This window comes from Lytechinus pictus, chromosome 9, assembly GCF_037042905.1.
Source record: "Lytechinus pictus isolate F3 Inbred chromosome 9, Lp3.0, whole genome shotgun sequence".
Lineage (NCBI taxonomy): Eukaryota > Metazoa > Echinodermata > Echinoidea > Temnopleuroida > Toxopneustidae > Lytechinus > Lytechinus pictus.
The window spans coordinates 17,786,324-17,858,412 of NC_087253.1; the positions used below are offsets into that span (position 1 = coordinate 17,786,324).

Consider the following 72,089-nt stretch of genomic DNA (forward strand, 5'->3'; position numbering starts at 1 on the left):
GGGGGGGGGGGGCGGGCCCCCTCTTGATCCGCCAATGAAAACACATTCGAATCCACCACGGCCTAGCGACCTTTGGCAAGACGTTAATCCACACTTTTCCACTCTCCACCCAGGTGTTAAATGCGAAAGCCTATCTTTTTTTTAAAACAAACAAGTGCACCAATTCTGCATATAGCATTTCCATTTATTTGAAGCAGGATAAAAGAGCATTGTAGATTAAATGCCTTGCTCACGGGCATAGGTGCCGCGGCGATACTTAATTGGAACTCTTGTTGGAATACTCCCCAGGGAGTAGAGAAATGCATACATTGTGTGCGGGCATGCCAGGATCCTATGACCGGGTTAATAATAAGTATTTGTAAGAGCTTAGAGACGTCGTTCCAATGTATTAAGCGCTATAAAGCAATTGTAAGAAAAGTGGTCTAAGCATGTTTTTTTAGTTTTATTTGGGGAATCAGGTCATTTTAGTAACTGTTTCAATTAGCTTTTGGTAAATCCTTGTATACGGGGAACCAAACGTTGCAATTATAGGCGCATATACATACGATCCACCATTTCTTTCCTGTTTGTGCCAATTAACTATCGCGGAATTAAAGGTAGAGTTAAAAATCACTGACTCTGATTATGTGCATCGCAGAAGAATACCTTAACCACTTGAAAATTTGGCCAAACAGATGAAGTGGAAGGCTAGGCACGGTGGCATCCTGTTAGGAAAACCGAGGCAATTTGGATCCGTGGCCGTCTTAATAGGTTCAACCGTTACAGGTGCAGACTAGATGTCACACTTGGAGCACCTTAAGGTGCAACATTGTATCTTTTGGAAAGGTACATCTTTCGACTTCTCTTGAATGTGCAAATAAGAACCTTTGGGGTGCAATTCTGCACTGCACCTTATATATGCAACTTTGCACCTTTCAGAGAGGTGCAAAGATGCACCTTTCCAAAAAAGTACAAAGTTGCACTTCAAAGGTGCTCCTAGTGTGACATCTGATCTGCCTTTAAAGGTGCATAGTTGAACCTATTTCTCTTAGTGTGCTCTTCTCGAGCCATATACCTTTTCTGCTTCATTCATACATGTCATTTGCCTCATCATTTTTGCAATTTCTTTAATTTCATTTATTCATTATATGTATAATCATGTCAATATATGCAATCAAGACCTTCATCCAGCAGGACCGTCGTACCGGGTTTCATCCTGCGATCCCGATGTAATGTAATTAATCATCTATAGTGAACTTAATCATCTACAGTGCAATCAATCATCTACAATGCAATCAATCATCTACAGTGCAATCAGTCATCAACAATGCAATCAATCATCTACAATGCAATCAATAATCTACAGTGCAATCAATCATTTACAATGCAATCAATCATCTACAATGCAATCAATCATCTACAATGCAATCAATCATCTACAGTGCAATCACTCATCTACAATGCAATCAATCATCTACAGTGCAATCAATCATCTACAGGGCAATCAATCATCTACAGGGTAATCAAATCATCTACAGGGTAATCAAATCATCCCCAGTGCTATCAATCATCTACAGGGCAATCAATTATCTACAATGCAATCAATCATCTACAGTGCAATTAATCATCAACAATGCAATCAATCATCAACAGTGCAATCAATCATCTACAGGGTAATCAAATCATCTACAATGCAATCAATCATCTACAGGGTATTCGAATCATCTACAGTGCAATCAATCATCTACAATGCAATCAATCATCTACAGTGCAATTAATCATCTACAGTGCAATCAATTATCTACAGGGTAATCAAATCATCTACAATGCAATCAATCATCTACAGGGCAATCAACCATCTACAGTGCAATCAATCATCTACAGGGTAAACAAATCATATACAGTACAATCAGTCATCTACAATGCAATCAATCATCTACAGGGCAATCAACCATCTACAGTGCAATCAATCATCTACAGGGTAAACAAATCATCTACAGTGCAATCAGTCATCTACAATGCAATCAATCATATACAGTACAATCAGTCATCTACAATGCAATCAATCATCTACAGTGCAATTAATCATCTACAGTGCAATCAATCATCTACATGGTAATCAAATCATCTACAGTGCAATCAATCATATACAGGGTAATCAAATCATCTACAATGCAATCAATCATCTACAGGGTATTCGAATCATCTACAGTGCAATCAATCATCTACAGTGCAATGAATCATCTACAGGGCAATCAAATCATCTACAGTGCAACCAATCATCTACAATGCAATCAATCATAACAGTGCATAAGTCATCTACAGGGAAATCAAATCATCTACAGTGCAATCAATCATCTAAAGTGCAATCAACCATCTACATTGAATTTAATCATCTACAATGCAATCAATCATCTACAGGCAATCAACCATCTACAGTGCAATCAACCATCTACAATACAATCAATCATCTACAGGGTAATGGATCATCTACAGTGCAATCATTAATGTACAGTGCAATCAATCTTCTACAATGCAATCAATCATCTACAATGCAATCAAACATCTACAGGGTAATACATCATCTACAATGCAATCTATCATCTACAGGGCAATCAATCATCAACAGGGTTATAAAATCATCTAAAGTGCAATTAATCATCTAGAGTGCAATCAATTATCTATAGGGTAATCAATCATCTACAGTGCCATCAATTATCTGCAGTGCAATCAATCATCTACAGGGTAATCAAATCATATACAGTGCAGTCAATGATCTACAGTGCAATCAATTATCTACAGGATAATTAAATCATCTACAGTGCAATCAATCATCTACAGTGCAATCAATTATCTACAGGATAATTAAATCATCTACAGTGCAATCAATCATCTACAGTGCAATCAATTATCTACAGGGTATACGAATCATCTACAGTGCAATCAATCATCTACAGTGCAATCAATCATCTACAGTGCAATCAATCATCTACAATGTAATCAATCATCTACAGTGCAATCAATCATCTACAGTGCAATCAATCATATACAGGGTGATCAATCATCTACAGTGCAATCAATCATCTACAGTGCAATCAATCATCTACCTACATGGTAATCAAATCATCTACAGTGCAATCAATCATATACAGGGTAATCAAATCATCTACAATGCAATCAATCATCTACAGGGTATTCGAATCATCTACAGTGCAATCAATCATCTACAGTGCAATGAATCATCTACAGGGCAATCAAATCATCTACAGTGCAACCAATCATCTACAATGCAATCAATCATAACAGTGCATAAGTCATCTACAGGGAAATCAAATCATCTACAGTGCAATCAATCATCTAAAGTGCAATCAACCATCTACATTGAATTTAATCATCTACAATGCAATCAATCATCTACAGGCAATCAACAATCTACAGTGCAATCAACCATCTACAATACAATCAATCATCTACAGGGTAATGGATCATCTACAGTGCAATCATTAATGTACAGTGCAATCAATCTTCTACAATGCAATCAATCATCTACAATGCAATCAAACATCTACAGGGTAATAAATCATCTACAATGCAATCTATCATCTACAGGGCAATCAATCATCAACAGGGTTATAAAATCATCTAAAGTGCAATTAATCATCTAGAGTGCAATCAATTATCTATAGGGTAATCAATCATCTACAGTGCCATCAATTATCTGCAGTGCAATCAATCATCTACAGGGTAATCAAATCATCTACAGTGCAATCAATGATCTACAGTGCAATCAATTATCTACAGGATAATTAAATCATCTACAGTGCAATCAATGATCTACAGTGCAATCAATTATCTACAGGGTAATCAAATCATCTACAATGTAATCAATCATCTACAGTGCAATCAATCATCTACAGTGCAATCAATCATATACAGGGTGATCAATCATCTACAGTGCAATCAATCATCTACAGTGCAATCAATCATCTACAGGGTAAAGGATCATCTACAGTGCAATCAATGATCTACAGTGCAATCAATTATCTACAGGGTAATCAAATCATCTACAATGTAATCAATCATCTACAGTGCAATCAATCATCTACAGTGCAATCAATCATATACAGGGTGATCAATCATCTACAGTGCAATCAATTATCTACAGGATAATTAAATCATCTACAATGCAATCAATCATCTACAATGCAATCAATCATCTACAGTGCAATCAATCATCTACAGGGTAAAGGATCATCTACAGGGTAATGGATCATATACGTGACATTCAATTTGGTTGGTCTGGCAATATAACTATTTCTCCTTTCGGGCAAAATAGTAATTGCGAGACATACATCGGATGAATTATTTTCATTATACTTCCCAATCCCTGATAAATTTGTATACTATCATTAGTGGTGGCACCAGGATTTTTATATTTGGCATTGGGCAAAAGACCATATTTTGGCTGGAGGGTGCCTGAAGAGGCAGGCGCATTTACTAGAGATCTTTCTTCTTCAGTTTTCAAAATTTCTTTGGAGAAACGGGGGGGGGGGGGGGCAACAATTCTGGCTGGAGGGGGTAAATTTCCCCAACCCCCATGCCCTCTTGGTGCTACCACTGATTATAGCCAACCTATTTGAGGATTACATATAATTACCAAGGATTGCAAAGTTTTGTAATGATAAATTTTATGCAACCAGGTATTTTGCTTCAAAATAAGAGCCTGAGCTTTATAAAATATAAGGCAGGACAATAATGATTACTTCAAACCATCTTTATTGTATTTGTTATATTCGGCTCCATAAGACGAGATGTGTAGGCCAACGAAACTAGTCGGTATTAAACCTTTATCAGTAGGCCTACGTTTCATCTAATATCCTGTTTATATGGAAGATGCATTTAGAAACCTGGCAAACGTATTAGATTTTGTTAACGTGTTATAGATATAGTTTCATAAATTTTAGTTGTGACTAAGTATATCTGATGAGCTAAATAGCTTTAACCCAATTTTGCACAAATGGAGCCTCACTAAGGTGATTACAGGTTATCAATCTGGCAGAAATCCTCGTTGTATTTAAAGACGTTGACATGGCCACATAGAGCGAAATGATTTCCTGCAGAAGATAGCAGGGGTTTTCCACCTTTGGAGCCGGAACATTCGCCCTGTTGGCGATTGCTTTCCCATTCATTTTCTGCCAGCAACCCCTTCAGCTCAAACCATCCGCCTTCCTCCGTCTTGCTACAATCCACATCGAGTTCAACCATCCAGTAGTGCTCCCCCCACTTGTTGAGAGGAGTGTAGCCGTAACCGTCATTCTCGACTGTTTTATAGTAGTTTGCATCGTTAGTGGTCCAAACCATTGGGGTACCTATTGTGTCCCAATCCTGACCCGACTCTTTCCCGTGCCAATCGAGGAAATGATCCCCTGCTTTTTTCTTATTAAAGGTATCGTCGCCATTCATTAGGTGGGTGATGGGAATGGCGCAGTTGTCGCTTTCTGCCGGCGCCCCGCACCCACTTCGCCTACTTGTGTCGATGCCGCCACGAACAGTCACGAACTGCCCGTTACTCGTGGGTTTGTACATGAAAATGACGGTGCGCTCTGATCCAGTTGGGGAAGTGGGGTTTGGACCTTGTGTTGGTCCCCCCGATGAAGGCTGGTTGGTTGGCTGATTTGTAGGTCCTACGATGGGTCCATTCTTCAAGGCACCGACATGGATGTACAGTAGAGTGTCATCATTTTGCCCACTGATATAGATGTTGGCGTTCCCCGAGGAATCCACAGAGACTGTGGAGCTACCCGTACAGGTTCCTGCGGATGAATCGTAATCCACCAAGGCCAAGTTGCAGTACTCTCCGGCGGGGAGACCCGTTTGAACCTGCTTGCTCAGGGAAGTGCCGTAACGAGCGATGGCGATGAAGGCTTTGCTACCTCGGGAAAAGTGAACCCAGTCCTGGCCACCCTGGAAGTTTTCCACGGAACTACTTCCGGCCTGGCTGCGCCATCGGACCATGTTCGTGATAGACCTCCAGCGATGCTCACAGATCCAGTCACCGCTGCAAGACCCATCGGCGTTGAATGTCGGCTCTATTACGTTATAGTCGAAATCACTTGGAGGTCCTTGCCAATCCTCATTAAATTTGTAACTGCTCATGATCCGAGGGAAACCGTAAGGCCAAGCCATCATAAAGGCAACAGCTTGCTTATACTGATCGGGGCTTGAATGTGTCAAGATGTTGCCACCCCCACCATGACCCCGTTGGTTGTCATGGTTATCAATAAACACCAGAGCCTTATCACTGTCCAGATCCCAATGAGCGCCTTTGCCCTTGCCAAAATCCCACAAATCTCCCAGATTGTTCGAATTCTTGAAATAGTTACCCAAGGATTCCCCGTAGATGAAGTCCGTGACTCTACCTAAATTGATGTAATCTAGTGCTTTGACGGGTTCCCCGCCCTTATCAATCACTTCGTGAAAAAAGAACGGTCGTGTATTCGCAGGGAAGTAGGCGGTGTTAAGGTCATTGGTCATGCCCAAGATTGCCTCAATGTCGCCAGGCCACATATGCTTGGCGGCATCCACACGGAATCCAGCAACACCTAGATCAATCACTTTATTGAAGTATGATGCAATTTGACCCCTGACATAATCGCTGCCTGTGTACAGATCTAGGAGTCCCACAAGGTTACAGTCACGTACCTGCAAGTGTGTTTATTAGAAGAAAAGAATATCAATGCATACAGTCTCACGGTCTCACCAAATTATATTGAACAGCCACTGGCATGTACCATGGAGGTAAAGAGGATAGAGTACCATCACACTCATTTTTTTTCAAATGCCAAAGTTAAAGCCACAGGGATAAATACGTCAGGGAAATGTTTCATAGGATTTGTTCTTGCAGATTGTAGACAAACGATCCCTTCCTGACTACAGACTTAATTGCCAGATGAAATAGGAAAAATGCCTCTGTAATGATAATTACTTTTCGCTGCCTCTGGTCGGATATTATGAGCAGGCACATTGCTAACTTTTACAAGGGAAAGCAAAAATAAATGTTGCAATATTTATTGAAATATGATTTGAAATTACTCGACTTGCCGCATTTGGCCGCAACTGTGACACATAATATCACATATAGATATATTCTTCTAAATTATTTTTTTGTAATGTGGAAGTGCGTGGAAATTTATAAAATGTTGATTTAAAAGTTGTCAAATTCTGATAGGTTTTCACATATTGAAAATGTTATACAATATTTCGCCCAATTTTAGGACATAATAAAGCTTTGAAGTAAATTTCCATGATTTCGTCATGTGTTAATTTATCCCCATTTTGTGATAAAATGAAATTGGAAATATTCCCAATTATCTATTTTCAACACAAATCACTTTCAGTTCTCCCATGAAAGTGGCCGCGGCGTCACAGGTTGCCACCAAAGACTAGTACACCTGTATATATTCTTTTTTACTTCTTTAGATCGAACTTGGAAGCTACATGAATTAATTTGCATGTCGTTGTCACTTCATTCTTTTTGCATCCATGCATGTATAGGCTACAGTGTAGTGTGACTAGAAGTTTCAAAGGGGGAATGCTTACTATATAAAAAAATGTACATTAATGCGTAGTATGTTAGGTAGAGTTCTTTCTGAGCCAAAAGATGGAGATATTTATTGTTATTATGTATATTTGAAAATAAAATGTCTTCCGTTAACTTGATCAGTGTGTTTCGTCGTGAGAGCCGGGCTAGAATCTAAAGATCTTCAATCTCTTCTTACTTTTACACTATACATTCAATTGGTAGTATGCTCTGATTGTCATTAACATATGCGCCAGTCACATTTGCTCTACCATGTCTACGGCGGCCGTACGGCGAGTCGAAAACAGCCGTGTTAATAATAGCTACATAGGTGGTTTGAATAAGAATTGATGAAACACCTGTTTTCGACTCGCCGTAGAGAAAATATGAATGAGGTATGAAGTTCTTTTTCTTTGGTCTATAATTATACTATCAATAAAAATGTGTTATTAAAGAAAAGACTGCACTCTACAAGCTCAGCTGTTTTAGCAGGCAGACGAGCCCGTTACCAACCTAATGCATAATTACCTTATCAATATTGTACGTTTCCAATTTATTTATTTACTTTGTTAGTTAATTAGTTATATATTGCAACGATGGCAGTTGGATTACTGATAATATAAAAATGAAAAATGACACAAATCTTAAATCTTTGTGAAATACCCCTTGGTAAAATAGTACAATAGTCAATTATTATTAGTACTAAAAAGGGGTACAGATGAAAGTTACACTATCAAAATAGGATAAAAGGGGGCATTTCATAATTCATAATAAGGGAAACTATAAGGGGAAAAATATATTTCATAAGGGAAACTATTATATTATTTCGTATATAAGATAAAACGGGTCATATAAGAAAAGGCGAAAGAACACTTTGATTGAAAGAGACATCTTAAAACAAAAAAGGGGCACCTTCAAAGCGGTGCTTGAAAAGGGGGATATTATACCCACTGCCCTCTCAATAAAAGCTATTCCATAAACTAATTATCTGCACTGAAAGCTACAACCGGTAATGTGGCAGCGATATATGTGTGTGGACTAGACAATCCGAAAGATGTGACTTGTATAATTACTATTAGCGCTCTGTTAGTTTCTGTGCGGCCGCTATATGGTCATGTAATTCATCACTGGCGTGCAGATGGGACATGGTGCTCATTGGTCATGGTCTCAAAAAGAAGAGCCGTGGTGTAGTGGTTCTGACTCTCGCCTTGAAACCAGAGGGTCGTGTGTTCGAATCCCACCGCGGTCTAGCGTCCTTTGGCAAGGCGTTAATCCACACTTCGCCACTCTCGACCCAGGTGCTAAATGGGTATCCGGTAGGATGCGAAAGCCTATAGTATATGCCTAGCAATTGAGTCTTGGAACTCTTGTTGGAAAGCTCCCCAGGGAGTGGAGAAGGTGCATACATTGTATGCTTGCATGCAAGGATCCGATGACCGTGGTAATAAATATGCTGTAAAGCGCTTTGGGCCGGCATTATGGAAAAAGCGCAATTATAAAAAAAAAAGCTATTATTATTGTTAGTATTTAATACTAACAATAATAATAGTAGTATTATCACAACCAAGAAGGGAAAATGAAAAAGAAAGAAAAAAGTGAAATATCATAACATTTCCTGATTATAATGCCAAAATCGATTTTGTATCAAAAGTTATTGCTTCGCTCGCATTTTTTTTTGGGGGGGATGCATTGATTACTCTACAGTATAGTTCCTTACCTCATTAATGTCTCCATAGTTAGTGATTTGGCCATTACTGGATTTGCATCTACTGAGCGGCTGGTTGAAGTCATTACTAGAGTACCCGGCACCGGGGAAAGAAAACTCGCCAGTGTTATAGGCAGATCCACCGGATCCCGTCCCGACGCCTGCAAGAGTTGTGAAACAGAAAGAGGTTGTCTCATAAGAGAGTGGTCACGAGCGAAGAGGGTAATACATAACATGGAGTTTTGCCTCCACGATGTCCGTAGGAATCAAGAACAGATAAAATCTATTGTCAAATGCCCTTCATGACAAAGAACAACCAAGAAGTCTTTGTCGAATACTGGTAAATCAAAGTAGCAGCTCCGTCCGGTCCTATTATATGTACAAACGACATTTTCAATTTTTTCGTCAGCTTCGAAACTTAGGACGAAACTGCTGTTCTGGTTCACCAATTTTCGACAAAGGCCTCCCAGCTGTTCACTGTCATTTGATGGGCATTTGGCAATGCATTTATTCAGTTCTTGAATCCGTTGCGCGTCGTAGAGCGAAAACGCCCCATTATCTCAGTGGCATATTAAAGGTTCCGGGGGCTCTGAAAAGAAAACCCTACCTGCATCTTCTCCACACATGTGATTGACGACAGCGTCTACATATATCCTCACTCCGACGTCGTTGCAGCGTCGTACCATATCCGCAAACTGTTGCTCGGTTCCACGGCGACTATTAAGTCCGTAGCTGATTGGCTGGTAGCTTTCGTACCATGGTCGTTTTACATTCGGATCCCAATATGGCGCGTAAATCACTCGATGTTCATTAGGAGGGGATATCTGAACTCCACCGAAGCCATGCGGGGCCAAAAATCTGTCACGAACAGAATAATTAAAAGGGTTAATTTCCAATTTGTCTGATACCAATTCGTCCAATTTCTACCTCGTCTACTGTCATTTGGTCTACAATCAGTTTGCCCAATTTCCATTTGGTCTAATTGCATATTCGTCCACTCACCACTTCGTCTAATAACCAGTTGGTCGAATAGCCATTTAGTCCATACCATTTGGTGTAAATGGACTTAGTGTTAATTGGGCGAAATGAATGAAATGGATATTAGACCAACTGGGTTATGAGACGAAATGGTCATAGACGAAATGGTGATTAGACGAAGTGATGATTAGATCAAATGGTTATTGGACCAAATGGTTGTTAGACGAAATGTTGAAGGACGGAATGGCATAAGACTAAATAAAAGCAGACCATGCGGTGAGTGGGCGAGTTGGTAGTAGACCTGATCGAGTTTTGATTCCTGTTGTGTCTAATATTTTTCATTGATATCTGTCACTGAAAAATCATAATCCACTAAATCTATTGAGGAGATTCGTGTAGGCACTGTCAAAATTGTCTTTGTTTCGTTTTTAGTATTCGTCCTGTCTTGTCCAAGTGATTGTCTGTTCACACACTCCTGAACTCAGGGATTTTTTTTATACAGCAGGGGTATGATATAATATTTTTTTGCTAAGTGTTACATAGTGAGTAGGCATAAAAAGCTTGACCCCACTAGTATTCGTTTTCATTGTACAAACCTTTTTAATTTACGAATTGAATTTCATTGATCAAAGATATACTTTAATTAACTATTTATTGCAGGGAACCCATACTAACAAGCTTTGCTTTCCAGTGGGTTCCCTTTTTTCATTTCTGTATATTATATTTTTTGTGTTTTGCTATACATTGTAACTTTTGTTAAATTTTGGAATGAAAAAGAATAAATGCAATCAATCAATCAAAAAATATCTATATTTAACGTGCGAGAGAAAAATAATTGAATCTGCGAATTGAGAGATTAGACAAAAAATTGTTTTAAAAACATTTTACCAAAAGATTAGATAAAAAGGGAAAAATTACAATAATTAAGATTATTTTAAGTGTAGGAAATTTCGAAATGCTCACTCTGAGACAAAGTAAAAATCTAAGGACATCATTAATATCAATATCGGCTGATAGCCGTTCACCTAAGCATCAGGCACATAACAAAGGACACGTATATGTCCCGCCCCATCCCAACCCACTTTATACAACATTTACATTGTAACGTTAATTATTTGAAGAATAGTTCCTCTTTTTTAAGTGATTAATTTATTTGTTATTATTTTTTATTCACTATCATTTCTTTAAAGTATTTATTGAGGGGGTGCCACTACATCATTGAACGACCAGAAAACGCGTTAAAATTATTACCCTTTCTAGTTACAGGCCGTGTAGGGTCGCAAAAACGCCCGCCAAGATGACCAAAACAAGTGGTTTTTTTTTTCTTAAGAGATGACAAAAGGGTATGTTTTTTAAATTAAAAGATCTATATATATTTACAAGAGGTAAACTTACGTTTCACATTCATTAGCGATACTGTTCCACGGCCACTCAAAGAGATGTACCATGGCTGTTCGATCGAAGGCCGTGTTTGGGGTATTATAACCCAGGGCCCCAGCCAACAGGCAGAACCAAACAACAAAGTTGTACATAATTTTCAGTTGAACCTGAAAATTTCAATTCAATTTATTTATTTCATTTTCAACAGAACAAAGTAATGTGGTCAAAATAGTTACAGTGAACTTATACAGACAAAATAAATTCAGGCATGTACAGTATATGATATTTATCTATAAGTAAAAGCAAAACAAAACAGAGTATTATACATAAGCAAAATATCATAACCATTTTAAAATAAAATTCTGAGAAAATGGAGGGATCCACTAAAAAGCAGTGCTTGTATTGTGTGGACCCCTTAACCTGAAAAGAATGAGGGAATAAGATAAGTGGGGTTTTTATGTCGCAGATTGCTTTTATCTTTTTTTTTAACGAAAAAGGGTATATTAGGGGACTTGTTTCGTTGACGGTCTAGGAGACGGTTTCATGAAAGTTGTCAACACTTGACAATCTGTCCTTCTCCGACAGTTACCATATTAACAGTCATAGGCTTTGAGCCAACCAAAGTCAAGGATTTCACTAAAATTGTCAGCACTGACAATGTAGCCGTGGTTTAATGAGCCAAAAATTTGGAGGGGGCAATACATGGCGTATCGGGCAATTTTTTTTTAAGTTCTGAGCGAGCAAATATTTTGACATATTTATTTTTCCAAAATCCAATTTCGCGATAGATTTGACATAATACTTCAAAAATAATATCATAATGTTACCCTTTTATCTTTCTTTTTCTTTCCTTTTCTCTTTTTTTTTCTTTGTCGTACTTTTTTTTTTTTTTTTTTTTTTTTTTTTGGGGGGGGAAGCACCCAAAGCCCACCATCTATACGCCACCGCAATATAGTCAGTGTTAACAACTTCATGCACCACTCACAATGTCCATAATTGATTTAGGTTGTTGGGAAGGGGTAAGCAAAAGTTTAAGGATTACTTGTCATGAGGGGGCGACTAGAACAAGCTAGAACCCATTTTGTATTTTTATATATAAATTCGAGAATCTGATGAAAAGTAAGTTTGGGTTTCGGACAAAAGGGGGTTTAAAAGAAATGAAGGGCGAGACTCTCTCTGCAACCCCCCCCCCCCCCCACCAGCGCATATCCAATGAACCTTTAGGTCCTACAATGCAGTTTTGAATCTTTTTGTTTTATTTCGAATTATAATTTGTTTACTCGGTGTGTATTTTTCCCGGTTCATTCAAAACAGTAAAAACGTTATTTAAAATTTCATGCAACGCTGTTTACTTTATGAATCTTACAGCAGTTGCTTAAAAGTTTAAACAACCATGCTTAATTTATTGGGTACAAAATATTTGTTGTTCAAGATTTTTTAACACCTATTTAAACGATTACACTTCGTAATTCCGAAGGTTCTTTATTCCGAAGGTTCGTAATTCCGAAACACGTAAATTGCCTATATACCTCGATGATTGTTAATCCGAAAACCTAAAAGGGTTCGTTAATCCGAACATTTGAGGCGTTATTCCGAAGGTTCGTTATTCCGAGGGTTCGATAATCCGAAAACGAAATAAGGTTCGATGTTCCGAGGGTTCGTTAATCCGAAACGAAATAAGGTTCGTTGTTCCGAAGGTTCGTTAGTCCGAAAACGAAATAAGGTTAGTTAATCATTTAGTTTTCGGACTAACGAACCTTCGGAATTACGAACCTCATTCCGTTTTCGGATTAACAAACCCTCTGAATTACGTACCTTATTTCGTTTTCGGACAAACGAACCTTCGGAATTACGAACCTTCGGAATAACGAACCTTTATGCGGTTGCAATTTAAATTGCTGATACTGCAGTAAGATTCATGATTATAGTAAGCAACGTCGTATATTAAACAATTTTTTTTATACTGTGCAAAGGATGAGGAACAGAAATAAATCAAAATTAATTGTATTTTAAAGGTGCGGTTCACCCTGACGAAAAGTTTGTTGTAAAAAAAATACAAAAAAAGTAATTAAGAAATACCTGTCACGGTTTGAGGAAAATTAATCAAAGATTAAGAAAGTCAATAGGCCGATTTATTGTGTAACAGAAAATACCACTTAATGATTTTCATTTATTTAAGATATGTTTGAGGATTTATATACAAAACAATTGTTCATTATCTTGATGTCAAGTTTCAGATATGTATTTTCTTGTCCAGAATTTTGTTATGAAAAATGTTGCAAAAACCAATAAATGAAATGAAATGAAATGAAATATAGAATTTGACTTCTTTTTACTCGTGACGTCAAATGCGATCAGCTATTCCACATGCTATGTAATATAAAACGCATAAATTTCATTTTTGAATGGTTTGATTTGCTTTGATTTTATTTATTTATATTTCTTCTACATAACAATAATATAACATGAACATAACAAATACATTTTGGCAATATACGTACCATTGAATACAAAATCAGTTGTAGAAGATGGATTGCCATTGTAAGCAAAAATGCTTGAAAATAGGACAAACCGAAACCGTAATATTAATTATATAATCATATTATGAGCAGAATGAATGACTGCGAATTATTAAAGTATCAATTGAATAAAAAGATAGAAAATCAAACAAGCACTTGCTATAATATATAATCATGAAGAAAAACGATAATAGTGGTAAAAATGAAGATAATGATGATGATGATGATAATGATGATAATGATGATGATGATAATGATGATGATGGTGGTGGAAGTCATGATGATGGTGGTGGAAATGATGATAAAGTTATAGTTTGTGATGACTATTGTTTCCTTGCAGGAGCGGATGTGAAATGATTTATCTGTTGATATGGAAGGTATATATACAATAAGAATCAATTTTTTTTTTTTTTTCAGGGGGGGGGGTTACAGTTCATTGATTCTTTTTACTTAGCCATACATGGGACACTGCTCGAATATGACGTCAGAAATCAAAATAAATTGAAATCATAAATTTTTCATCTTTCATGTATGGACCCTTCTCAAACATTCACCAATATATTTTTTCTTTTATTTAGAAAAAAGTTCGCTGGGGTGAACTTACCCTTTAAGGCAATCATCGGAAAACGTAGGCTTATATGATTGGCATGCGAAAAGATTTTCGAATAAAACGTCGTAACATTTAATGCCAATATTTAGACATTTAATATCGTGCTAAACAACGTTCTAAAAAATAGTGCGAATATATGTTGAAATCCGTGGATATAATATTTTGTGAAAAAAGGGGCAAAATTCAATATCTAATCATAGTAATATCATGGTTATTGCATTTTTATCAGCTCCGATTTGCATTTATATTCTTCTGTATTTGAAACAAAATTTGGACAAACTTGAACTACCATTCCTTGGTTTAAATGCAATGATGACATTGAACGGGAAAAACTACAGTCGGCTATAGTTCTCTAACAATTATTTTGATCCTCATATAAAAATTTGATTCATTCATATTATGAGAAAATAAGCAATATGGGACTTGTGTGAAAATCGGATTATGTGCAGGTTCTTAATTTCGGAAGTTCTGTTGTTTTTCACAGTATTTATCAGCAGAAAATATACATAAGAAATATTGATGATCCCATATTATTGATATAGGCCGACTTTATTTGCAAATTAATTTATATTGATTATTTTTTGCCCACCACCCCTAAGCCCACAATAAGTCGCCCAAAATGTTTTTAAAGACTTTTCTAAAATAGAAAAGCAGATCTTAAGCTATGAAATTATATTAACCGGGTTTCAAAAGAAACTGATCATGCAAACTCTTTCAAGGCACTGCACAAATTCCACTCAGTCAAAATTAACGATACTTTTACACAGGCTAGCTTCTATAATCTTTACTAAGCACATGCCAATAATTAAGAAATAATAATAATTAAGAAATTACTTCAATCACAATCCTAATGTTATGTTTATTGTATGATTTAATCTTATTTATATGTCCATTGTAAAATATGTATATGTTATTTTTATCGTTGCAGGGCCTCTTTGTAAATCAGTTCTATAACTGAAAGGGCTACCCTGCGTAAATAAAACTGAAATAAATAAGTAATAAATAAATAGCCCCTCACATCAATTATTGGTTTCAGAATCCAAAGTCAGAAAATTGCAAAGGAAGATCAATGAAAAAAAATGGGATTAAGCAAACTTAACAGTTATTACAAATGTTATTCACAGGCATGTGCAAGTGACTGGCTCAATAAAAAAGAAGCTAATTAAAGGAAGTTAACATCAACATGTTACATTACTAGAACAATCACACAGCCACACATAGTTCCCCGGGGTATGTCGCGGTAAGAGCGGGGCATAAAATCTGAATACGGTGTGCGTGAGGGTGTGTGAGGGTGTGCGAGTGGGTGTGCGTAAGGGTGTGTGTGTGTGCGTGACTGTGTGAGATACACACACAGGTAGACCTACACACTGTGTTCTGATCATCCCCGCTTACCGTTTTTACTGTGTAAGAGAGAATGACTTGAGCGAAAGGCCTCTAAAACGAGAGAGAAAGAAACTCACCTTCGCATAAAAGAATTCTTCGGGCTTATTCAGAAACAGAGGAGCATCAGGATATGAAATATTGCAGCGAATCTCATCTAGATATATAGAATTAGGCTCCGCGTCGTATCATCGATAAGAGATGCAAGTCATCTATGACGTAATTGACACTTGACCAATCAAATCGAGGGATTTCAGTAGCTTGCGACAAGTACCTTGCGATTTTGATGTTGATAAGGAGAACAGTACCCTGGACCGTGGGATATGAAGCCAGGTGATGAGGTTCCCAATTTGACGGGATGGAAAATACCAGTCAGCCGCTGCCACCCCGCTTGGTCGTAACAATGAACCCATCTTTGTGTCGGCATGTTTTACTAAAATATAAAAAAAAACATTTATTCAAAATTTTAGCAGGATATGGAAAAATACAAATTATGCTTCATTGTGACAAATTATATCGAGGTTTAGCTCCAAGGTATGTTGATAGGGGCAAAACAACCTGATGGTGGCTGCAGTAGAGTAATGAGCCAAAGCGAAGCGAACGAGCGGATTTCGATTTTATTTTTTTAATACAAAACGTTAATGTTGTGATAGATTTTTACATAAAATTTAGATAATAATATCACATTTCGCCCATTACCTTTCTTTTTCTTCATGGTCGTGAAACTTTTGGGGGTCCATGGCTCGCAGCCCCTTTCCTCATCTGTATACTGTATGTCAGTAAGTAAAATTTTGTCTTTCCCTCTTAATGAAAAAAAAAAGATGACGCCGTCCCCTCTTAAAAGACAAACCGCCATGCCTCAGCTGGATCAAAGCTATTTCTCAGATATAGTACATGTATGGGATAAATTATTCAAATGTGAGAAATTATAAATGTACAACAGCATTGACAACTCTTGTATTTAAATATGTTGTGACTTGTGAAAGAAATGAATGAGGCATTGCGGCTTGTCATTGTTCAAAACCCACCTACACCCTGTGGTCTAGTGGTTAAGGCACCGGCGTTCCGAGCTGGGGGCCCGGGTTCGATTCCTGGTAGAGACATTTTTTCGGCATCACCAATTTTTTTTCCAAAAGGCAGATAGCTCTGGGGAACCTCAATTTAAGCTACGCCTACAATTGTTCTCTTCATACATTTCTTTAACAAGGCACAACATCTATATCTATATCTGTCTCTATCTCTAACTATGAATTTATTTATTGTTGTTAATATTATTATTTTATTTTATTTTATCATTGTTACATGAATAGTTCATTTTTTTGGTTACATATTAATTTATTTGTTTGTGGTCTCTAGGACAACTAGTGCCAGTATTAACACTCCAATTAAGTTACGTTTTATTATTAACGATATCATTTTTGCTTAGCCCCTGAATTGGCAATAATGATAGATCTACATGCCGTGGCGTACAGACGGGGAGGGGGCTTGGGGACGCTTGCCTCCACCAAATTATTCATGCCCCCCCCCCCAAAAAAAAAAAAAAAAAAAAGAAGAGAGAAAGGTGAAATATTAAAATGGTTATTTGAATATCATGTCAAAATCTATAATAAAATTTGATTTTTTAAATTCAATATTTTTGCCCTCTCCCTTCGCTGTATATGGTCTCCACAATTTACAAGCGGCATGATAAGTTTTTCCATGCATTAATTCATTGATGAACTTCAATGCAATTACCTTTTTTTATGTAAAAAAAAGGTATTGTAAAACGGGGAACATGGTGAATGCCAGGTAAATTACATGGATCCAAAATAGGTCCAGATACGCTGGGGGAACAATGGTTAGCGATCGATCAGGCCATCTTTAAATTGTATGTATACATTTTCATCAAATGTTATTTTTCACAAACAAGAAAGCTTGCTAGAGGCATGCCAATCATAGCAACAGTTTATATGCGAATCGGATCAAGGTTCACTAGATCCATGCAGGGTCGTATGCAGGATGATTATTAAAATATATATTATAAAAGGTTAATTGCGATCCTTGTCCTTTATCTTTCCATTTTCTTCATATCTTGTAAAAAAAATTATGAATCGACTAGAAGGGGCCAGGGTCCTCAGATAGGTTTGCCACAGGTGATGATGTTCCCAAGACGAGTGGATCGAAAGACACTCAAACACGACCAATTTGCGTGATTTCAAACAACCATTGCATGCTTGGGGCATGGACCCCCAAAAGTTACGCGGCCAAGAACATTGCAGATGAAAAAAGGAAAGGAAACAAATTATGAAATATGATATAATTCTGTTAACATTATGTCAAAATTTTTGCTCGATCGCGACTTGTTCCATATTCGCCATGTTTTTCTCACTCACCATTTTTGGTTCATTTCTCCACTATACTGTAGATGATGAATGATGTAACCAGGTGGGTGTTTTAATGGCTCGGTGTAAAAATGGCAGAGGTAAAAATGGCAGAGGTAAAAATGGCAAAGGTAAAAATGGCAAAGGTAAAAATGGCAGAGGTAAAAATGACAGCGGTAATAATGGCAGAGGTAATAATGGCAGAGGTAAAAATGACAGAGGTATAAATGGTCAGTCTTAAACCCCCATGCCAAAAAATCCAGAAGCCCCTCCATGCATACAGTAGATTAAATAGGTAAGGTTCTGAGAAGAGAATTGGAATTATGTTTGACTAATGGAAAGGGAAACATTTTTAAATGATACTGTAGATCTTCTGCACCAAATTGATAACCTTGAGTTGGTATTTCTTATATTTTCCTGGACTTACATGCACGGCCTTCTCAGTCATGTTAAATTGCTCTTCTAATATTCATATTTGAAGCACAAGTTGGATCCCAAGTATTATTCTTAATTCATTACAGGGGAAATTCACACTTACAAAGTTTATTGTAGAAATAGCAGCAACTAATTAAACTGATATTGGTGGGGGTATTAGGGAATCCATCAAATATTTGAAAAGCTATTAGAATTTTACATTTTAACGGTGACGTCATTTGCGAGCAGTTTTTCCCACATTATGGTGTAATAAAAAATAAAAATGAAATGTCATTTTCTAAAAAAAAAATGAAAATGTTTTTTATTGTACCCTAAGTATATCAACATGCAAATCATTTCACATCCGCTCCTGAAATTTATTTTTGGGCAATCATGAACCACTGATTAAAAAATTGAAAAGTATATATTTTGGTGCATAAAATACGGGGCAGCTGCTAGTATATGACCTCTGTCAATTTAACCTCTGCCATTTTTACCTCTGCCCATTTTACCTCTGCCATTTTTACCTCTGCCATATTTACCTCTGCCATTATTACCTCTGCCATTTTACCTCTGCCATTATTACTTCTGCCCATGGGCGGAAATCCCAGGGGGGACAGGGGGGACGTGTCCCCCCTACTAAAAATAGTAGGGGGGACACAATATCAAATGTCCCCCCTACTATTTTTGGTCTTTTATGATGGTAAGAAATACATCATTCTAAATCGAAATAAAACATGTATTTTGGGACGAGTTGGGACGAGATGACCGTACTTTTGGGATGATAACCTTTTTTTTTTGCTTGTCAAATTTTCCCGCCCCTTGTCCCCATAGGCGAATCCAGGGGGGCCGAGGCCCCCCCCCCCCCCATTGGCGGAGCAAAAAAAAGAAAAAAAGGGAAGAAGGGAAGAAGGAAAAAGGAAAAAAGGAGGGAAAGAGAGGAAAAAACAAGAGAAGGACGACGAGTGCATAAAATAAGATGAGGGGAAGACTTGGAAAATAAAAATAATCTTTCGTGCCACTATATACAATTTTCGCTCGCGCTTCGCGCTCGCATTGCCTGTTAGGTGATTTACATATCTTGTTCAATATGGAGCTCAAATATCAAGTTTGGAAGTCAATATACAAAACATATTTCATCTCGGAAATCGAACTTTCATTATTTTGTGTGATTTACACATTGGTTTTTCAAAAGTGCTCTGTAAAAATGTCAGTTTTATGGTCTGAATAATTTTATCAACATTTGCTGCTTGCGCTGCGTGCTCGCAAATTTTGATTTATCAGGTACTTATTATTTTCGTGTATTCCATAAAGTTTTCAAAATATCCCTTTTCAGGTCTGATTGTCAAGACGTATCAGCTAGCGCTGCACGCTGGCATTTTGATTGGCGAGTTATGTATGTTTCAATATTGATTATACAACAAACTACTTAAAGTCCCCTTTTCATGACAGTTTATCAAAAATTTTAGCTCGCGATTTGCGCTCGCATTAATGGTTAAAAATATATTAACTGATGCATCCCATTCATAATTACAAAAGTGAAATTTCCAGTTTTTATGCCATAATATCATCAGATTTCGCGCCCTCATTAGGCATTAATGAATATGATATTAATTTGATAATTAAATTGTCCCTTTTGTTTCATCTCGCGCTTAGCAAGAGGAATAGGAAGATAGTCATCATTTTCATGACATGTCGTAAGGATGTCCCGGTCCTATGTCAAAACTCAAAGTAATAATAATGAAAATTTTAGCACTTTTTTTAAGTGCTATCCATATCCACCTAACAATTTTCCTACAAAGTGCTTGAAATATAAAGCTGTAATTGACTCTTTTTTCAGATCGGAATATCAAAGTTTCATGATTTTCATGATTAAAGATGTATTTAGAATGCCTAGATTCTAGGTCAAAATATGAAACACGCGCGCGCATGTTTATTCAAATACTCAACTTGTTCTCTATTTAAATCATTATCCAGTTTCAGATCACAATATCAAAATTTTTCTGCTCGCGCTTTGTGCTCGCATTAGAAATGTAGGAAGACCCCTATTACTCATCCTTTTCATGATTTACAAAACATTGATTTTGATTGATTTATTTTATTTAAACACGGTAAATAAACAGAGTGGCCCATTCTTAGGTCTAAATCTCGATTTGTTTTCTGCTCGCGCTTCGCGCTTGCATCAATTGTTTAATTATATAGCTATCCTGTTCACGATTACAAAAATTGATTAAAATTTTTTCTTTAGAAATTTTCAAAAATTTTCAGCTCGCGCTTCGCGCTCGCATTCTTTTAATTGTTGAAATATGTAACAGCTTCATGGCTAAGTGCAAGCAGTCCTTAACAGGTACCTTTTCAACAGGTACCAGTTCAAAACGTATATACAAATTTTCTGCTCGCGCTTTGCGCTCGCATTCTTAATACTCATCCTTTTCATGATTTCCAAAACATGAATAGAGTGTCTCGTTCAGTAAATATAATAGGACTAAATCTCTAAATTTTCCGCTCGCATCAATTTTCTTCTTATATACCTATTCTGCTTGAGTTACAAAAAGTGCTTAGAATTTCCATTCTTTAGGTGAAAATGTCAACAAAAATCAGCTCGCGCTTCGCGCTCGCATTATTTGATTGTTAAATGCTAACTGCACGCAGTTTTTAACAGGTATCTTTTCCATCAGTTAATTTCTGCTCGCGCTTTGCGTTCGTAGTAATTATTAAGTTGCATACACATTTTTTTCAGGATAACAAACATTGCCCAGAATGTTCAAATTTTAGTCAAAAATACATAAAATTTCGCGCTCGCATCATATAAATAAGGATTATGATATTATATATGAATTTATAAGAATAAAGCTAAGAAGTGAATAATGAGAACTACCCCTTCAAAGAAACAAACACAAATCATCTTCGAGCTGCCGATTGGTAAAAATATGGCTGAAACAAATTTCCGCCCCCCCCCCCTATTGGCGAAGGCTGGATCCGCCCCTGTGTCCCCCCTACCTTTTGGGAGAGATTTCCGCCCCTGCTTCTGCCATTATTACCTCTGCCATTTTTACCTCTGCCATTTTTACCCGGCACCTGTTTTAATAAAGCTGTTCTTAAGTTAAGAGCGACTTTAAGAACGAATGGTGATTTGTATATTCATTGGCACTGGCGTAAATCCGTGTTGATGGGTGGAGGGGGATGATTGAAATATTTTGGCTTTTTTTTTGCAATCATGTTTTTAGATATGCAAGGAATTGTCATTGATATGTCCATATGGCAAATACCCCTCCAATATTATTGTCTTTTTTACCCCATGATGGTTTAATGGTTTTATTAGAGATTACATTCAAAATAAATTCATGAATAAATCATCCACTTCAAGCTAACGGATATCCACACACCCATCACGCATATTTCTCTCTCTCTCACACACACTCTCTCACTCTCTCTCTCACACACACACACACACACACTCTTTCTCTCACGCACATATACACATGTCATCAACATTTACAAATCACTAAGTTTATTCAAATGATGCATCATTCTACACTATTAATCAAAGGAGAGTCATGAACACGATATATAAAACAAGATATAACTTTCTACTTTCAGACAGCGGTGCTTTAATAATAGGTCTATCTGTACATTCTTTGGCAAAAAACAAAACACGTCATGATAATCACCATGATAATACTGCTGGATAATATCATCGATAAAGTGTAATAATAGTAAAATAACAACAGTGAAAGAACAAAAGGACAATAAACAAAACAAGGGGATAATACTATTCCCTATTCATAATAATGATAATAACTATAATAATAATGATAATAATAATATAATAATATTAATAATAATGATAATAATAATAATAAGTAGGGCCTATGATAATAATAAAAATAATAATTATGATAGTTAAAAGAATAATAGTGATAAAGAGTAATAAGAATGCTATAAATAATAACAATGATTTTTATAATATGATAACAGTATTGATAAAACTAATAATGATAATATCAATAATTACAATAACAATATGATACGGTGTAAATCCACTCAACTTGTACGAACTCCTCTTACTTTGTAGGATTAGAAATTGCCATAAATGTTCTTCCTGATGTCAGATCTGGCTGCAAATTCTTTGGCCACTTTTTCGATGTTGACTTGGTCAAGGATGCCACAGTGAGCATTGCAGACCACCACGGCGTTGAGTCTTCGTTGTGTCATTGTATTCCGAAGCCATGACTTTAACCGGCGCAAGGTAGAGAAACTTCTCTCACATTCGCTGGAAGACACTGGACAAACAAGAAGAAGCTTCATGAGGGTCTTCACCTCGGGAAACAGTGCTCGGACCTCCGGGAACATCATCCTGTATGCTTCCACGGCCTCATGAAGTGATGACGCACCTGGTGTTTGCAGAAACATCGGCAGTTGTATCGCAAGGATGTCGGTAGATGCTGGATGATTTGGCTTGTCATGATGAAGATGCAAGACATTCACAATCACAGGTTTGTTGACACTTTGTTGGTCATGTTGGTCGCTGCTAGGTTCGGAGGTTGAGGCTTCTTCTTTACTAGCAGTTGTAGACTCATTTGAGACATTTTCTGCCACATCTTCCTGTGGATCCTCTTCATCTCTTCTCCTGAAGAAAGACGTTAAATTTGTGCTCAATTTACGTCGTTTTGAACCGGACTGGGACATGAAGCCAAAACTATATTCCCTATTACGAGTTGTCAAGTTTAATGAAGTCAAACTAACATACATGCATTACATCAAACCCATTACAACAGTCTCGCGCGGTAAAACTGAACATACACCACGCATGATCGGAATGCGAATACGCGCGTAAACTACATTTTTTGACATTCCATCTTAATCCCTTCCCAAAGACCCCAACATTGATGAATTGGAAGAAACTGGGGTTTTCTCTTCAATGTTATAATAAGGACATAAGTATTTCGTTTGGAAATGGTGAACAGGCTCTTTATTTGCATTTTATGATTCAATAATATTGTTTTATTTGTTAAGCGGTATTTTAGGAAGAATTTTCTCCAATAAAACAATTAGCTTTTGTGATTTTTTTTCTTCATTTCTTTCGTAAAAAGTGGGGGGGGGGATGTTTTTACAGGCCATCCCCCTCCTCGAAAAGTGGGAGGGGGATATATCCCCCATCCGCCACCCGGGATTTACACCAGTGTTCATTGGCGATGGTTAAGCGCGTAAGAAAGGATCACCAGTCGTTCTTAAAGTCGCTCTTAACTTACGAACAGCTTTATGAAACGGCCCCAAGGGTTAAAGACAGGCCTATATGAAATCCATACGGCGAACTCTATCTTGGGCCATAAAATATGGAAGTTGGGAACGATTCTTGAGTTGGCTGATGCATTAAAGCGTTCCTAATAAGTTTTGTTGATTTCTTTTAAACTTTAGCACGAAGAACTAAAAATATACATGGCAAAATATTGTGAGTCCTTTAACACCAAAGTAACACCAATCGGTTGGGCCTAATCCCAACATTAACACCAGACCACTGCTTTACCCACAACAGAGATTTTGACTCAGAGCCAAATTGTGTTGTTAAGGCAACACCGGTTGGCGGTTGCAGTGCCAAAATCACCGTTGAGTGCTAGGCCATTACTTTAGTAGGTTGCGGTTCACTAGCGTACGTACGGGGGGGGGGGGCAGTCTGCCCCCCTGACGAGCCACAACCCATGCAAAATACGTATCCCTGCCCCCTGACGAGCTTGAAATACTTTTTTTACCCCCCCCCCCTGACGAGCTTGAAGACCTTTATTGCCCCCCCCCCCCCCCCTGACGAGCTTGAAGACCTTTTTTTTTTTTTTTTTTTTTTTTTTTGCTTGTCAAATTTTTTGGCGGACGGTTTTGCCCCCCCCTGTTGTGGTTGTACAATAATTGCACACTACATGTCAGTCAGTCCGCAAGCCCCTGTGTTAAAGGGGAATCCAGCCTTGGCCATAAAATGTTGTGTTGGGAAGGAGAAAAATAAATTAAACAGAATGGTGAAAATTTGAAAGAAATCCGACAAGAAATAAGAAAGTTATAGCTGCTTTAAAATTGGGATTACTAATACTATGTAGATTTCAAATTGGCAACTGGGTAAGTAAATTATGACAAGGGGCAAGGACAACTTTCCCATAGGCCATGTACTTTATTATCAGGGATTTGTGGTTTTCTCCTAATAAGTACCCATTCCCCTGGGGCAGTAATCTAAATATAACCCAGGTAGTATATTGTTTAATGTCCCCATGAAAGAAAAAATATAATTTGAAATAAAACTTTGAGGAAAAATGACATTTTAGCCATAATATGTAGTGGAGTACATGGAAGAGTAGTCCTTGCCTTACATCACTATGACATCCCATATGCGGCCAATTTGAAGTCTCCATTAGTATAGTAATTACCAATATTTACAAAATTCATAACTTTCCTGTTGTTTGTCCAATATTGTTCAAACTTACACCTATCAACTTGTCTGATTTTTCTTTTTCTTATAAAAACAAGTTTTTATTTGGGTTGGATTCCCCTTTAATGAGCAAATTAGCAAGATTTATCCAAGTCCTCTTGTGGCTGAATTCATGTCCCTGCAAAATCTCGTGAATTGTGAGACTTTCTTTCTCAAAGAATTTAACAACTTTCTCCTTGAGTAATATTGATTATTTTTGTACCATGGGCAAGAGTAAATGTTACTCTTTTATATTGATCATTTCTTTTGAATGAAATATTTTGATAGATAAGTGAATTTTTTACCTGAAAAGATGCATCAAACAGAATTTTCTTCCTCTGTTTTCACTTGCAAATTGTGCAACATTGTGTGTTTTAGACACCAACATTATTTACATCATCAGAAAGCTCAAACTCTATACTTTCTTACAATGTCACTCTTGATATGTGGTATCTTTTAGATGGGTCAGCAGCCAGCTTTTTCCATCAAGATGCAAGACGAGATTTCTGAAATTTCTGAGTTACATAAAATCCAGAGTTCTGATTGGCTGAATACTGTTTTCAAAACAAACAGGCGCGGGTAATTTGAAGAGATTACCACATGGTGAGTGTGACCTTGCAGAGGCCCAGTGTGGGGAACATTGGAATTTGCGTGGGTGTGTGGTCTCTATGACCAATCAGAGCGCAGTATTCTTGTTTTTGAGCTGCAAAATGTACTTGGCCTATGAAAAGCTGGCTGCTGACCCATCTAAAATACATCTTCTTATAAAAATTATATCATATTAAAGCTTAGATCTTCAGCTTTATCATGATTTAAAAATCATTTGTGCCCAAACAGAAATTAAGTGTAAAAACAACAACTTTTGTTGCATGAAAAAAAATATTTTGTTTTATGTTTTAGATCAAAAGTTTTTCCTATATTACAACATTCTTTTAAAAATCAAAACATATGACCTGAAAGAATAATTCTTCTTCTTTACAATGATACCAAAAACATGAAATTTGGTCAATATTTAGAGCAGCAATGGCCGAATAAAAAGAGGTGTTTTGGTTCGCACCAAGCTCATTAACTATGCAAGAACCCTCTAGTCATGAATATCACTTGGATAAAAGAAGCTACTTTTTCAGGGCTTGCGGACTGACTGATGTCACACAGTGTGTCCACATAGGACGGTAGTGGACTATGTAAAAAAAAAGGCTTGAAACTGTACTGTTAAGGCTTCAATTTAACAGTGTAGAAGATAATTTCACAGTGTGGATCGAGACACCACCAGAGTGTGAGTAATTAAAGGGTGTTCACAAAGTGAAGCATGTGAAGAAGTGATGGACCCTGTTAGAATGCTTAAAGGTCAAGTCCACCCCAACAAAATGTTGATTTGAATCAATAGAGAAAAATCAGACAAGCACAATGCTGAAAATTTCATCAAAATCGGAAGTAAAATAAGAAAGTTATGACATTTCAAAGTTTCGCTTATTTTTAACGAAATAGTTATATGAACGAGCCAGTTACATCCAAATTAGAGAGTCGATGATGTCACTCACTCACTATTTCTTTTGTTTTTTATTGTTTGAATTATACAATATTTCAATTTTTACGAATTTGACGATTAGGACCTCCTTGCCTGAAACACAAAATGTTAAAATAATGGAATTCCACGTATTCAGGGAGGAATGAAACTTCATTTCACATGACAATGACGAGAAAATCAAAATATTTCATAATTCATATGATAAAATACAAAAGAAATAGTGAGTGAGTGATGTCATCAGTTCCCTCATTTGCATACCGACCGGGATGTGCATATAACTCTTTTGTGAAATGAAGCGAAACTTTAAAATGTCATAACTTTCTTATTTTACATCCGATTTTGATGAAATTTTCAGTGTTATGATTGTTGAATTTTTCTCTTTTTATTCGAATCAAGTTTTTGTTGGGGTGGACTTGTCCTTTAAAAGTAACAGTTAATTGTAAGATAGTGTCCTGTACAGTGTGGGTGATCACATGTGTTCACATAGTTGAGTATATGGACATCAAAAATGTGAATCACATAGTTAACATGCTAAAGATTACCAATGTAAAGCTAAGTTCACACTGGACCCCATGGAAGAACAGTATAGTCATGTCGACTAAACTGATAATGGGCTATCCATCCGTTTTGCTTTTTTGTGTTTTTATACGGAAAATAAATACTATACTATACACTGTAGAGGTGTCCACTGTGGCAGTGTTCAGTGTACATAGCAGACTGCATGAAAATGTGATTAACACTGTTATAACAACCCTTCAGATCAATGTAAGTGTTGAAATAATTGCACAGTGTGGACATGACTATGGTGTGAATGTTCACACGGCAATCACATAGTAGGGTATGTGGAAGTGTGAATCACACAGTACATGATCAATTTAACAGTGTGAAGCTAAGTCCACACGGTTGAGGTTTCTACAGTAGGCATTGTTCAATGTGTTGTGCACATAATATAGCGGACTGCGTGAAAATGTGATTGACACCTTTTAAAAACGCCCCAATGTGGACACCTCCACAGCGAGTGTTCGCAGTGTGTTAAAATGTGATTCGCACTGTTAAAATGCTCAAAAATCAGGAAGACAATTTCACACTGTAGTCGTTTCCACAGGATTGAGTGTGTTCACATAATTGACTACGTGAAAATCTGATTGACACTGTTTAAAATGCTCAAAGTTAATAAAGTCAAGATCATTTTCTTGGAAACCTCGACACTGAATGTTCAGAGTGTTCACACAGTACAGCAGCAGACTACGTGAAGATGATTGTGTGCACTGTTAAAATGTTCAAATTTACATGTGTGTATAGAGACAATTCCCACTATATAGGTCTATACCTCAACAATATGAATGCATGATGGCCACAATGTGCATACATAGCACGCCTAGTGTATCAAAATTACCCAATCTATAAACAGCGTGATGTTGATTTTATAATGTGTCTCTTGGAACACATTCTGGAGCTTTCCAGTTGGGAAGATAGCTTGTTACCAATTTTGTATCCATTAATATGAGATCTTTTAAAGCGAGGATTATCCGTAGGAATGTGAAAATTTGACTGAACATTTAAAGGAAAATGAAACCCTAATTGAAACAGGATAGCTTGTGCAAAAAAAAACTGAAAATCAAAGAAGCAGATAAACAAAAGTTTGAGAAAAATGGCATGAATAATAAGAACGTTATGAGCATTTGAAGTTTAGATCATTATTGTAATGGAGATCCTCCAATTGACAATGCGACAAAGATGTGTGATGTCACATGTGAACAACTTTCCCATAACATTTCTATATATTTCACTTTAAAATGCCTCTTTTATCACATCTATCAGTAGATCATGCATTCTTTCTATAAGAGGCATGTAATACAGATTTTAAAATAATGTATCACCCAAAGAAAGCAAATATAGACATTTTTTTTATAGTCCATCAAAGGGAGAGTTGTTCACGAGTGACATCACAAATATTTATCGCATTGCCACTGGGAGGATCTCTATAGCTTAGTGATTGCAATATCCAAATGCTTATAACTTTCTCTTTATTTGTCCGATTTTTCTTAATCTTCATTTTTTTATCTTATTCTTTTATTTTTCTGTTTCCACAAAAGCCAACTTGTTCCAAATGTGTCATTCCACTTTAATACGACTCTTGCTGGCATGGGAATTTATCATCAATGAAAAATATATCAAATGGTTTTCATCATTAATGCTTAATTCCTTCATATAATATCCTTCACTTTAAATTTTTTGTATAGACCTTTCGCTATCAAAGTTATAATAACCTATCTGCAAAGGACAATGAGTTAACTGCATTTGTGCAGTAAAGCGATGAGAGGAAAGAGGGTGGAGGGAAGGGGGTGACGGAAAAGTAATTAATTGAACAATCAGGACAACAGAAGTACGTACAGAGTTGCACTCTTATTTGCACTTCTTTCTCCCAATTCTCCTTCTTTTTGTCAGTTTAACTTCAACTTTTTCCCTCTTTCACTACTTTCAAAATCATATGGGGGTGGTTGCCCCCTGCCCCCCCCCCCCTTGGTGGCTGCCCTGCACGGATGATAATGAACTTGGGCATCTAATAACACCAGGTGACGCAGCTCCCAACACATCCATGAGTATATACACCAGCAATTCAAAAAGAAGAAAAATATCCTTTATCATATTTTCGCTGTCATATGCCCGGAGTCAAATTAAGGAAAGACATAAAGCAATCATATTACACTGCAGTCACAGCAACGAAACGACTCCAAACCGACCGATGATCAATATGTAATTGGAAATAAAAACGTCTTTTTGCCGTTCTGGCGGGAGTCTCTTTCGCTTCTGTGGCTGACCATGCTGACATAGCATTAGCTAGCGCGTGGCAATTTAAGTAAAGAAATGTTGACACGGTGCCAAAAATATACATGCCTATCAAATAATATCAAAGTGGAGATCTGTAAAGACTGTAATTAGGGTCAATACAAGAAGAATAGCAATTCAAAATGTAAGTAAAATATATAGCCTATCACCAGAGGAACATCAGCCCATTTAGTTGTGACTATACAAAAAATAGTAGGTATTGAACTGCGTATAAAAATGCAGAGTATATATAGGCCTAAGCAAAATTCATGCAAGTGAATAGGCCTATCCAGACTTAAAAAGGATCAAGTAACATTAAATCTTTTCTATATGCTGAAAAAGAATTATCGGCCCATTTGTCCAGGAAAATTAAAATCGTATCTTCCCAAATCGCCTTACGGAAAAAGCCATTAACTTTTTGCAAAATTTTGGTAGCCTATAGTATTTCTGTGAACCACAAAGTTACACTCTAGGGCCCGTATTCTGATAGCGTGGTTTAACTTAACCCTAGTCTAAGTGTGGTAATAAACTGCCATATTTAAACCTAGGTTTAAATTTCGTATTCCGATAGCAAGGTTTAAGTTAACCCTGGTCTAAGTGTGGTAATAAATCCTCAAAAAGTTAAACTCGCGCAGGGGGTAGTTTAAGCCTGGTTTAAATCCAACAAATCATGGCCAACAATTTTTTAGAATTTATGCCTATATTGCATTTCGAGCTACTTCCTCAGTTTTTAACAGATTCTCATGAAATTTGGAACACACTTTGGTCTCAAGGTAAGGAGGTGTAAGAATTTTTTTCTTCCCTTTTTCAGAAATTGTGTTGCCATGGTAACAGTATATTATGGTTCAAAATTTTGCCGTTTAAAATACTTAATCAGTTTTCTACCAATTCTCAAGAAAGTTGGCTAACACATTGATTTTGAGGTATAGATCTGCAAGACATATATTTGGGTGTATCAGAAATCGTGTTGCCATGGTAACAACATATTACATAATGAAATTAGGTGAAAATCTTGCGGTTTGAACTCCTTCATTAGTTTTCATTTTTCAACCAATTCTTATAAAAGTCGGCTCACACATTGGTTTTGAGGTATAGATCTGCAAGACATATATTTGTGTGTGCTGGAAACTTTGTTGCCATGGTAACATCATATTAAATCAATAAATGTGTAAACACATCTCGTGGATTGAACTTCTTCATTTTATGACATAGGCCTATGCTCATGAAATTTAGAACACATAGGTTTTGAGGTAAAATAATCTGCAAGACACATTTTCTCATTCATCAAAATATGTGTTTGTATGGTAACTACACACACCAAAATAAGATTAAGACAATAGTCAATACTAACTGTTGTTTGGCTACATAGAGAACTACATGTAGCTGTAGGCTTAGTTCTAGTTTTAAGGGGGGTGCTAGACCTCTAGATCTCGAACTACAGTCCCTAGCTTTAGATCTAGGCCTAGATCTAGATTCTTTAGATCTAGTAATAATCCGTTAGATCTCTAGCCTACTTCTTTTGTCATGCCTAAGGTTAGATGAGTAGATCTACTGTAGACTAGCCTACATTTACTATTTTTCGATTTAGAATCTAAATTGAGAGTCTACAAATCTCTAGATCTAGACCTATTACATGTAGACCTAGATTGATACAGATCTAGTTATAGATCTAGATAGGGTCTAAGTTATTTAGTCTAGAACTAGGCCAGCGTTAGAGATTCTAGATCATACAGTAAGTCAGTAGACTAGATAGCACAGACTAACGTAAGGCCTAGATCTAAATTCTTACATAAATCTAGGCCTGGCCTAGTCTAGTCAAGACTAAGCTGTTGTTGGTCTAGGTTTAGGCCTGTTTTTTAATCCTGGACCTGGAAACCTAAACAAGTCCCCAAAAATATTTAAATAAAATAAAAACTCTTCAAAGAAACAGATATGGACCTAAAACAGGAGTAGAGAGATGTCATTTAGCCAGGCCTAGTTACTTGGCAAGCAATGGCAATACATAGCGATAGTCAGATCTAACACTGTAGACAGGAATAACCGTCGTTTCTGGGGATTGATTGAAAAAATTCTGACATTTTATTGTCATATCACATTGCCTTGGTGAGAGAGGCCAACGGCAACGTAGACTGTCATACTCATCATAGACTCAGCGGAACAATACAGAGACTGAAGCTTTTTGTCTAAGACAAATCAGATCTATTCTACTAGATTCTAACTAAGAATAAGGTTAGAATATAGATCTATATCTATCCCTGTCCCAAGGCTAAGCCAGCCTAATTCCTGAATGATGTTCTAGGCCTAGACCAATACTATAAATATGTATAATGTAGCTTCAGTCTCGGTTGCTCCACTAGACTACGGTTTGCTTCAGGAAAGTAAAAAAAGTCAAAACAATGTTCAATTCTCCTCCAAACAATTGGGCCTAAGCTAGATCTAACTATACTAGCTTAGGCCTAATGTTAGACCCAAGACTACTCTCAAAAGTTACAAAAATTTCCCCTTACATAAAGTTAGAATAAAGATGTCGACCTCTTAACTTATTGTTTTAGATCTATAGGACTAGAGTCTAGACTCTAGTCTAGAGTGGGTGAGGTGAATCTATTCAATTTAGATTTTGACAAACATGAGAAGCAATCAATGGGACTGATACACACAAAACTATGCAGGTCACTCGGTTTGGGATTGAAATGTTTTAGTAATTAAAAAATATAAAGATAATCTGAATGAAAATTTCTTACCATATATGGGTGATGAATGCTTTTCTTTCACTACAATAGTTGTAATTAGTTTCCATAAAATCCAAATTTTTAAGAAAAAACAACTTTAGTGACATTTTTTCAACTTTGTTGCAGTCATCCCTGCAGCACTAATTTACCAAAAAGGTGCTAGTCTTGGTTAAAAGAGGATTATTATTTCCAAAAAGAATTTAAACCCGGGTTTAACCCAGGTTTAGTTAAACCTGGCTATCAGAATACCAAAATAATTAAACTACACTTAGACCAGAGGTGAGGTTTAGAGGAGGTTTAGTTAAACCAGGGTTAACTTTAGACTAGGGTTAAGTTAAACCTGCTATCAGAATACGGGCCACTATCTCTACACACTGCCCGCGTACAATCTAATGAATTCCGGAGGCTCCCTTTTTTGATGTGATGATCGGTTTACTTTCAGGGCAATAGCATTTTTAGCAATCGTCGACTCTGTCAAAGAGCGTTTCGGAGACTAAGACCGTTTTAAGACTAAGATTTAATTCCATGAGTCCCGACCCCCGACTTTGGAGCGGCCCGTAGGTATCATGTTATAAATTGAGTACCATCCCCCGGTGCATGGGGGTGGGAGCACTCTGCTAAAATGCTGAAATTGAACACAATTTATCCCATATTCATAGAGACCTGTGAAAACAATGTGAACATGTACGCCGCGTAAAGATGTAAGCTTACATCTTTACGCAGCGTACATGTTTTAATCCTCTTAATTGAGGCACGTACTATAACGGGCAAATTCAATTCAATTCAATTTATTTTTCATTCTTCAATATAATACAAAAATAAGTACAAGATAAATTAATTCAATTTCAATGAAAGCATGAACAAAATTCAACATTCAATAAATATTCAATAAGTGATTCAAATGTAAATTAACATGCATGTCAAATTTAGATCAATATAATTAAATATAATTAAATCAATATAATTATATATCATGAGAAGAATGGAGGGGTCCACTGAAAAGCAAAGCTTGTAAAATGTGGACCCTCAAAAGTTAGGATAGAAAGAATATTGAAATATACGTAAAGGAATACATGAAAATAACGAAAAGGGCAAAAAAATCTTATATACAGGATTGTGAAATTCAAAGACAAAATTCAGAGACAAAAGACAATAACACGACACGACACAACACAGGTACATGAGGGTGGACAATAGTACGATGACATCGGCCACGGTGGATCACTTATAGAACACTTGCTTAATTTTACAAAACGAAATAAATATAAATATGCTTAAAACGTAATAAAACACAAGTAAAGTGAAGTAAGGTAAAAGTCCGGGGTAAAAGTAAAGTCGAGAGAAATCGTGGTAAATTGTTTCGGCGTGCACCGGAGCCCTCTTCGGTTATTGAATGCTCATTTATGAGTCATCGGGAGAGCAGAGTCCGAGAAGTTTTTCCCCTGATGATAGCTGAGGCTAGAAATTTTGTTAATTTTGTATTTGCTATCTGAAAAACTCACTATTCCCTTAGAATTTACGTAAGTACTCGATATCTATTATGTAATTTGTTTTTATCAATTTTAAGAAACGTTCTCTGAACTTCTCTCCATTTTTGTGAACGAGGAAAGATGTTGTAATGTTGTCCCATCTATTCACTAATGTGTAGGGTAATATAATAATTAAGAAGAACACTTGGGGCAAATTCACGCATGACTATTTGTGCACATGCCCAACAGCACCACCCATGGTAGACAGCTGGCAGCCGTCTGTTTCGAGGAGTTTTTTAACATTTTTTTTTTTTTTTAATTTCTCCTCATACACAGACGGCTCGCTAGCGTGCAGTAGACAGCTGGCAGCCGTCTGTTTCGAGGAGTTTTTTAACATTTTTTTTTTTTTTATTTCTCCTCGTACACAGACGGCTCGCTAGCGTGCAGCCACCATTAGGGGACTTGCAATGCAAAATCCCCCCGTCGGGGCTCTTCAATTTTTGTCTTTAATGAATAAAAATTTTGAAAATTAACGCGACCAAAATGCAAATTAATATTCCCTCTTGGCATTAATTGCCAAAAAACGGAGAAAAATCAAGGTAAAAGGAACAAAAACAGTGACTTACCTCGGCTGTCGCGCAAATTCACTTCCCCGTTTTATCCGATCTTAAGTACATAAACATATGGCCATTGAGTCCCCTGTACAGATCGCGCTAGAACTTCGGTCTCTGTATTTGGTGAGTGAAGCCAACGGAGTTCAGCTGAACAACCAACATAACAGAGACCGAAGCTTTTGGTCTAGCGTGCAGCCACCATTAGGGGACTTGCAATGCAAAATCCCCCCGTCGGGGCTCTTCAATTTTTTTCTTTAATGAGTAAAAATTTTGAAAATTCACGCGACCAAAATGCAAATTAATATTCCCTCTTGGCATCAATTGCCAAAAAACCGAGAAAAATCAAGTTAAAAGGAACAAAAACAGTGACTTACCTCGGCTGTCGCGCAAATTCACTTCCCCGTTTTATCCGATCTTAAGTACATAAACATATGGCCATTGAGTCCCCTGTACAGATCGCGCTAGAACTTCGGTCTCTGTATTTGGTGAGTGAAGCCAACGGAGTTCAGCTGAACAACCAACATAACAGAGACCGAAGCTTTTGGTCTACACCCATGGGTGCATCTCTGCCGCCGTGTACAGGAAAATTTAAGGCACGAACACTCATTCAATGAACAAGGTTATGATCCTTGTTCTCAGTTCCATCTCCATGTGTTGCAAAATAAAAAAATTAAGGGTAGCAATGTTTGGCTTATTTTCTCTTTTTCTTTTAGGCCCTATTAAAGTATTAAGTTTTAATTTAGACAAATGCTTCCTTGATTTTTTTACACTGTCTGTTTCCATTACAGCTATTATACATCATATAACTTGGCTCTTAAGTAAATTTGATTCTTTAAATTATTTTTTCTTAGTTAAAAATAGAGATAAAAAAATTTCTTACCATATTTAAATCATATTACTTTCCACCAATAGAGGGCGTACACAAAAATATTCCCAAAATCTAAGTTTTTGAGCGCTCTGGTGAATACAAAAATTATTCCTTGGTTACTACTGAAAAATAAATCGCAACTGTATGGAAATGAGTAATTTTGGTCACAAAAGTGACATTTTAATGATTTTTTAAAAGTGTGTGCTGTGTACAGCATTGGCATACCATACTCATAGTCCTACCCACTCACACGTATTGCGAGGTTAGTATTAGTATACTGTAGATTCCCCACAGGCAGGATGGTTGCAGTGAACAAGTGGGCACGGCGCATTCAACAATACTAAACATTTCCCGCAAATTTAATAAGATTTACAGAATGAAGTCCTACGAAACTTACCAAACGATGTGAAGTCAATTCCTCCTAATATATGATGCATATTCCTCAATAACGTCATTTAAGCGTTGATTTTTCTTCTCCTTGACAAAATACGGCCCAACCTTGCGAGTTCTCAAGTTTTTTCTTTTAATGAGCGAAAGAGGGCGCGCGACTTTATATCTTCATATCAAAGACACTACAAGGGAAAGACTAGACAGACACAAAAACTATCTTACACGTAAATCGATGCAAAGGTTACGCGAAGTCGGCAAAGTGTCCAATCTTTTTACTGTAAAGACTTTGGTGGAACGTTAATTGACAAACGAACGGTAGCACTTGCGGGGCTTTGTTCAAGGTACGTATAATTTTCTATATTTTTTGTTTAATTTGTCAGCTTTGAATATTTTCCAAAAAGTATTATCGTCAGCAAAAATAATAAAAAAGTATGTTTTTTAAGTTATTGCATTTATTGGTGTCTCTATTTTATCAAACAATCATTGGAATTGCGCATACATTGAATCAAGAATCTAGTTTAAAAAATACCGACGAGCTGAATTAAGGTTGTGAACTGTATTAGCGCCAACAAGGACCTTCCTTTATTTCCGTGGAAGAAACATGCGAAGCCACTTTCCAGGCCGAGGTAAGCGATTTTGCTCTTTTTTTTGGTCCTTTTTAAATAAAAAAATATGTTAAAAATCGAAAATGGAACGCTTTTCACCAGAAAAAGCCCTGGTGAGTAGCGGAATTGGTTTCTGCTAACATCATTCACGTTATGAAGCAATGTTAACGACAACTCTAAAATCCATCGCGTAAACACGTTGGTTGTGCGAGGTAAGTATATACTAACCTCGCAATACGTGTGAGTGCTACAGCACAATCTAGCGCCCATGGGAGTACCTACATTAGTAATGTGTAGCTTATTCTATACTTCTTACGCAACCTCCACACAACTCGCCAAAACTTACTCGGTAATTCTTCATGATTGCAACTTAGAGCCTTCAATGAACATGATGAATTGCGGCACTTCCAACGCCGTTGATCTCCGACCTTGGCTTAGGCCTAAGCTGAGGCTTAGCGGAGGAAGAACACAGGAGAGAGATACCGGTACTTAAAGTTAGCGCATCACGAATGCAGCCATGCCCTTGAAAGCAAACCATATTTTTTTCTAAATGATATTATTTGCAGTGAACTATGATTTCATGAAAAAGTATGTATATCTGACTCGGTTAATTGACAATTCTTTCTGCTCTCTGCATCATCACAGATCTATTCTAACTAAGTTTTAGCAGGGTTGGCGATTTTATTATTTTTTTTTTAATAAATAAAATCAGATTTATTTTTTGATTAAGAATAAGATCTAGATATAAATAATTTTTATAAATAAAAATTCTTAAAACAAAGTGGAAACACCAAAAATATAATCTTTTACACTTACATAAACAGCTTTGATATAATACATAATATCAATCTGAGCTTTCTATTTCATATTGAATCAAGTCAGTTTATAATATTATTATTAAAAATATGAATAATGTCATGAAGATATTGACAATTTTCTGTTGTGTCAGCATCCTCTGAATGTAGAGAGTTCCTACTGACTGGTTCAATTCAAGTTGATGAAGTGCCTTGGTACAGCTAATGCTGCTGCATAGCTGCCCGCATGGAGCCAGGGATTGCGTCCCATTCATATCATGTGCGTGTACCGTGAAAAAAACCCTGAAATTTTCGCCCCCAAGATTTCTACTTTCCTTCTAAAAGATCTAGTCCTGAATCATGTAAATGGGATTACAACTTCATTTCCGACATTTATATGATATTGATTTTATTTTTAAACAAGAATGCATTAAAAAAAGAAGAAAAATAAAATGTAAATAGGGGGAAACTTGCTGCGATGTTTGCGTCCCCATCTTGTTCTTTTTGTTCTTCGCCAAGCTACAAGACGTATATATCCTCAGATATGCGTCTTGTAGCTTGTAGTCTTGTATCGTTTTTTCATGTTTCAATGGAAGTGATTTAAATCAATGATTTAAAAAAAATCATGGTGATTTTAAGCGCGATTTAAATCACAATTTAAATCAACGTGATTTAAATCCGCCAACCCTAAAGTTTAGGCCAACGTTAGAACTAAGATCTTGGGCCAAGTAAAAAAAGAAAAAGTTGATCGTCCGGGTTGAAGTGAAGAGGGAGGGCCTTACTATTTGCTGTTTTACTATTTTTTATAAAAACAAAAATATAGTTTCTCGGCCAAGTTTTTTTACATCAGTGATGAGGGAGGTCCTTACTGTTTATCATTTCTTTTGTCAGACGATTGTCAGGCCATGTCAGGCTCAACTTAGGTGATCAATGCATGCTCATTGTAAATAATAAATGAGTACATATGCATACATATTGTCAAATCGGCAATTAACATTTTCAACACATTTAAAAATTATTTGACATTATACATGTAAGGGGGAAAAACCTTTTTTTTTTTTTTGGGGGGGGGGTGGGCACATCCGGCCCGTACCCCCACCCCCCTTCGAGAGCCATAATCAAAATGTAAATGTAGTTTTTTTTTACCCAAGTGTGCCCCCCCCCCCCTTTGAAAGTGAGAACCTTTTTATTTTTGCTTGACATATTTTCCGTAGACGGAATGACCTTCAATTTTAGGTTTATTTAATTGCTATTTACTATTCCTTTATTTTTATCATGAATTGTTAAATGATTATTTGATTTATTTTTAATTCTTCACTTAGTGTTTATTGTTTGTAGATCTATCTCGTGTATTATTATTAACTGAACTGGACATTAATAAAGTACAATTTCCATCAAATTGAATAGCTTAAGGAAGGATGAAATTTAAAAAATTTGAACAGAATTGGTAGTTTACAGAAATCCTTTTCGTAATTTTCAATCTCTTGATAATGACTCACTTGAAAATATTTTTTTAAAAATTCAATTAATGTTTTGCCGCTTGATAGTTAGCGTTAGAGTAAAACTCGCCAGAAAATTAACATTTCACATGCCGTGCCAGCACAGTCAATCACCGCAACACACCCCCAAACACAAGCAGTCAATCACTGCAACAAATACATACACATGCGCTATCACCAAAAATCCTCGCTGAAATCCAAATTACACCCTTGAAATTGCAGTATCTGAGCCATATTTCCCAAGCATGCGACAGATTAGTTCAGAAGTAGGAAGCGGGGTCGTCGAAAATGCACTAAAAATTAAGAAAATTAGATGCGTGCGAGGACGATCAACTACTTTCTTTTTTTACTTGGTCTTAGCCTAGTTACTATTGCTTTTGAAAATCATAATGAATCTGTTAATTGTTATAATTGATCACACAGACTGACTGAGGCTTTAGGATCACCAACACACAGATAAGCACATGTGGGACAGTGCATTATTATTGCAAAGAGGACCTGATCATGCTCGGATTACAATCATGCTCGTTAAATTGCTAATTTCTCAGCAAAAATTGCACAATATCTTACAGAATCCTTTTGCTTTTTATTCAAAATTATCTACAACTACATACAGACACAGGGGTGGTCATTTATTTCAACTCTGTCGTCTGTACAAACTCATTTTGCAATTATTACCACAACTGACATTTATCTTTAAACACACTGATTTTTTCTTAAATCCGGGCTTTTAAATCCCTCATTCAATTTCTCCTCTCAGTTCTAGTACAGCAGGATACTGACAAAATAAGCTATGGCTGAAGGGGGTTCAGATACTCCCTGTGATGAAACAGATGGTGAGTTGCATTTTCATTCTTCATCCTCTTCCCTGACCCTCCCTTGCTCACCCTTATCCTTAAACTCTAAACTCTGTCACAATTCATACAACCTTTGGGGTCCAGATCATCTCGGGACTTGAGACAACTTGGCCCCTCCAAAATATAAGGTGAAGAGTTGTCCATCGTAAGACCTAAACTTAACCCTAGGTAATATTCATACTTAACTTCACAAATCAATTGCAATCATAGTAGAAAACATTGCAAATAATTTGAATTCAATACAAACATTTGTCAACAAAAAGTGATCTGACCCGGGGGGGGGGGGGCACTCCCATTGACGAGTGGATACCATACGTGACCTCTGGGTTTTGAAAAGCACCCTAAAAAGTATTTTCCATGTTCTGAAAATACACCTCTTAACAAGTATTGGTGTATGAAACCCTACCCTTAACAAGTATTTGAAACAAAACGGTACCCTTGACAAGTATACCCTGAATTGACCCCCTAAATGAGTACAACGATATCTTAATTGTTATCACTGACGTGATCACGGCCGGACGTCGACTTTATTTTTACATTCATTGTATTTAGTATCACCCCACGTACCTCGCTCAAATCGGACCCTAAACACGTAGTGTTGGGGCAAAAAGTACATCCTTTATAAATTAAAGGTCAAGTCCACCTCAGAAAATGTTGGTTTGAATCAATAGAGAACAATCAGGCAAGCACAATGCTGAAAATTTCATCAAAATCGTATGTAAAATAAGAAAGTTATGACATTTTAAAGTTTCACTTATTTTTCACAAAATAGTTATATGCACAATTTAGTCACATGTTAATGAGAGAATCGATGATGTCCCTCACTCACTATTTCTTTTGTTTTTTATTGTTTGAATTATACAATATTTCAATTTTTACAGATTTGACAATAAGGACCAACTTGACTGATCCGTAAAATGTTAAACAATGACAATTCCACATGTTCAGGGAGAAATAAATTTTTTTTCACAGGACAATGGGGAGAAAATTAGGATTTTTCATATTTCATATAATAAAATACAAAGGAAATAGCGAGTGAGTGATGTCATCAGTTTCCTCATTTGCATACCGACCGGGATGTACAGATAAGTATTTTGTGAAATTAAGCAAAACTTTAAAATGTCATAACTTTCTTATTTTACATCCGATTTTGATGAAATTTTCAGTGTTGTGCTTGTTTGATTTTTCTCTTTTTATTCAAATCAACTTTATGTTGGGGTGGACTTGTCCTTTAAGTATTTTTTTTTTTTTATACCCTTGCATATTGGACCTTAAACATATTTTTCCTAGCGAAATGTATACCCTTTTCATTTTTTCAGTGTTTTTGACACCCTTATTACTATATTACGTTACGTATGTAACGTGCCCTATCTTGAAAAAGAGATCCTTTTTACGTGTTTTCTTGGTCACGCATGGTGCACTCGTCAATGGAAGTGCCCCCCCCCCCCCCAATCTGACATTCGAAAAAACTTGGCATATAATTTTCAGAAAAACTGTCACGCTCTACTCCTTTCTTCAAATCCACAATCCATGCTGATTTAACCCAGAAGTGAACCTCTTTATTGACAAATTATTCACCTGTACCTGTAATTCCCTAAAGTTGATTAGAGGAATATGAAGAAGAAGAAATGAGAAGATTCATTCCTAGCTGACATAACAAGGACCCCGTTATCATTAAACAAAATGAATATCAACTCGGATTGGGTCCTGGGCCCCGTAACACAAAGGCTAGTAATTAAATGGCCTAGTCAAGATCATTGTTGCATTGTGCATTTTTAGACAAACAAGGAACCATCAAAATTGTTCTCCCAAATTAACAATTTTTTATCGCACCTTTGTGTTCTAGAGCCCTGGTCATTAATTCAACATAATAAAGTTAGATTTTAAAACATGCCTTCTTGCTTCTTGGTCCCATTTCCTGATGACTTGTTATAAGAAATGAGCAATTTCTATGACAAATTTAATATTAGCCATTCAGAGTGGAGGTTTTCAGTAGCTCTTATCTGTTATCGCAAATTTGTTATTGTAACAAGTTTTATGAAACGAGGAAAAGTTTTCAGATAATCTTTGAAGGTTTGCATTGTGGTACAGATACGAAAAGTATATTTATTACTATTATTTATCAATTACAGCTTCATCACATTTGCATTTCGAGCAAACACGCATAGAACGACAGGTGAGCCGTGATGACGTTGGAGAGCAAGCGACCGTCCTCCTTCAGCATTTCATCGTCGATCGATTCCAGCAGGACGGTTTCGAAAACGCGCCGGGACTGGATGACCTTAGGGCGGGGCTGGCTGTTCCAAGAGAGCAGGAGGTCGTGTGGACAGAGGTCGGCTGTATGCTCAGGTCAATAGGAGATACATTAGATAGGGATCGAGAATTACAGAGGTAAGTTGAAGTCCCCTGGTTTCCATGGTCCATTAACAGAAAAATTTCACAAAATTTGGGAAGAGCCTAGAATTTCTTGGAAATCTGGATTTTTAGGCAAAAATAAAATATAATTGTGACAAATACAGTTTAAATCATGAAAAATAAAGCAAATCTGATGTACATGTAAGTTAACTGTGCATCACTGGAAAATCTTCCATTCAAAAGTGGTTCTAGTGTGTTCTGAGCCAAGTTTTATCTCCATCCTGCAGTGCACATAGGCCTACATGTACTTGATGAAAAGTTGAAAACTTATGTTTATAGATTTTTGTTACCTAAAATTGCCATAATTTTGTACATGTCAGCAAAGAACACAGTGTTCCATGACATTTGCTATAGTGAAAATTGCTCTACTATAAATCCCACACACTGATCGGATGAATAACTCTACGGCGGGCCGGCCTACCTGAAACCCAACCCCAAACTTAGCATAAAAATATGAAAGTATATTAATAATAATAAATGTGATTTGTAATGCGCCAAATCAACTCTGCCCAAGGTGCATATTGCTACTCACATTTCAGTGACTAGAAAACAGGCTATGTAATTTTTCCGTAATCCAAGATCTTCTAAATATAAAACTGATGTGCTTGCCATGGTCTTCTTAGGATGATAAACTCCGTTCCTTCTGATTCACCCATCGAGGCAATCATAGCAGTAGCCCATGTGATCTTTGGTGATGGTGATATAACGTGGGGGAGGATAGTCGGTCTCTTCTACTTTGCCTACAGGATGTGTGCAAGGGTAAGTGGCAGTGAAACATTGTAGTAATTTGTGGTAGCAAGGAAAATAAAGTGGTAGAAGTGGTGATGGTGGTGGTAGTATAGGGTCGTCTCACAGAAGTTGTGATGATAGTTGTAGCAAAAGAAAAAAGTTGTGGTAGAAATGGTGATAATGCTGGTCGTAGTAATCATGTAATCACACAGTAGTTAATGATAGTGATAGCAAAATAAATAGTTATGGTAGCATTGGTGATGATATATGTAGTAGCAAGAGAAGTAGTATACTGTTGTTGCTCCTGGTAGTAATGCAGAAATTTGTAATTGTATTAAAGTTTAGTATGGGAAATAGCTTTGGTAAAAGCGGCAATAAAATGTTGGTGATAATTGTAATACCTACAGTAACTTGTAGCAATAGTTGCAGTAGAGCATAAAGTTGTGGTTAATGTGGTGATAATGCAGGGGTTGGTCGCAATAGTTGTGTTGTAGCAGGAGAAATAATTGTGGTAGCAACTAAGTAGTTGGAGCAGTTGTGGTAGCAGGAGTGTTTACTGTTAGGATAAAGTGGTGATTTTGCTGTTAGTAGCAGTCATGTGGAAGTCGTAGCAATAATTACAGCAGGATACATACAGAATGTGAATGATGTTGATGGTGCGTCATTCGTGCAGTAGTTGGGGGCAAATGTGGTAGCAAGAGAGTTAGTGTTATTGGTAATTGTTGTAGCAGGATACATAAAGAAGTTGAAATGATGTTGATGGTGTGGCAACAGTTTGCAATTTTATTTGTTGCAATGCATGCTATGCATCTGTAAAGTTATGTTGTTCCCACTTTCTATTGTAGAGTGAATATCAATGAATTCATTTCAATTTTTCTCTATCCACTCTCCAGGCTATAGAGTCTGTTCTGGATAAGAGCTTTCCAAGTTGGATCAACAAGCTGATCAAAGAAGTCGTCAAGTTCCTCGTCATTAAGTTTGCCCATTGGATTGTCAGCAAAGGGGGATGGGTAAGTCTAAAGATAAAGTGAATTTTCCGAACAATAGACCAGTTCGTAGTTACTTCATGGACAATTTTGGTCAAATGACCTTTCATTTCTTTCATTATAATGGGCAGATTTCAAAGCAAGATATTACGTAAGCATGCTTTACATAAAAGGATGATGAAATTGAATAGACCAGGTGACTAGAATAGCACTTCAATGAACATGTTATGAAGGTATTTGTTGCATTTCTCCTTTGAATGCATATTATAGCATGTTGCACAATGTACTTGGCAAACTGTAAATGAGAAACACAATTCAAAAGAATATATGAATAATCAAAACATCAATGTTGGTGCTTATCTCATTAAATTTTAAACCACCATATCACTTTAGAACCTATGACCTTCCTCTGATCACGCGCAGAATCTTCTGCTCATGCGCAGAGTAGAACTACGAACTGGCTTATTGGGAGGAGGTTTCACAAAGGGTTATTGTGACTACATTTAATTGCAAATTACTCATAAGTCCCCAAGAATCAAACGCAGTGGGGTTCTGCGACTGTGTACAATGTCCTTAAAATTAAAGGTAAATTGCCAATTCCGTCTATTGCCAACTTGTCCACTCATTCTACCATCATTTAGTCAAATGCCATTACGTCCATCAACATTTCGTCTGATAATCATTTGGTCCAATCATCACTTTGTCTAATCACCAGTTCATCTATGACCATTTCTGTCTCCTAAACAGTTGGTCTAATATCCATTTTATTTTCAGTCATTTCGCCCAATTAACACTTAGTCCAATTAGGCGAAATGGCTATCAGACCAACTGGTTATAAGATGAAATGGTGAGTGGACGAAATGACAATTAGACCATGTGGATAGTGAACGAACTGACGGTAGACCAAATGTTAGTAGACGAGTTGGTAACTAGACGAATTGGCATTGGACCAATTGAAAACAAGCCAAAGTAATCAAGGTTCCCTCCCTCTTTATAAAGATCTTCAGGTGCAGCCCCTGATTTAGACCATTTTCGTTTCATTTATCTTTTCTTCTTTCTATATCCAGCTGGCCATCCGTGAATACATGGGCTCTCCAACCTGGATATGGGGCACTCTTGTCGCCCTCTCTGCCAGCTGCTTAGGCTTCTCATTATACAAGTTGAGTAGATGAAGGCCTGCCACGACAACTCTACACTTTATTAAATGTATGGGACTGTAGGAAAACATTTATGAAATATTAGAACTGTCAATTGAATCAGTATTTCAATCTGTGAGATGTAATCTGCAGAACAGTTCCAGTCTTATATATCCACTTTTGAGAGTGAGATGATGACACCAACATCAAATGCAAGGCGTGGGACTATAATCGAAATATTTTTCAATTATAAATGTAAATCAATCTCATGGCTAAGTTATTTATTCGAGCCTTTATTAAAGATGTAATTACTACAGTGTCCATATATGTTATGCTTTAATGCATATCATGACATTGAAGCATGGGAAACATGGGAAGCCCAAAGGTGTATATATCTTATATGATGCATTTTCGTAAACTCAAGTTTTTTTAATAAATATATATTTATGTGTTAACATAGATCTTTGTAGTCCTATCTTTTTTATATCAAGTATTCAAATTCACTATTCAACAAATGGCAATTCTTGATATCTAGAAGTTGGACTTGACGATAAAACGGTTCCATGACATTTGCTCCAGCTACAATTGCTCCGCTTTAAATTCCACACACGAATTGAATGACCAACTATAACCCTGTATTTATCACTATACCCTATCCTAAACCTAACCCTTACCCTAGCATAAAACCGTATTGCAACCCTAACCCTATATCATAGACGAAATTAAGCCCGGAGCAATTGTCGCAGGAGCAAACCTCGTGTCACCATACTTCTAAAATAATTTTGGAATAATACCCCTATATGCATGGGCAGTTGAGTATATACAAATAGAAATTGCGCAATATAAATGTACAATTATTAATTATTACTATTATTGTTTTGAAAAGTCAAGCAATGCTAGATCACATTGCCAGGAACACTGAAATAGCCAGTCAACCCCCATTATCTTTTGTTAGTCTATGAATTATAATTGATGTAAAATCTCTTTTTAATTTTTTATTTGTTGCACTGATTAATTACTTCCATATGCTGCAGGGGTTATGAAGCATCCTTTATGATATTATGTTAATATGCATCTCTTTTGATAGACTACATGTGCTCAATGATGAAAGAAACATTATTTTCCATGTCTCAAATGATAAGTGTTGTATGGTATTAAAGGTGGCTAGAGGTTCCACAAGCCTCTTCCTCTAAAATAAAAAAATATATACGGAAAAGGTTTATAAAATCTTCTGACAAATATCTAAGGGATTTAGTTATGAAAAGTTGGATACAGACCAAAATTTTTGTTTTATTCCTTCAAATTATTGGGTGTTTGTAATTCCCAATGGCATTGGTTTATTTAGTCTGAAAAATAAATCCACTATCGTCAGCTTATAACCACTGTGAAACCCTTGGATTTTAGCAAATCTTGCTACCTCAGTGAGTTAGGCGACATACTACAATGGTATAAAAAAGTTTACAATTAGAAATAATCCTGTAAAATTATATATTTGTAATATCCTGAAGCTTTTTCCACATTTAAACATTGGTAAAGATCTCTTTAAGCAAATGACGACATAACTGTCGAAAAAAATCCTCAATTCGCTTGAGTGAGCACCACTTACTTTTGAAAAGTTCATGAAAAATGATTTGTGCAGAACTCGGAGATAGTTATATGAAAAAAAATATACGTTAATCATATGAAGAAGACATGGACTTTAGCTAGGAAGATTAATTGAAGACATCTTTTACCTCTTTAGTTTCCTTCAAGCCCAAAACACTTCATAGAGCACCATTGCGCCCCCCTCCTCAAACATCAAGGCCCTCTATCTGCTTTACACGGAGCTGTGATTCACATGAAATGGCTTAGGCTTGATTTTCTTTCTGTCATTTATGGTCCAGTTTGGCAAATGTGTTGAGAAACAAGTAAATGAAATATAAAATGTAAACCCACTTTAAATGATAAAAGTGCTGTAGATGTCTGAAATAAAACTTTATTTACATGCAGCTACGTCTTCAGATCTAGCTGGCACAAAAAGGTAAAGGTTGTGCATACCTAGGGTATAAATGTTAATTTTGGGTGGCAAAGTTGTTACAAAATGTTCAAATGTATCTGTTTTATTTCAATTGGCTAATAATGCAAAAGAAATGTATGGGAAATCTAACACACGGTCATTTTGTTTTCGCCTTTTTTCCTTGACCCTGCGAGTTTCTGTCAAAAAATACTTTCATTTGATAGATGGGACCCAAACCCAAGAATATATGTGTGAAAAATTATCCCAATATGGTACATTTTTCAATTCCTAGGACTTTTTCAAAGTGTAAACTATTGATACGCACTGTATATGTATAAGAGACCAATTGAGAGGTAGGAATCCAACCAAAAAGTAGAAAAAGAAGAAAAAATAGACCAAAAGAAGGGGTTTTGGTCTGAGAATTTGTTTTGAATTAGTGGAGGGGACATATTGAACTCTTTGCTAAGGTTGTTATGGGGAGAGGTAGCTGTAAGATAATTGGTATAAAACTAATCCAAAATGGTCTCATATTGTCTGAAATCTGAGAAAACATCCATTCAAAACATTTTGACATTCCACATATGTAATTTGGTGACCGAGTAAAATAAAATGATTTGAATTTCACATACTGTATCAAAGGACACAGTCTACGCAAAACATCAGTTATTCTTGTGTGAAACTACAGTAATCACACAGATCACATGCATATGGCATGAAGGGGAATCTCATTGGTTGATATTGACCATCAAAAGAACCCATTGAAGGTTTTTCATATGATAATGATCGAGAATAAAATTTTTGAAATCATGATATTAAATAAATGTATTATTTTTGACAATCAAAGTATGCACCTTGGCAAATTATATTTCCCCTTGCCATTAGTTGATAGATCACTTATGAAAAATGTTTTTTTTTCCATTATGTAAATATACATGTAGTTGATGTGCATATCTTGTATGTCCGAAGCCTAGGTTTCTTTTCCACAATAAATCACTGAAGTTGTAAATGAGCAAGTAAAATATTTCTATATACCCTTTGCTCATATCAAGAAATTAACATGAACAAATATTGCTGTTTCAAACTTTATTTTAGGTGCATTGAATATCTTGGTGTTTATTCAATTTATTTTCTGAAGAAATTTTCGGGTTGTGAAAAGATATCACAGCTAGACCTTATTCCATTTGATACACCCCTCCCCCCCCCCCCCCGGCTAGATACATCTAGGGTCAATACAAATGATCTTCTGCAATGAATAAAAAAAATTATCTTTGAAATAAATTAAATGAATTGGATCCACTTTCAAGTTCCTAGATGAATTTATTTCTGCCCCAACTCACATCACATACTTGTCAACTGCCCCAATTTAATGAACAGTTCATATTTTTGGGAAAGAAAACAAATAATTTTCACCCATACTACCCATGTGCCGCTATTCAGGTTAGAGTTTGTCTGTAGGGCTGTGTAGAAAGGTTAGCAATATTCTACTTTAGGTTGTTTGTGCATTTGGTGTAGTGTAGCATGCACACACCATCACCTGAGGTAGCAATGTCCCCATTTTTTTTGTATTCATTTTTTGTATTCCTTTGTACCTGTTTATGGGTTTGGAATGTTGGCACACTGCAAAAACTCTGGTGTTGATTTAACACCAGCCCGGAATCTATATATGTCCACACCAGAGAAGTGTTAAACAACACCAGTTTTGTTTTGGTCTAACACCAGATAGGTGTTTATACAACACCAATTAGTATTATAACAGCATCGGTTTGATTAAAAAATGGTGTTGTTTCAATACTTCTCTGGTGTGGACATAATAGATTCCGGGTTGGTGTTAAATCAACACCGGAGTTTTTGCAGTGCGGGTATGCAATCTCACCAAGTGAATAGTACTTATTCCACTTTGGTGCTGTAAAATCAAGAATCGTAGTGGAATATTAAGAAAGCATTACTAAGTTTTTTTAAATGTATTTATGTGTATGTAAGCAGGTACTACGATTGCAGGATTTGTCTTTTTGTAATCTGTGAAGTCCAGTCATTATTTGAAAAAAAAAATCTCAGACAAATTAAGACAGAAGTGACTGAAATGTCTTGGACTTGTAACATACAAAAGTTATAAGAAATCTCAATTTTGGAAAGTCTAACCCAAATCGTGTATGTTCTGAATGCATTCATAGAGTAGTGTGTATTTATCCCATTGACAAGCGCATTTCTACATTACCCTAGTCTAGATTAAAATACCCCAATTCATACCTGACAAGTATTTCTAAATAGGGATAGACCAGTTTGGAGTTACCTCATGGGCAAGTTTGTACAAATGGCCTTCCCATTCTAACATTAGGATAGGCTCATTTCAAATCAAGATATTTTGCCAGCATGCCTTACATAGCAGGAGGGTGTTTCGTAAAGCTGTTTGTAAGTTAAGAGCGACTGGCGAACCTTCCTTACGCACTGAATAATGATCACCAATGGACATAATGTTAATATCATTTACCACAAGAAAGGATCACCAGTCGTTCTTAAAGCCACTCTTAACTTACGAACAGCTTTATGAAACACCCCCCTGGATGCGGAACAAGGTTACTAGAAAAATGCATGAATTATGAACACGAATAGAGTTATTTGTTGCAATTCTACTTTAAATTCATAACTTAATTGTTGCTGTTACAATTTACTTAGCCACCTCTTAAATACATGTTGCTAGTGGATGCATCATTGATTTCCAGATTGAAAAGCACAATTCAAATTATATCGAGACATCCAAGCTAGTGCTTACCTCATTGAATCAGGCCTTTTGAGTTCAATTGACCTTCTGATCATGTTCAGAAAGGAACTATGAACTTGGCCCCGTTGTACAAAGAGTTACGATTGATCCAATCAATCTCAACTATGGACAGCCAGCAAAGTCAACATATGAAATGCATGTTTGTTCAAAAAAATTCCAGATATGAATCCATATCCATAAATTCATTGATTTTTTGACAATTTGGAGTGTTCTCCTTTGATTACAAAGGACATTTTGCAAATTGCCTGTAGAAAAAATTATGACACTGATGGATTTCCATAGAGTTACGATTGATCGGATCAATCGTAACTCTTTGTACAACGGGGCCCTGGTCTGTTGGACAGAAGGAAATTTACATTGTAACCTGTGTGTTCATATTTCTTAGAATTTTTTTGTAGTAGGCCTATTAGATAACAAATCAAAGAATGCTCCCATTTCTATAAAAAAATCAATTAATTTGTTCATATTTCTTAGATGTGAGGGTTGGTACATATGCTTATTGGATATATTTTTATTTTATTTTGTGTTTATGATGTAATAATGTTTTATTAGGGTCTTTTAATCCAGACTTATCATACATGTAGTTGCCATTTTTAGTGGGGTATAAACACTTTTCTATGTGATTTCTGTCAATGTATGTATGCAATGTTAGGGCAAAATTCTTTATTCTATAAACTTTCTACCATCTGCGAGAAGTACTGAAGTATGCATATTTACATTGAGTAAATACACATACTTTTTTTAAACAGTAATATGGATATGTATAGGGTCCAAATATCTGGGAAAAAAAAGGAATGTGTGGCAATTTGTATGAGAGGACAGGGTCCATCCCTTATATTTCAAATAATGACTGGACTAATATTTATGTGCATGTTTCCAGTGGCATGACTTTATGAAACTGTATACATGTATAATTTCTCTGAAAATTATGAATCATATTTAATCTATATATTTCCTTGTGTAATCTTTATTTTGTGGGTATTTTCAGTGTTATGTAATAGTAAGTTTGTAAATTAATTTCTTTGAGAATAAAGAAACTTATTTAATCGTAATCTTTGTGAAATGTTATTGTAGACCATGGAGTGGGGTTGAAATACCTCCTATGTGCCCCAAGTACATATATTATAACATACAAAAATTTTGATCTAGAGGCGAGTTGTTCATTGATTCCTGCGCCGTTTTGTCTCGTAAGGTGAATTTTAGGATGCAATACTATAATGGTACATGATGAGGGAAGTGTACAATACTTTCATCACACTCCCACACACTTTTTCTCTCCGATTCTACCTCTCCCACAAACATGCTCAAATACATATTCTCTCTCCCACAAACATGCTCACATACACACACACATGCATATTCTCTCTCCCATTCTACCTCTCCCACAAACGTACATAACACACATCCACACACTTTCTCCCATTCTACCTCACCCACAAACATGCTCACATACACACACACCCACACATTTTCTCCCATTCTACCTCTCCCACAAACAAGCTCACACACACCCTCATATTCTCTCTCCCATTCTACCTCTCTCACAAACATGTTCACAACACCCACACCCACATATTCTCTCTACCATTCTACCTCTTCCACAAACATGCTTACAAGCCTCACATACACATACACACCCACATATTCTCTCTCCCATTCAACCTCTCCCACAAACATACTCACACCCCCACATCATCTCTCTCCCATTCTACTTTCCCCCCAAACATGCTCTCACTCATACCCCCTACACACATTTTCTTTCTCTCATGCTGCTTCTCTCACAAACATGCTCTCACACACACACACATTTTCTCTCTCCCATTCTACCTCTCACAATCACGCCCACACACACTTCCTTTCTCCCACTCTATCTCTCACATTCTAACCCTCTCACGAACATGCTCATATTCACCCACCCATCCTCTCCCCCCTCCCACACACACACACACAAAGTAATGGAAATAGTTGTAAATATTAAATAAATCAATAGACAAAGGAAAATTCCATCGTAAGATTAATTAGATTAATTGCAGTTTATTTCAACTTAAGTAAAATAACAAAGAAATAACGTGTAATGTAAGTTTTCGCAGTTAATAATAATGTAAGTATGTATACCTCAGTACTTCTCGAAGTGCTCGTTACATACATGCACATGTTTTTTTACACCTATAATCCCAAACTGAAGAAAAGCATTGATTCCTTTCGAGTATTGCAGTATACTAAGACGCAAGCAGTCATTAAAAAAAAACGAACAAACAAACGAAAATTATGATATCAGGTCTAAGTTTACAATTGTACCTTGAGTAATTACAAATGTATTGTATACTTCACGTTTAGGCGTTTTTCATGTTTTTACTCCTTTAAGCCAAATATTGTGAGTTTTTTAAAAAATAATATTCACATTATGTACTGGCCATGCCTCCTTAGTCAGTGTTTCATGAACTTCCCATAAATGAACCTGTATACTAAATCACTTCATTTTGTACCTGAATGAAGTCATACAATTTCTACTTGTTTGTTTATTGCTCCTATATAAACAGGGTGTGTAAGATAACCGAAGCTCAAAGATCAGCTGTATTAAGAATACATAATTCTGCTGATGTCTATTCTGCATAAACGAGTAACGCATCAACTTTGATTTGACACCTTTCTTGCGTCACAATTGTCACGGGATACAGAGTTATTGTCCATCGAAGACGAAGGGTACAAAACACACTTTTTCCACTTTTGGGGGCTCTAATGTACAAGCACGAAACCAACTTTGTTGTAAGGTTTCGGTTTCATCATATATTTTTTCCCTGCAAATTTCAAAGAAATGTTATCCTTCTTATATATATATATATATTTTTTTAAAGTAAATGTTACATAATTGGTATCTAGCTGTAATTATGGCTCAGCACATCCTCGGTGACATGCAGGCACATGTTTAGCATGACATAAATGTTCTTCATCACAACCCCGCAATGGTTAGAAAAAGAGCAATGCAAGTCATGCAGCGTCAAATGTGAGGTACTGTGAAAATGTTGGAGGTGTTGGTGCAGAAAAGTTAGGGATGAATTACGTGTTCAACAGAGATTGGAGCCTGTCAGTTAATATGTAAATGCCAGAAACTCACAAAACGGTAACAGAGGGTATATGGTTTTACTGAAATTTTGAAGGGAAAACTCTGATGAAACAAAAACCTTACAACAAATTAGTTTTCACGCTTGTATTTTAAAACCATAAAAAGTGGAAAACGTGGGTTTTGCATCCTTCGTCTTCGATGGACCGTAACTATGTATCCCGTGACAATTGTGATGCAAGGAAGGTGTCAAATTAAAGTTGATGAGTTACTCATTTATGCAGAATAGACATCAGCAGAATTATGTATTCTTGATATAGCTGACCTTTGAGCTTCGGTTACCCTTTTTTTAGAAACAGGCATAAAACAGACAGAACAAATGTAAAATCACCAATATCAGTTAAATTACAATATCTACTGATGTGGTTATATACATATGCATGTTTTGCTATCCTATATAAACTACAATGAAGTAACCTTTGTTTCTTATTCATGATATTCCAGTTATCACGATATCGCAAGCAGCCATAAAAATAGGCAAAACAAATAACATTAATATAGAACACCAAATTTAGGTTTACGTGAAATTTGGTGTAATACATTTAATGCTGTATGTTTTCTTCCCTATAATCTTAATGAAGTAATTATATTCTTATTTACAATATTTACATTATCACAACATCGCGATCAGCCATAAAAAAAACGGACAAAAGAAGACTACTTGCTACAGCTGTGCCAAATCATTGAATATTGGCGATAAATCAAGATTTTTTAAACAGATACACGTCATTATAGTTGAAAAAGTATATAAACATTTCAATAAATGCAATACTGCACACTCTTGGAAATGACGTGTGAGAATCATGTCCCTGTCGCAACCACTTAAAAAGGGATGCCTACTAAATTCTGATTAAAATAAATTGGATACAAACAGTAAATCAAATAAGAAAAACGGTGAACGTTTCAGCAAAGTGGGATCGTAATTCTAAAAGAAACACATTTTGATTTTTCACTTTTCTCCTCCTTTTTAAAAAACATAAAAACGAAGTGTTGCTCTACATGCATTGGCGGCAGAAGCCAAAAATTTAGGGGGGGGACCACCCAATTTTTTTGACAAGAAAAAAAAGGGTTATCAACCAAACTATTAATGGGAACAACATTATAGGGGGGTCCACCTGAATTTAGGGGGGACGCAGGAAACAAAATCGACAAGCAAAAAAAAAGGTTATCAACAAAACAAATAATTTAGGAGGATCGTCCCCCACCTCAATTTAGGGGGGACAGTTTCCCCCGCCCCCCCCCCCGCCTCTGCCGCCTATGTTTACATGACATTCTTTATGTCAAATGTAATTTCAAAATCTCTTTTCAAGAAAGTATGGTTTTGTAACTCAGATATGGGTACAAAATCCATCATTTACCTCCTTTCATGGCGATTGTTCTAGATTTGTTCAAATGTAAGTTCAGACTGCTGCGTATTTTCCACAGAAATTACTGTACAATATAGAACAATTCAGACAAACAAAAAGGAGGAGATGGTTGTTTTCAACGGATACAGGCCTGTTTGTACATGACTGAATCTCAAATGAGAATAGTCAAAGTAATTCTTGTAACTGCTGCTTCAGATTGATTAGAAAAATCAGGGCTTACATTTTTTTTACACGTGTGTATTGAGAATGATATTTATTCAAAGAGAATAACCTTTTATCATTTATTATTAAACAAACCATTACAAAAGCTAAATGTCAACTGAATGAAAATAAACTCTGTATGTATTTCTAGTTTAAAATTACATATCAGATATATAAGACAATTTTGAACTCCAAGATGCTTACTGGTAAATGCAAGCAGGTTGGAAATGTTACGTGATAGGCAATGTAATGATTTGGAGGTAATGTTTTTTTTTTTTTTTGGGGGGGGGGGGTGGGAAAGGAGTTGGGAATGGTCTGTGGTATATGTTTACATTATATACCACATGTGTACACATGATCTTACTAACAGGAAGGGGAAATTATTAGAGGATATCACACATTTCCCTTCTACAAGAAAGTTATATCATACCACGCATCAATACTGATGTCATGTCATCCATAATATTCAGTGGAATATATAAAGTCTATCCGGGGTGCAGAAAGCGATCTCTCCTGATCGGTATTGCTGAAGATAATACCAATGTCTCTCAGGCTTCTCAATCTTGTAATCATTAACAAGGTTTCGAATGTGCCTTAGTTCATTTGTATACTCGTCAATGCTTACCAAACCTTCATCATGCTTCACCTTGGCTATCAGGATTGTATTCCATTGAGATACAGCAGCGTAAAGGTCGCTACCCGGTTTCTTTAATTCATGTTGTACAGCACCCTGTTTGTCTATCAATCTGATAGTATCATCTGATGAAGTGATCAGAGAACCATGGTAACAAGTGATTTGCTGGGCCATATACCCGTCGCATGCTATCTCCCTGACTGCTTGCCCACCTGATGTTGAAAAAACCTGGATCTTCCTGGCTTCCCAGTAGCTCACATAGATATGATCATCAGCATCAACAGTGAGATGAGAAAACCCACCTTCATCTCTACTTAAAGTCTTAAACATTACATTCAATTTTGTGTACTCTGATGTGTACAGTGTGATATTGTTTGAAAAGTTAATCACAACACATCGACCATCAGAGAGGAATCCTACACCATAAATTTCAACATCCTTAAGAACTGTTTGCTGAAGCTGACCATCAGGAGAGAAGATATTCATATTTATCTGTCCAACATCCTACTGCCATCCTACCGTCTGGTGTACTAGTCATGTCACTAAGGCTATCCTCAGTAGGCAAAGTGACGTTCTTTTCAACCACATTAACAATCTTACCAAGGCCTAGCTCATCCTTTCCAATGTTTCTCTCAAAGCTTACACTTTTTCCCTTCTTGCTTGATTTTCTTGGCAGCTCATAGTCAGGATCCTCTTGATCAAAGGCCTCTCGTAAATCTTCACACATAGTGTCGTGTGCAGCTAGAGTATCCATATCAAATGGTATTTTTGTTTTATTGGTTACCATCTCAGCAATGGTCGTCAACTGATTGACATGCCTCTGAGCCAATGTTTTCATGTTTTCCAATTCTTTCTCTACTCCTTCAGTCGTTCCTTTAACTTCTCTAAGTAGGATTTCTCTCTTATCTGTCAACTGCCTGACTGCTTCATCATATGCTTTGTTGATGTCACTTGTACACTGTTTCTTAGTATTGTCAACACTCTTCATCTGTTCATCTATGAAATCAACGTACTTCTGAAAGCATGATTGTTTCTTGTCCACCTTTGATTTCAGGTTTTCGATGCTCTTCATGTGTTTGTCCTCATAAGCAGCTGCCTCGACAACCTGATGCCCCTCGTCTTTATGTTCCATGACAACACACCTGAAGCATGTGAATCTCCTGCAGCTGGAACAGAAGCACTCCTCATCTTCTTTCGGGTGTTTCCTGCATTTGCGGTATCTACGGACTGACACGTTGCCTGATGAGATCTCACTCATGGCGATGACGTCATGACCTATGAAGTCTTCCCATTGAGAGTGCATATTAAGACAAGAGGTACAGAGATACTTTCCACAGTCTTGGCAGTAGACAACAGCACTGGGTTTGTCATTAGATTTACAATTCGTGCAAATCTGCGGATGAAACTTCATGTCCTCTATTACATTTTTCAAAGCAAGATTTACCTGTAGTATGCTGACATCTTGGTTTGGGACCTGCGTTACAGCTCTGCAGACAGGGCATCGGATCTGACTGTTGGTCATTTTCAAACATAAGTGGACATGGGGGTGAAAATTAAAACTTGCTAGAAATCAGTAGGCTTCAATGGTTTTTTAAACTAGACATCTCAAAGAATGTTTTTCCATTTCAGTTACATAAAATTATTCATTGTGTCTTGAAATACAGTGAATTTAGTGCAAGGGAAATTTAATGTTACAAAATGCTGATTTTTGCATTAACATTCACATATTGCCTATCACAATATTAAATTTGTATTAGAAGCATATTTGTTGGCAAGATACAAGCTCTGTATTGTAGCTAACTCCTAAATAACAAAAAAAAATTATCTGAAGTGTTTTTCTGAAAAAAGTAGATCTTGAAAGTTTTCAAAACTGGTTGTCGTGTCACTCACGTTTTAAAGACAAAAAGTTTTCTAGAGCTGTGTATTCTGAAAATTAATTTATCCCAGTACAGGAGCAAATACAGTTTTCCCATACCTTATTGTATATAAAGTAACTTGGTCCAATGTGTTAAGGCTAAGCTCAAATTAACTGTTAAAGTTATGTCGTGTCACTCACAATGTCGTGTCACTCACGAAATGTCGTGTCACTCACGGTCTCATATTGTGTATAAAAAAGGACATCAAATAATTTTTAAAGCATTTTACGAGATAAATTCAGGGATGGAGTCAAAATGTTGTTCCTGACATCATTTAAGCCTATGTAAGGCTAATATTTTTTTCTGTTTTCCCAACTTCACCCCTATCAATGAAAATATAGAATTTGACGTTGAGTTCATCTATTTTCTTTCCAATCCATGGTTTCCTCAGTTTCAAAAATCCTGACAACTTTCCATTCGTGTGAAGACTCAGATCCTAATTCATATTTTAATGATGTACTGAGATAAAAGAATATAATAACATAATCAACACAAAATTATGAATATATCAAGAGAAAAACCACTGTACATAGTAATGAACATATTTACAGTGCATAAAGATTTGGTGATGGTTCAAGTTAGTCAGGTATGACTTGAACATTCTCTGTCTCCATTTACAGAAATGAGCAGAACGTTCACCAATGTTTTTAGGAATGTTATTTCTTTGTCTTACTAATTAAGAAAGGTTTAAAGCTAGCAAGGTCAGGGATCTTATTTTGAAATTTGCAGAAATAGATAAAATATTCTAATGGTAGAAAAGTGTATAAAGAGATCTCCGTGAACACCAAACATTCTTTCAAAATCAGAAAAAACTCTTTCCCTTCTGATTAATTAAAACTAACCTTTTTTGCCACAAAGCTTGTATTCGAGGACATGAAATAAACAATTTTTATGCAAGAACATCTCAGGTGAGAATATACTGAGATTTAAAAGAGCATTTTGGATATTGCTTGAAGTAGCTACATGCCTGGTTCAAAATCATTCTTTGTTCGGCCACGGGCCACCATTCATACCACTAGTGATGAACTAGGGTCTGCTCAGCAAACTACCGTGAGCGGGCTGATGTGGGTTCAGAGCTTATTTGCATTACACACAACAAATTGATAGAGTAAATTATGTATATGTAGGTCCAAACAAGTCCCAACCAAGACCGAATTTGCATTTGAGCAACTTTGGTGAGTTGCCGTGTTTTCATGTAGATCAATTTTTCTTGGGGGGGTACCCTGGTTAGAACTGAGCTGGACCTCGTGGGGAAAAAGCTATGCCATATGGAGGTATAGGGGGAGTGTTTGATGGTTGGCCTTGGGGATGCTGAATTGAATTTCAGTGTAACATCCAAGGGCTCATCAAAGGAAAGGCTAATGACTTGTACAATGTAGTTGTAGGTAATACAAACAAACTGTGCTTTGGCTTTTTGCAAGAATCAGGTACTGACTATGCGTCTTTCACCTCGTGGCTTTCCATGTATTACCCGTGGTTTGGTTTATTATCAAATATGATAATTAGCAATGAAAAGCAGCTTGCAAGATTCCTGCTGAAAATCATAGCTCTGAATTTTGGTACAGTGCCTTTAGAGGGGTCCACATACAAGCAGTGTTCAGGAGAAAACCAATGCTTGATGAGTTAAACTTGATCCCTATTAAAGTTTCTCAAGGATTTGCTAATAGTCCATCTGAAGTGTGCAGCCAAGTAACTGTGGTTTGGTACAGTGTACAAAAAAAGACATTGAAGCTGCCAAGTCCTATTTGGACAATGCCTAGAATATTTAAGGAGGATAATATTGTAATCCAATATTTCAAGAAAAAGGAGTCATACATGACGTCATTGGCTACCAGACCATGCCAGATGATGCGAGTGACTATTGAGAATACCTTTCTTACAAGGAAAAATTATTCCATCAGTGGTGGATGCTGAATTGTAAACCCGTAAACTTTCATATACAGATAGGGAGAAAGAGTTAGTTTTGAATGAAATCAGGCCACAAAAAGAATGTTTGAGTTGATGTCAATGCCAAGACCACATAACACCACCTTCAAGTGCCTCCTCCCCCAAAGAGGAGAGTGGTAGAAGCCCGAGTGTGACAATAATGTGGTATGGTATAGGGAATGTGAGTTGATGGGCAAATATGACCATAAACCAAGAATAAATCATAAGGATGACACATTATCAACTTTAAAGAAGGCAGTTGTTATGTAATTAAGCTTGTTTTTTGGTTGATGGGATTTCACTCTTGTACATCATGCCAAAAATACTTTCGTTGTTGAGATAAATGTTGTATTTTGCACTCGTCGTGTCACTCACGTTTTGGATGTCGTGTCACTCACGGTATATAGGAGGGCACCATTTTCCATAGAGAAGGTTTGATTGATTCTGACTATATGTGCTAGATAGGTACACTATTTACGTACATGTATGGGTACTCACAGAACTCCTGGACAGCTACTTGGGCACGAATCCAATCATAAGTGATGATGGTCAGAAACCCATGTCCGAAATTTGTCGTGTCACTCACGCATCATTTTTCAATCATATCTACTAAACAAATTGTAGAATTCAAATCAAACTGGTAGTGGCCCATGCCAGTCCTACATTGTATATAATATAGTAGTCATGATTGATTCATAACCTTTAAGTTTAAAGATATGAGCCCTTAACCCTCTCCGATTGTCGTGTCACTCACATTTGAAAATGACCTGTTACCGTGGCACTCCAAGAGGTTGTCCAAGCAAGTCTTGCAGAAAGTGTGAGAACAAGACAGAATCTTGGGATCGGTGAATGTAGAAAGACACACAGGACACTCCATACTCTGGGAGATGGCATTCATTGCATCAGCCATGGTGGGAATTATAGAATACTGCAAAATGAAAGACAATTAAGAAAACATGACACATGTAGTATTGGATATATTTTTATCGTTTAACTTACATCAATATTAAAGAGGTTTACCGGGAGATAATTAACTCTAAAAGTTTGAGTTACACATGACCTATGTTTTTTTTCTTCATTTATATCAGATCGTGCCCTGCCCCTGGTCCCTTCTCGAAATATGTGGAGCGCTTCTGGCAGTCTCGCCTGCATTATACGAATCAATATATCAGCAGTGCTGACATTGAAAACTGCTATAAATTAATTAAATAAAGGCTTTTAAAAGGAGAAATTATAATTTGTAAACAAATTTTCGGTATTAATCCTATGTGTTTAAGATCGCATGCTCGATATGTAATGAAAATCATAAGTCAGAAAAAATTGGAACCAGTGGGATTCGAACCTGCCATCTACTGCTTTCCGGGCAGCGACTCAACACCAGGCTATTCTGGTTCACGGCTAAGTCACGATGAACTGGAATACAAATACCCTCGATCCTCTTCTTCTGACTCATTATACAAATGTAGACAATAGATCATATAGCTAACCCCCGCTTCAATATATACATACATATGCATATATATATGTACACTGTAAAAACTGTGGTGTTTAAACTGACACCAATTGGTGTTAATAGAGGACCACACCCTGAGGTGTTAAAATAACACCGTAGAGATTGAACATAACACCAAAGAGTGTAAATGTAACAACCATAGGTGTTGTAATAACACCTATCGGTGTAAGACTAACACCACCAATGTAACACCGGTGTAAAATAACTGGTGTGGTCCTCTATGTACACCGGTTAACACCACAGTTTTTGCTGTGTATATATACATATATATATATATATACATACATACATACATATATATATATATATATATATATATATATATATATATATATATATACATTTGGTTACCATAGCAACATATTTTTTCCTTCCAAAAATCACATTTTATTAATTTCTAATCTCCATACTTTCAAATTAGGTATGGTATTATATTGTATTACCGTTTGTCCCCAAATTTAACCTTAAAAATTACCTGCATATGGTCTAAGCCGAGTGTCATGCGATTCATAAATTTATATTTGTTTTTTTTTCTCTAGTTTTCAATTCAAAGTTCAAAACAGGATATTTTTATTCTGTAAAATAGAAAAGTCATGATTAAGAGGAATGTGAAAAATGGGTGTGGCTAATATGACGTCAATTAAAAGAAACCGCACATGCAAGGCCAGGGTACCTCGATGCCACCTGCATGCCATATTCTTGGAGTATACGTAGACACCCTAAAATACATACTGCCACTTTCAGTAAAAAAAATATACATATTATACATACCCAACGAACTTGACGGTCATAATGGCATATCTGCCGGACTTGGTACACTCCAGAGCCAGGACAACCCGGGGGGGGGGGGGGGGATAACCCAGCCAGAGGAACAGATCGCTTTATGTTAATGAACTCATGTACATCTATCAGTTTGTTTCTAACTATACCGTAAAAGGGCTGATAATAAAAAAATGCACATGGACATACGTGTATCTCCTTATTAATTCACTCACCTCTAAAGTTAGGCCCTTGGTCCGTTACTTAATATTTGACGATCTCAGACACACTTTGAACAGGCCGGAAATGTTAGTGAACTTGCTATAATAGGACGAGTACTACATGTAGTTTATGCAGTCTCAGTACAGTTTGTTTTGATTTAGCTCTGCTATTGCTCACTATACTAGCTGTTTGGTAATTCGTGTTCAGATATTTTGAGTGACTGGAAATTTCCCACCGACCTTCGACCTTAGTCGCGCGCACGTTGCGATATCAACGTATCTCGGAAAAAAAAGATAATAACATAAAATTTGCAAAAGGGGTTAGATCCACTTAATTTAGACCATTCCGAGAAATTCATGTTCTTTACCTGGCTTTTAATTCTCCCATATTGCAATATTCTTATGCAAACCTATGGAATTTTCATGCACTACCCTACCAGATGAACATAAAATTTGGTATAAAATAAATCTACCAATCCTAAATAATTAATATTTCTTAAAAATACCATTGTGGATGTAGCTCCTTTTGCGGGCCACCACAATTCTGTAAATGCCCACACTTGGTGGCCCGGTCAGGCTGCCAAAGTTTTGATACATTGTAATGTTTCTTTTTGTTTTAGGGCCACCAAATGTGCTTGGGGGCCACCAAAAATATGAAATAAATGGACAAAATGGCCACTAAGAAAATTAGTGTGGAGCCTTGCACGAGGTGAATTTTAGGATGTTGCAGTACTACAATGGCACAGGAGGGTAGTGTAGATTACTTTCTCCGGAATGAAAGGTTTATCCTATTTAAAGACTACATTGTATGAGCAAAGGCAATGGCAGGATATTTTTGGGGGCTGGGTGAGGGGGGGGGGGGACCTAAGGTGACTTTATCCCCCTCTCAATGAAATACGGGGGTAATGTACATTACCTCTCTTTTAGATACCGTGAATTTCTCTTTTAAAATATCTTGACCCAGGCCTCTCCTTTTGATACTTTTCTTTCTTCTTATCTTTTTTTCTGACTCTTGTTATTTTCACTCCAACTCCATATCTTACTGTCTGTCTCCTACTCAATCTCTGTCTCTCTCTCTCCCATTCTTCCTCTCTCACAAATATGCTCTCTCTCTCTCACACACACACACACCACACCACATCACATCATCTCTCTCCAATTCTACCTCTCCCATTCTACTTCTCTCACAAACACGCTCACACACACACCCTCTGACACTTTCTCCCAGTCAATCTCTCACTGTTTCACCCATTCTACTTCTCTCACATACACGCTCACACACACCCTCTGACACTTTCTCCCAGTCAATCTCTCACTATTTCACCCATTCTACTTCTCTCACAAACACGCTCACACACACCCTCTGACACTTTCTCCCAGTCAATCTCACACTATTTCACCCATTCTACTTCTCTCACAAACACGCTCACACACACCCTCTGACACTTTCTCCCAGTCAATCTCTCACTATTTCACCCATTCTACTTCTCTCACAAACACGCTACACACACCCTCTAACACTTTCTCCCAGTCAATCTCTCACTATTTCACCCATTCTACTTCTCTCACAAACATGCTCACACACACCCTCTGACACTTTCTCCCAGTCAATCTCTCACTATTTCACCCATTCTACTTCTCTCACAAACACGCTCACACCCACCCTCTGACACATTCTCCCAGTCAATCTCTCACTATTTCACCCATTCTTCCTCTCTCACAAACACGCTACACACACCCTCTGACACTTTCTCCCAGTCAATCTCTCACTATTTCACCCATTCTACTTCTCTCACAAACACGCTACACACACCCTCTGACACTTTCTCCCAGTCAATCTCACACTATTTCACCCATTCTTCTTCTCTCACAAACACGCTCACACACACCCTCTGACACTTTCTCCCAGTCAATCTCTCACTATTTCACCCATTCTTCCTCTCTCACAAACACGCTAACACACACCCTTTGACACTTTCTCCCAGTCAATCTCACACTATTTCACCCATTCTTCCTCTCTCACAAACACGCTCACACACACCCTCTGACACTTTCTCCCAGTCAATCTCACACTATTTCACCCATTCTACTTCTCTCACAAACACGCTCACACCCACCCTCTGACACATTCTCCCAGTCAATCTCTCACTATTTCACCCATTCTTCCTCTCTCACAAACACGCTACACACACCCTCTGACACTTTCTCCCAGTCAATCTCTCACTATTTCACCCATTCTACTTCTCTCACAAACACGCTCACACACACCCTCTGACACTTCCTCCCAGTCAATCTCTCACTATTTCACCCGTTCTACTTCTCTCACAAACACGCTCACACCCACCCTCTGACACTTCCTCCCAGTCAATCTCTCACTATTTCACCCGTTCTACTTCTCTCACAAACATGCTCACACACACCCTCTAACACTTCCTCCCAGTCAATCTCTCACTATTTCACCCATTCTGCTTCTCTCACAAACATGCTCACACACACCCTCTGACAATTTCTCCCAGTCAATCTCTCACTATTTCACCCATTCTGCTTCTCTCACAAACATGCTCACACACACCCTCTGACAATTTCTCCCAGTCAATCTCTCACTATTTCACCCATTCTACTTCTCTCACAAACACGCTCACACACACCCTCCGACACTTTCTCCCAGTCAATCTCTCACTATTTCACCCATTCTACTTCTCTCACAAACACGCTCACACACACCCTCTGACACTTTCTCCCAGTCAATCTCTCACTGTTTCACCCATTCTACTTCTCTCACAAACACGTTAACACACCCTCACACACACCCTCTGACACTTTTTCCCAGTCAATCTCTCACTATTTCACCCATTCTACTTCTCTCACAAACACGTTAACACACCCTCACACACACCCTCTGACACTTTCTCCCAGTCAATCTATCACTGTTTCACCCATTCTACTTCTCTTACAAACACGCTCACACACACCCTCCGACACTTTTTCCCAGTCAATCTCTCACTATTTCACCCATTCTACTTCTCTCACAAACACGCTCACACACACCCTCTGACACTTTCTCCCAGTCAATCTCTCACTATTTCACCCATTCTACTTCTCTCACAAACACGTTAACACACCCTCACACACACCCTCTGACACTTTTTCCCAGTCAATCTCTCACTATTTCACCCATTCTACTTCTCTCACAAATATGCTCACACACACCCTCCGATACTTTTTCCCAGTCAATCTCTCACTATTTCACCCATTCTACTTCTCTCACAAACACCCTCACACACACCCTCCGATACTTCCTCCCAGTCAATCTCTCACTATTTCACCCATTCTACTTATCTCACAAACATGCTCACACACACCCTCTGACACTTTCTCCCAGTCAATCTCTCACTATTTCCCCCATTCTACTTCTCTCACAAACACGAACACACACACCCACTGACACTTTCTCCCAGTCAATCTCTCACTATTTCACCCATTCTACTTCTCTCACATACCCGCTTGCATTCACCCATTAATTTCTTTTTTTTTAACACGTGCACACCGAGTTACCAAAAATGCATATAGCATTTTCATTTATTTGAAAGCAGAATAAAAGAGCATTGTAGATTAAATGCCTTGCTCACGGGATCGAACCCCGGACTTTCCATGTATAGCCAGGCCCCTTAGACCGCTCGGCCACGGCACCTCATCTCCCCTCCCCCACATACGGTTCACATACACACACACTCTCACACACCTACACACACACACACAAAGTAATGAAAATGTGTATAAACATTGAATGAACAAATAGACAAAGGAAATTCCATCGTTAATATACACGAGATTTATTGCAGTTTATTTCAACTCAAGCAAAAAAATAAAAATAAAATAAAATAAATAGCATGTAGTTTAAGTTTTCGCAGTTACTAATAATGCAAGTATGTATACTTCAGTACTTCTCGAAGTTCTCGTTATATACATGGATTTTTTTTACACCTATAATCCCAAAATGAAAAAAGCTTTGATTCTTGTCGAGTATTGCAGTATAGTATTAGAATTATGCTATCGCAAGCGATCATAAACAAAAACGAACATAAGATATCATATCAGATCTTAGTTTGCAAGTATACGTATACGTAATTACCTATGTAACGTATATTACAGTTATATTTACATTTTTACACCTATAATCCCAATATTGTGAGCTTTCTTATTGTTTTGATTTATAATATTCACACTATTTTTATATTGCAGGCAGCCATATACCGACAGAACAAATGTAAAATCACAAAATTTAAGTTCATTTCCAGTTTCCACTGACGTGATTAAATGCTTGTTTTGCTACTGTATATAAACAGCTACTGTAAGTAACCTGAGTCTTATTTGTAATATTCCAGTAATTACGATATATTAAACAGCCATATAAACACACAAAACAAATAACATATATAGAACATCAAATCTAGGTTTATGTAAAGTATCTATTGGTGTAATACATTTCAAGCTATATTTTTCTTCCCTATAATCTTAATGAAGAAATTTCGTTCTTATTTACAACGTTCACAACATGACATAAAAAAACGGATAAAATAAGACTACAGGCCTACTTGCTACAGCTGTGCCAATCATGAAATATTGCCGATTAATCAAGATTTTCTTAAAAACAGATAAACGTCATGATAGTGGATAGTATAAACATTTCAATAGATGAAATACTACACACTCTTTGAAACGACGTTTGGTAATCATGTCACCGTCGCAGCCACTAAAAAAGGTAGGCCTACTAAATTCTGGTATTGAAATAAATTGGATGCAAACAGTAACTTAAATAAGAAAAACAGTGAACGTTTCAGCAAAATGGGATCAATTTCAAAAGTAACATAAAGTTTGATTTGTAGATTGTCTTCATGGGATATTATTTGGTTTTTTTATCAAAAATTTTCTTTTTGAGAAGGTATGGTTATTGTAACTTTTGTATCTCAAAATACGGGTAAAACTAGAAAATTTACTTTCTCTCTTTGAAAGTTGTTTTGAACTTGTCCATATATTAGTTCAAACAGCTGTGTATTTTCCACAGAAATTGTTTTACAGTATAAAACAATAGAAAAGCAAAACGGGGCAGAGATAGTTTATGATTTGAAATATATACAGACTTATTTGTACATGTATAGTTTAAATCTTCAATGGCAATGGTCAAATTAAATCTTGTAAATGCTTCTTTAAAAATGACAACGATTGATTTTCAAAACAGGGCCTAAGACATTCCAACCCATTTAAACGAGCTGTAAGTGTGTATTAAGATTTGATACATTATCAAAAGAGAAAAAATTATATTCTTTGTCATTTATAAGTAAAGAAATCCTGACTAAATCTAAATGTCACTTGAATGAAAAATAGATTTTGTATGGATTTGTAGTTTAAAATTACCTATCTGATACACAGAAGAGAATTTTGAAATATAAGATATGATTACTGGTAAATGCAAACAGGTTACAAATGCAACGTGATAGGCAATGTAATTTTTTTGGGTATGGGGGTGGGGGGGGGGGGGGGGGAGAAAGAAGTTGGAAATGGTTTGTAGTATATGTACCATGATCCTACAACCAGCATGACTACAAAGGGGAAATTGTTAGTTGGTATCACACATTTCCCTCCTACGAGAGGCAGTTTATAATCACTCGCGTCGCGTGCGGGTTCGTAATCACGCGCGTTTTGAATTTTTGGCGATTTTTTTAACGGTGTCTTCAATGGGACAGACATGCAGGGAAAATAAAATAAAATTGAAATTCGAGTTTCGTTTTAAGCCGGCAATTAAGTGCCTTAAAAATAAAATGTACTCGACTACTGTTTTAACATAACAAACAAGCAAATCAGCCATGTGGCTCAACTAACTTAGAATAGATCCGGACTTCTACTGTGTCTTATACGAGGACTCCCGAGTCGGAACTTGCCATATCTGCCACATCGATATTACATCGTATCATTCCCATATGCGGACATGCCTGCATACAATGGCCCCAAGGCGGCCGGACCCGGCCGCGGTCGGACACGACGTGCATCGGTAGCATGGAGCAAGCTAACGTGAGTCGAGCTGAGTTAGATCCCACGTTATATATGAGACGCCGATTGTACCAATATTATATAGAACAATTATTTGTTATATAATCATTATTCATTAAATAATAACTATTATTTATATATAATTTACATTCTATTTGTAAATAATTACTATTATATAAAATAACATTTGTAATTATTTATATATAATTCCAAGTAATACTTCATTACTTGTAAATAATAATAGTTCGACATTCCATTATTTATAAATAATGATTATTTGTTTTTCATTATCTATAAATAATAATTTTTGTGTTTCATTATTTATAAATAATGACACTGCATACTTCATTATTTATGAATAATAGCAATTCGTTTTTTTTTATTATTTATAAATAAGTTTGTCGAGTTTTCTATTATTTGTAAATGATACTTATCTATTAACAATGCCAGTGCACATTTCTTTATTTATAAATAATTTGTTGAGTTTCCCATTATTTATAAATAATGAAAATTCATCGTGTTTCATTATTTATAAATGAAATTTTTGTTTGAATGTCCCATTATTTATAAATAATCATTATTTATAAACGATTCTTACAGTTTGCCATTATATACAAATAATCGTTATTTATATACAAATAACCATTATTTATAAATAATGAAAAACAAATAATCATTATTTATAAATAATGAAAAACAAATAATCATGATTTATAAATAATGAAAAACAAATTATCATTATTCATAAATAATGAAAAAAAATAATCATTATTTACAAATAATTAAAAAGAAATAATCATTATTTATAAATAATGAAAAACAAACAATCAGTATTTATAAATAATGAAAAACAAATAATCATTATTTATAAATAATGAAAAACAAATAATCATTATTTATAAATAATGAAAAACAAATTATCATTATTTATAAATAATAGAATGTCGAACTATTATTATTTACAAATAATGAAGTATTACTTGGAATTATATATAAATAATTAGAAATGTTATTTTATATAATAGTAATTATTTACAAATAGAATGTAAATTATATATAAATAATAGTTATTATTTAATGAATAATGATTATGTACACTCTTAAAAACGTTGGGCAACATACGGTCCACACAACAATTGGTTAAAACTTTATCAAATTCTGAGTAGCTTTAAACCAATAATGTGTGCTTTTGGTGAAAACTACACAGTATTGGTTGAAAACTACCCAGAGTTGGATAATGTTTTAACCAATTGTTGTGTGGACCGTATGTTGCCCAACGTTTTTAAGAGTGTAACAAATAATTGTTCTATATAATATTGGTACGATCGGCGCCTCATATGTAACGTGGGATCTAACTCAGCTCGACTCACGTTAGCTTGCTCCATGCTACCGATGCACGTCGTGTCCGACCGCGGCCGGGTCCGGCCGCCTTGGGGCCATTGCATGCAGGCATGTCCGCATATGGGAGTGATACGATGTAATATCGATGTGGCAGATATGGCAAGTTCCGACTCGGAGTCCTCGTATAAGACACAGTAGAAGTCCGGATCTATTCTAAGTTAGTTGAGCCACATGGCTGATTTGCTTGTTTGTTATGTTAAAACAGTAGTCGAGTACATCTTATTTAAGGCACTTGCCGGCTTAAAACGAAACTCGAATTTCAATTTCATTTTATTTTCCCAGCGTGTTTGTCCCATTGACACCGTTAGAAAAAAAATCGCACCGAAATGAAAAAAAAATCGCCAAAAATCAAAAACCCGTGTGATTACCAACGCGACGCGAGTGATTACCAACGCGAGTGAATATAATAAGCCCTACAAGATGATAATACCATACTATGCATCAAAGTTTGTCATCCATTATTTTCAGTGGAAAATGTAGAGTCTATCCGCGATGCAAAAAGCGATCTCTCCTGATCGGTATTGCTGAAGATAACACCAATATCTCTTAGGCTTCTCAATCTTGAAATCATTAACGAGGTTTCGAATGTGCCTTAATTCATTTGTATACTCGTCAATTCTCACCAAGTCTTCATTATGCTTCACCTCGGCTATCAGAATTGTATTCCCTTGAGATACAGCAGCGTAAAGGAAGCTACCCCCTTTCTTTAATTCATGTTGTACAGCACCCTCTTTGTCTATCGATCTGATAGTATCATCTGATGAAGTGATCAGAGAACCATGGTAACTAGTGATTTGCTGTGGTTCATACCCGTTGCATGGTATCTCCCTGACTGCTTGCCCACCTGCTGTTGAAAAAACCTGGATCTTCTCGGCTTTCCTGTAGCTCACGTAGATCAGATCATCACCATCAACAGTGAGATTAGAAAAGCCACCTTCATCATTACTCAGAGTCTGAAACATTACATTAAACTTTGTGTACTCTGGTGTGTACAGTGTAATGTTGTTTGAAGTGTCAATCACAACACATCGACCATCAGAGAGGAATCCTACGCCATACATTTCAATATCCTTAAGAACTGTTTGCTGAAGCTGACCATCAGCAGAGAATATATTCACGCCACCTGGGTTACATCCTACTGCCATTCTACCGTCTGGTGTACTAACCAGAGCATTCATGCTATCCTGAGTAAGCAAAATAAAGTTCTTTACAACTACATTAACAATCTGTCCAAGGCCTAACTCATCCTTTCCAATGTTTCTCTCAAAACTTACACTTTTCCCCTTCTTGCTGGATTTTCTCGGCTGCTCGTAGTCAGGATCCTCTTGATCAAACCCCTCTAGTAACTCTTCACATAGAGTGTCGTGTGCAGCCAAAGTATCCATATCGAACGGTATCTTTGTTCTATTGGTTACCATCTCAGCAATGGTCGTCAACTGATTGATGTGCTTCTGAGCCAATCTTTTCATGTTTTCCAGTTCTTTCTCTACTCCTTCAGCCGTTCCTTTGACGTCTCTAAGTAGGATCTCTCTCTTTTCTGTCAACTGCCGGACTGCTTCATCATATGCTATGTTGATGTCACTTGTACACTGTTTCTTAGCGTTGTCAACACTCTTCATCTGTTCATCTATGAAATCAATGTACTTCTGAAAGCATGATTGTTTCTTGTCCACCTTTGATTTCAGGTATTCGATGCTCTTCATGTGTTTATCCTCATAAGCAGCTGCCTCGATGACCTGATGCCCCTCGTCTTTATGTTCCATGACAACACACCTGAAGCATGTGAATCTCCTGCAGGTGGAACAGAAGCACTCCTCATCTTCTTTCGGGTGTTTCCTGCATTTGCGGTATCTACGCACTGATACGTTGCCTGATGAGATCTCACTCATGGCGATGACGTCATGACCTATGAAGTCTCCCCATTGAGAGTGCATATTAAGACAAGAGGTGCAGAGATACTTTCCACAGTCTTGGCAGAAGACAACAGCACTGGGTCGGTCATTGGATTTACAATTCGTGCAAATCTGCGGATGACACTTCATGTCCTCTATTACATTTTTCAAAGCAAGATTTGTCTGTAGTTTGCCGACATCTTGGTTTGGGACCTGGGTCACAGCTCTGCAGATAGGGCATCGGATCTGACAGTTACCGTGGCACTCCAAGAGGTTGTCCAGGCAAGTCTTGCAAAAAGTATGAGAACAAGACAGGATCTTGGGATCGGTGAATGTAGAAAGACACACAGGACACTCCATACTCTGGGAGATGGCATTCATTGCATCGGCCATGGTAGGAATTCTAGAATACTGCAAAATGAAAGACAATGAAGAAAACATGACTCATACAGTATTGGAAATATTTTTGTCGTTTAACTTACATCAACATTAAAAAGGGTTACCGGGGGATAATTAACGCTCTATAAATGTGAGTCACACTTGACCTATGTAGTGGAGCGCCTCTGGAAGTCTAGCCTGCATTATAAGAATCAATATAGCAGCAGACTTTGAAAACTACTATAAAATTATTCACAAAAAACACCATTCATGTAATGATATATTAATACGTTCATGAATGCCATTTGAAATTGATCATGTGACCCATTAATGACTTGTCAGTGATACTTGATTACCCCACGTCTACATTTCATAAATTATACTCATAAACTTTCAAGGTTATGATGTAATTCAACAATTACCCTAAACATAGCAAAAGATCATTGACCTTAAGTGACCTCGACCTCGGATATGTGACCTGAAACTCGCATGGGATGTTCGGTAATACTTGATAACTCTTATGCCAAAGTTTTATGAACTAGATCCATAAACTTTCAAAGTTATGATGGTAATTCAACAAATACCCCCAACTTGGACAAACTTCATTGACCCTTAATGACCTTTGACCTAGGTCATGTGACCTGAAACACGGGCAGCATATTCATTAATACTACAATACCCTTATGGCCATGTTTCATGAACTTGGTTCCTATACTTTCTAAGTTATGACATTTCAAAAACTTAACCATAGTTTATTAAGATTGTGATGTTGATTCTCCTAACATGGTATAAGTTCATTGACCCTTGACGTTTAACCTTGGTTAGGTAACCAGAAACTCAGGCAGGATGTTCAGTAATACTTGACTGACCTTTCACGTTTCATGCACTAGGTTTATATACCAATTTATGGTATCATACTTTTTAAGATATGGTGTTATAACCTTCGGTAAAGATTTCAATGCTGACGCCGCCGCCGTCGGAAAAACGGCGCCTATAGTCTCGCTCTGTTTATGCAGGCGAGACAAAAAATATAAGGAGGTACGGAATAGGGAAGGTGAAACGTGCCCCCTCCCCCCCCCCCCCAATTACGTAGCCAGAATTTAATTTTGGAGGGGGCGGTAAGTGCACGCGAAG

General features: G+C 36.7%; 3 protein-coding genes and 1 pseudogene across 7 annotated transcripts in view; 1 reads left to right on the top strand and 3 right to left on the bottom strand.

Annotated features, from left to right (window-relative positions):
* Positions 1-4,738: 4,738 nt before the first annotated feature.
* On the bottom strand, positions 4,739-16,564 carry LOC129268723 (alpha-amylase A-like). Of its 4 annotated transcripts, none has more exons than XM_064104324.1 (6): positions 16,211-16,285; positions 14,123-14,175; positions 11,637-11,788; positions 9,871-10,121; positions 9,276-9,424; positions 4,739-6,681 (listed from the first exon to the last, which is right to left on the bottom strand). In XM_064104324.1, the coding sequence occupies exons 2-6, from the start codon at positions 14,159-14,161 to the stop codon at positions 5,017-5,019; spliced, it is 2,256 nt and encodes a 751-aa protein (XP_063960394.1). In that variant the 5' UTR covers positions 14,162-14,175; positions 16,211-16,285; the 3' UTR covers positions 4,739-5,016. The 4 variants fall into 4 exon arrangements, with proteins under 4 accessions (XP_063960394.1, XP_063960395.1, XP_054762213.2 ...); XM_064104325.1 differs by lacking the exon at positions 14,123-14,175 and adding an exon at positions 14,745-14,773 and having other exon boundaries at positions 16,211-16,265; XM_054906238.2 differs by lacking the exon at positions 14,123-14,175 and having other exon boundaries at positions 16,211-16,259.
* An 11,224-nt stretch (positions 16,565-27,788) lies between these two features.
* LOC129268180 (apoptosis regulator BAX-like) lies at positions 27,789-45,262 on the top strand. 2 transcript variants are annotated; one of them, XM_064104841.1, is made up of 7 exons: positions 27,789-28,244; positions 33,850-33,961; positions 39,441-39,516; positions 41,670-41,928; positions 42,576-42,711; positions 43,575-43,691; positions 44,735-45,262. In XM_064104841.1, the coding sequence occupies exons 3-7, from the start codon at positions 39,474-39,476 to the stop codon at positions 44,837-44,839; spliced, it is 660 nt and encodes a 219-aa protein (XP_063960911.1). In that variant the 5' UTR covers positions 27,789-28,244; positions 33,850-33,961; positions 39,441-39,473; the 3' UTR covers positions 44,840-45,262. The 2 variants fall into 2 exon arrangements, with proteins under 2 accessions (XP_063960911.1, XP_054761739.2); XM_054905764.2 differs by lacking the exon at positions 27,789-28,244 and having other exon boundaries at positions 33,609-33,961.
* Positions 45,263-52,435: 7,173 nt separating this feature from the next.
* On the bottom strand, positions 52,436-61,338 carry LOC129268720 (tripartite motif-containing protein 2-like; annotated as a pseudogene).
* A 7,717-nt stretch (positions 61,339-69,055) lies between these two features.
* The window catches only part of LOC135155522 (tripartite motif-containing protein 2-like), a 6,233-nt gene continuing 3,199 nt past the window's right edge, over positions 69,056-72,089 (bottom strand). The window contains exon 2 of the mRNA XM_064104843.1: positions 69,056-70,988. Within this exon, the coding sequence (XP_063960913.1) occupies positions 69,150-70,970 (1,821 nt within the window). The 5' untranslated portion in view covers positions 70,971-70,988 and the 3' untranslated portion in view covers positions 69,056-69,149. The remainder of the gene's footprint in view (positions 70,989-72,089) is intronic.

Excerpts from the sequence above, each read along its gene's own strand:
- LOC129268723 (XM_064104324.1), bottom strand. The coding sequence starts at position 14,161 with ATGGCAATCCATCTTCTACAACTGATTTTGTATTCAATG. Across the intron at positions 10,122-11,636 it reads ATCGCTAATGAATGTGAAAC|ATTTTTGGCCCCGCATGGCT; the intron begins GTAAGTTTACCT and ends TGTTCGTGACAG. Across the intron at positions 6,682-9,275 it reads ACTATGGAGACATTAATGAG|GTACGTGACTGTAACCTTGT; the intron begins GTAAGGAACTAT and ends ACACACTTGCAG.
- LOC129268180 (XM_064104841.1), top strand. The coding sequence starts at position 39,474 with ATGGCTGAAGGGGGTTCAGATACTCCCTGTGATGAAACAGATG. Across the intron at positions 42,712-43,574 it reads CCTACAGGATGTGTGCAAGG|GCTATAGAGTCTGTTCTGGA; the intron begins GTAAGTGGCAGT and ends TCCACTCTCCAG. Across the intron at positions 43,692-44,734 it reads TTGTCAGCAAAGGGGGATGG|CTGGCCATCCGTGAATACAT; the intron begins GTAAGTCTAAAG and ends TTCTATATCCAG.